General features: G+C 43.1%; 1 protein-coding gene across 1 annotated transcript; it reads right to left on the bottom strand.

Annotated features, from left to right (window-relative positions):
* Positions 1–23,319: 23,319 nt before the first annotated feature.
* LRIG2 (leucine rich repeats and immunoglobulin like domains 2) lies at positions 23,320–71,143 on the bottom strand. The gene is made up of 19 exons (XM_029572964.1): positions 70,702–71,143; positions 56,504–56,572; positions 54,397–54,471; positions 53,522–53,656; positions 52,740–52,883; positions 51,835–51,978; positions 50,991–51,134; positions 49,827–49,970; positions 42,612–42,692; positions 40,628–40,699; positions 40,175–40,243; positions 38,857–39,020; positions 36,921–37,241; positions 34,350–34,631; positions 32,029–32,478; positions 29,993–30,142; positions 29,026–29,181; positions 27,323–27,601; positions 23,320–26,974 (listed from the first exon to the last, which is right to left on the bottom strand). The coding sequence occupies exons 3-19, from the start codon at positions 54,465–54,467 to the stop codon at positions 26,757–26,759; spliced, it is 3,024 nt and encodes a 1,007-aa protein (XP_029428824.1). The 5' UTR covers positions 54,468–54,471; positions 56,504–56,572; positions 70,702–71,143; the 3' UTR covers positions 23,320–26,756.
* Between the last annotated feature and the right edge of the window lie 946 nt (positions 71,144–72,089).

Raw genomic sequence — 72,089 nt, 5'->3', positions numbered from 1 at the left:
TTCAATGTCTTTGTTGGTTGCTGTCTGAATCCAGTTCCCCCTTTCCCCCTGCCATTGAAGCAGAGAGCAATGATGGAGTTGCATCAACAGTATGAAAGCTTATTGGTTAAGGGCAGTAACCGCCACACCAGCAAGTTACCCCCCATGCTTGTTTTCCTCATTTCCATCCTTGAGCCTTTAGGGATCCACAGTGTTTATCCCATGCCCCTTTGAAATCTTTCACCATTTTTCTCTTCACCACCTCTTCCAGGCATCCACCACCCTCTCCGTGAAGAAATATTTCCTGTCGTTGGTTCTGAGTCGTCCCCCCTGGGCTAAACTATAATGTGACCAGAGAGCTCCTGTCCTCCCTCTGGCCAGGCTGAGCCAGTCCCATAAATACGATGGGATAAAACAAGGCCAGGATGCTCCTGCCTCTGATTTGGAGCCACTGATAGTTTTTTTTTTTTTGTAATTTGTATTTTTATTGTGAGCCACTGATAGTTTAAACAATATGTTTTCCAGAACACGGCAAATTCTCCCCCCCCCCCCCCCTCGAAAAAACAATTTAAATCAGGCAGGGACACAGTGGTCATCGTTTTCCTCCTCTGGCTGCCCCCACTTCTGTATCTGTGTGTAGTGCGCGTGGTCAGGGGAAATACTCACAGCATGTATCACTTCCCTCAGGGATTACATTTCCCAAAAATGAACAATTTGGCTCAACAGCACTGGATAAATTAAATGTGATTCAGGTGCATGTTTCTGAATGTTTATCAAGTTCATTGAACTTTAACAAAAGCAGTAAAAATTGGTCTCCCAGTGCTGACTTGGGTGCTTATTTTTTTTTACCACATTGTGTTTGTGGTTAATTTTGCGTTTGATTGTTTTTTTTCTAATAAAGCTAATAAAGCGTGAAAATAAAAAGAAAGCAATAAAAGCAGATAAAACATAAACAGAGCTGCATCGTTAGCGTTGCTGATGGTGTTAGGATGAGGCAGTTCCGAGGCCATGTTATTACCCATTCACTCAAGAGCAGGACGCCATTGGCTAGTCCTAATATGAGTATTCTTACTTCACTGGGCGCTTGGAGAATCATAGGCCAGTCTTTCAGAGAAGTAGAATTACTTCGGGCAGTAGTTTGCATGATCATAGGCACTTTTACCTCTTTGCTATGGGGCATCAGGTCATGGGAATTGCCCCTGCTGCTTGGACCACCTCTGAACCCTGGTGAATAAGGCTTCGCTCTGGTACATGTAACAGCACGCATCAAAGCTGGAGAGGAACTTTGGCGATGTAGAATTAAAAAAAAAAAGTGGCAATTGGTAAGCTCCATGCATTGCCAGGCGGCAGGTCCTCGAGTCTGCTCTTCTGCATGGTCAGAGGACGTTCAGGAAGGCCTTTTAGGGGGGAGGGGGTCCTGGTCATTGATTAAGGGTGACATCTGTTGACCGGACTCAGGATCCATGATTGCGGATTCTATATCACCCCTGGGGGGGGAGGGATACTTAACAGGGAAAAAATCCCGCCGGGTGGTAGTAATTGAAGGCTCATGGGACCAGATCCCAGCTCTGGCTCAGACTGAGCTGGAAGTACAAAGGAGGAGGAGGAAACTGTGTGCGCATAAAATGATAAAATGTGCACGCCTTTTTATTTAAAGAGACAACTACACGAAGGCAAAAAACAAAGGAGAGAGAGAATAGATGGCATATACTCCAGAAATAGGCACGTTGATACTGCGAGGCATCCAGATCGGTGGATGGAGATAATGAGAGTTTCCCTACCACCCCCTACTGATTAAAAAAAAAAAATAATTTCTGTTTAGCTGATTGCATTAATGAGCAATGAGTTCCATTTAAAAGGACATCCGAAATCCCAGCGAGCAAAGAGACTGTGAACATGCACCACGTATCATGAACATCGTTCCAAGAACACACAAAATTGATTAGTAATGAAACTACTCTAATTAGCACAGAGTCATTACATGTTGGCTGATGAGGGCTAGAAGAGAGATAGAAAGGTCGCTCTTGCAACTGGCACACAGGCTGGGAATGAGATGGTGCTGTGGATGCCGCCTCCTCCTCTTACACTTTTTTTTTGGGAGGGGGGGGGGCATTGCAAATGCTTTTATATGCATCTCAGGACTCTGTCCTGGAAAGCTCATACCTCAATTAATTGGTTAGTCCAGTGGTCCTCAACAGGTGGGTCAAGAGGTCGCAGACCCAGCAGAAGGCTGCTCTTTCCTCATCAGTCTGGACAGGAGTTGGCTGACTTCTCCTCCCTTCCTGGCCAGTGGGAGGTTGTTCCCTCCTCCTTCACCCAGATCAGAGCTCGATAACACCAACTCCTGTTCATATGGGGCCCAGCAGGACCCCAACTTTATCGTCCTCTGCCTGGCAGTGAGGCTGCTGCTGCTCTGCTCACCCCATGGGGCCTGGGCATGAAAACAGGAGCTTGAGGAGAGAAAGGTGCTGCTACCTCATCTGCTTCCTCTCCTCGATGCTTCTTGCCCTCATCTGCTGCTGATAAAGTGGAAGGGAGGCTCTGGATTGGATTGAAGGTTTTCATGCTGGCTGGGAGCCAGGAGGAGGGGAAATTGTGCTGGGCAGGAAGGCCTTGGGAGATTGGGAGTCAGGAGTCTGCTGGGTAGGAAGGGGTTCGAGAGAGGAGATTGGAGTTTCAGGGTAGGGAGAGGTGGAGAAAAGAAGTGCTGGAGCTGCTGGGCAGGGAGGAGAGATGGAATTGGAGAGATGGAGGTGGGTGTGCTGAGCAGGAAGGGGTGGGAAAGAGGTGGTCAGAGGAATGCTGGGTAGGGAAGGGGAGAGTTGAGCAGGGGAGATAGGGTAGAGGATGCAGGAGTAGGGGGTGTCGGAAATGTTGCACAGGGATAGGAGCATGTGAAGGGACGATTGAGTAGTTGGGAGAAGTGAGGGGTGATGGGGGCATGGCTGGGTACAAGGGCCTTACGATGTCAGTTTTGGGAATATGCATTTCTTCTCTCTTTGAACTTTGCTTACTGTAGGAGGAAATATTTCTGTTTCTAATCTCCAGTTTTGCACTGCATGCAGAAGGTCTTGGTGTTTCCATTCCAGTTTGTGTTTCGGCATTTGTAATTTCTGGTATTTTTCTATATTAGATGAAGGTAGGTCTGTCTGTATTATGTATGTGTGTGACTGGAATGTAGCATGTAGGGATTTGTATCAGTCTTATTTGTTGTATTTTCTCTATATGAGATTGCACTGGTGTGAACTGCTGCCTTTTCATGGGTAGGGCTATTGCTGTTTCATTTCTTGGAGTCAGTGCTGCTTCAGTATGGCTGGTTTGATAAACATGCACAGAGTGGGGTTTGTTTGTTTTCCAGGTTTTGTATTATTTTACAATGGACCTGCTGGTAGAGGGAGCTTGTGATGCTGTTATTGAGATGACACCAGAATCAGAATAGGGAAATCGTATAGTGAAATGTCTTAGTTCTGCTCTGCACTGGGTGTTAGGAAGCAGGAGATTCCTGTGGATGCACAGTCTATGTTTATATTTAGTCGCATGATGGTCAAGCGTTCAGTGTGCCTTGCATGTGAGTGTCATCTCTCAGGTGTGTCCTGATAGAAAAAAGGTTGAGAACCACTGGGTTAGTCTATAAGGTACCACCTGTCTGTTGTCATTTTTGTTACACCAGACTAACATGGCTACCCCTCGGAAGATCTTTAGCTTGAGCAGTACAAGGAAGTGCAAATTGTCCCTTATCTGCTGTCATCTACTACATTATAGCAAAATATTACTGTTGAAAATAGCCAGACCAAAACTATGTATTTATGGCTTACAGGCTTTCAGCTTCTGCTAGCCAGGAGATCTGCACTTGGCAATCTTAGGAACCTCCAATAAAGATATCAAACAAGCTCTAGTTTTACATCTTAAATGCTGGTTAGTTGTAGCCTTATCTGTATGTGTGGCTCACCCACTTTGACAAACAGTTGCAGGTATATCCAAACGAGGCCAAACTGACTACGCTATTCTATGTCTTATTACTGAAATTCATGCAGTCTTCATCACAGCAGTGACAGGTTTCGAGTCTCCTTGGGACAGATACGGAGGATGGCGGCAAGGGCCAGGGAGGGATTATGTACGCCTTGCACTGACACTAGGCAAGGAGAACTGCACTAGCCTGGTGGGCCAAAAGGTCCTTGGAGACCAAACATTTCTAAGCACTGGTAATGTTTATTTTTAAGACGGCAGGGCATGGGCAGAAGCGGCCTCTGCCTTCCACTCCAGGTGCAAAAGGCTCCATGTCGCTGCTGTTAGTATGTTACAAGCCATGCAAATGGAAGGCAGTAGCCATGGAGTAACATTTCCCATTTGTTAAAATGAAGGGGGTGATTATTTGCACTGAACAGATTTGATTATGAAGTTGGCAGATTGAATGCTTTGGTTATGAGACAGCTTATAAAATTGGCTTCCTTCTATTTTTCAGTTTGTTTCCATAATGAATGTGTTTTCGAAATGTTTTATGTTTATAGAAGATTAAAGCCTTTTACATAATAGTATAGGGCTTGGATTCCATTCTGCTGTAAACATGGACACCTTCCACTGGGTGGGGGTAGCTGGCAGACCCCTTTGCAGTTTTGGCTATTGCTGATGTGAAGGACTGCAATCTCAGATGGGTATTTGCCTGTGGGCCGGATTTACTGAATCACAGATCACAACAGCAAGTACCCAGGAAGCAGGGAACACATTGCAAGCTCCCCAGTCATCACCTTCCATCTCCTCAAGCTGGTTGGGCTGAGCAGCTTTTACAGCACGGACGATGGCATTGAGTCGAGAACAGCCGGTCAAGCGCTCAGAAGGAAATCGAGTTCTCCACTCTCAGTCCCAAAAATGGAGGAGTGACTTCGAAAGATTTCTAACGAAACAGCTGGGAAGAGCAAGCAGGACTTAGAGAAGGTGACTCCGAAATCATTGGAGAAGGATCCAGGGCTTGCTGGCAATGAAGACGCACAAGATGTGAAGGTCTACAGTTGTCCTCCAGGACGAAAAAATAAATAGAACAAAAAAACAATTATTGACTTAGCTCATGGCTTTTCACTGGTGGCTCAAGGCACGTTACATTCTGATACGGCAAAGGAGGGAGACGTGACAAGGCCTTTAAAATAACGACTGCCACAATCCAGGTATGAAACCTTTAGCACCTCGAAACATAAAAATCCCTTTTTCTTTTGTTGCGTACTTGTTTTTTTTCCAGTACAGCGACAGAATTGCACAAGAAAAGCCCCAAGAAAATGCAATTTGCCTTTTTGCCCGTTCTCCCATCCTTCACATGGTAGCTCCTTCCTCTACGATGCTTTACAGCGGTGCTGTGAAAATAAAAGCTCAAGTTCTCTTCTCCAAGACTTCCAGCACCTGCCCCCAGCCCAATCTCTGCCATCTGAGTCAGAACATCCACCAAAGGGATGTGTGAAATACAATTCATGAGAGTCAGAGAACTTTTGGCAAGCAGAGGATGGGGAAAAGGTAGGCCTTGGGGAAAAGCTGGCCAGTCTGGTTCAGTTTCCAGTCTGATCTGATGATTAGCATTGTTACTGCTACGTTAGCTGGCAGAAAGTGGCCAATGCAATGGTGAACTGATGGAGCCAGACTATGATGCAAATAAATTCATCAAATCCACTGCTTATCAATGCATTCTCACACCTTGTAATATTAAGCATCCTACTGCAGCTGCTATAAACTAGATAGCATCATCCATCAGCCATTGCCCAGCAATTATTTTATCATATTGACTGGCTACGTTTAATGCTGAGAAGGAACATGTTCAGAAGGGAGCTGCTGATCCTCTCTCTCTCTCTCGGAGGAGACACCTTTGAGGTGGAAAACAATCCATTTTTCCCATCTCTCTCCTTAAAAAGTGCCCTCACTCCCTGGGACTCGAGACGTTTTCCGCTGGAGAACTTTCAAATGCCAGCATCGATGGTTTGTATTGACAAAGCATTTCACAACTATTTCCGGCTGTAAGAGACCCAAGTCTTGGTTGCATCCCCCACTCCCCTCATCACCCCCAACAAGTGTAACCCATGCTGTTTTCACAACTTTCTTACAGCAGCCGCTGCAGTTCTTGTACAATAAGAGCAGCTGTAAATGAGAATGGCCTTATTTCAAACTCCTCAGCTCCTGCTCCTGCTGCTTTGTGCTCTCTACCCCAGAGCATCTGCTGAAGTGGAAGAACTGATTTTAGTCATTACCTGTCGAGACAAGCCTAGACCTTTCAAACGTGCAGAGCTAGTGCTTTTTTACTCTTTTGTTTGCCTTTTTGATTTTTTATTTTGGACCTGGCTCCTCCTGAGTTTCGCGAACAATCAAAACCGGCCTTTATTTGCAATTAGCCAGACTCCCCCACCCCCCATATTGTTATCCAAACCTAGCCCAGCCATTGCAGTACTCGTCCTCAGGCTAGGAGCCACGAATGGCAGCTCCCTCCAGAGTCTTGTCCTCTCCTCCACAGCATCACCAGCTGGGGCCAGACAAGGGAGGGGAGGCTAGGCCTAGGAACTGAAGTGTGGACTTGAGGCACAGCAGACCAGAGTAACAATCACCATTTACAGTTACAGCCTACAAGGGCCTAGAGCTCGATTTTCATTTGGTAGTTTCTCACTCAACTCTGTAGGAAAAGTTGTGTTTTACTGTCTAGTTCCTCATTTTTATCAGGTTCGAGGGATTTGATGTTGTGAATGATGCAATCGATTTTATAGGAACATAGAACACAATAGTAAATAAGGTCCATCTCATCTGCTCAAGTAGTTTTCTGCTGCATTGGCACAGACCTCAATCAGCCTCTGGCCTTCGCTTTAGTTCCTTGCAGCTAGGGTCCATCTGCACTTATTCCAGAAACAATTACGAGCTTGATAGTCTTGGAAAAGCCACTGCTTATACCTAGGGATGAGAAACAAGGAATGGATCATCTATCCATTCAGGTCCTTGACGTTCTCATCTCATCAGGATTTTGCTGCAGACTGTGCAAAGGCTGGGTAGTCCTTTAGGCTTCCTCTGCTCCATCTCATTCTTTTAGAGCTACAACCTCCAGCACAGGACACAAGGTAGGAGTCCTAACTGAACCAGACCCATGCAACTGAGTCATGTCATTTCTAGGCTTAGCTACGATAGATGAAATTTGAGCACCATGCAGGTTTAATAATTGTAAAGCACATTGGTTTACTGCAACATGTAAATGTAGACACAGGCCCACTCAATGATTATTTGTGATAATACATATAATAATATCACTAGTCTAGCAGCTTCAAGGAGCTGACAGAGAAGACAAGACTCAACATGCACCACAGCATCAGAAGGCTCAGTCTGTCCCAGAGCTCTTGTTTGTTGCTCAGTCACCAACTTCCAGCCTGAGGTAAATCACAATCTCCCTCAGACCTCAATTATGGGACATTTTGGTTTATTGTTCCTTATCTTTAAAAAATATCAAGAAGGGCACACAATTCACCACCAAAGTTGACTACATGGAGAGTTGTTTGAAGTGCAATGATTCTAGGAGACACTGGATGTCTGTCTGGATAAAAGGTACTTTAGACTGTAAGCTCTTCAGGGTAGGAAGAGTTGCAAGTTGCTGAACATTGCCTTGGTTTAGGGCACCATATAAATACTGGAGAAAGAGAGATACCCATGCCTATGAATACAACAAATGCTATATAAAAGGATCCTATTCTTTGCCGAACCACAGCCAACTGCTACTTCAGTAAAGCACACAGTGCCTGGAGTGACCTTTAAGACTGAATTTACTGTGCAAGCTCCAAGCCCAGGGCATTTTATGCTCAAAGTTAAGGCTGACCCCTGCTTCTCATCTGCCCTCCCCCTCCCCACACATTTCTGGCTTGAAATATTTATTGCTCAGGCTTGTTTTCCCATGAAAGACAAAAGGCACTCTCTCACCCTGCCAGATAATAGGATGGTAAAAAAAAAAAACAACCCAAAAAACAATCACCCAGATCCTGAAATAGAGCAGTAAGCGCTGGGATGCCAGATTTATGCAGTATTGATAGCCGTTTGAGGAATGAAGACAGGGCCGACAAGAAACCAATCAGAGCAAATAGTGGCTCTGTGGAGCCAGGCCCCGCTCAGTCCCTTCAAAGCATTTGTCAATACAAATTTACAGTTTAATCAACGCATGTCCCTTTACATAGCAAATCAATACAATCTCAGTGGAAAGAAAATGGGATAAACAGCCATCTTAACGGGAGGCTGCTGCAGTTATTAATGGGAGGCCCAGGGACTGGGGACGGTGCAGGCACTTTGCTGCCAGATGCAATGAACCACAAGCAGAACGGGCAATTCTTCCAGACAATTTAGACAAGGCATCCTGACAATTAGGTGCAAGTGCTTCAGCAAAACAGATACACAATGTTTTCCCTCTTGCAGGACACAGCGCAAAATGGCTATTTTTTTATCAATAAAGGTGAGTCACTCTTCTCCAAATACAGAACAGGACCCTTCCTTGGCAATAGCCCAAATTAATTTTGTCCTGGTTACTTAAAATAAAGGTATTGTGCTGGCTGTATTAGTTCAACTGGATAAGAATAAAGATCAATAAAAAAAAAAAGTTGTAGGTGAGGCTATTGGTGAGCAGCTTTTAAGAGCGACAGGCCCTCCCTCCAACAGAAAAGTGAATCCCAGGTTACCTCACACTTGTATAAAGTGAAGGGATTTGGGGTGGTGATGGTTAATTATTCCAGGCCAGACCCCTGCGTCAACGACCCTGATGATCAGGGGACTTCAGAACATGAGACATCGGGAACAAAAAAAGGATCAAGCACTTTGAAAGAAACAGAAAAGCTCTTAAAAGGGACATCAATTTTCACCCATTACTGGACATAATCCTGCTCTCTCTTATTTAAAATCCTGTATCCCGCAACATCCATTAGCATTCAGCACAGATAACATAAAAACAATCATAAAACCAGTTAAAACGGCGACAGCACCAAAAGAACCTAAAACAATCAAACAAACATCAATAAAAGATAAGCAAAGAGAGAGTTTTCTGGTCCCCTAACTCAGTGGTCCCCAACCCTGTCCTGGGGGCCCACCAGCCAGTCACGTTTTCAGGATACCCACAATGAATATGCATGAGAGAAAATGTGCATGTTATGGAGGCAGTGCATGCAAATTTTCTCTCATGCATATTCATTGTGGATATCCTGAAAACGTGACTGGCTGGTGGGCCCCCAGGACAGGGTTGGGGACCACTGCCCTAACTCATCACACCCTAGCTCCTCCCTCCACCTTTCAATTTACATCTTTGTACTAGAACCTAGGATTCACTTGTCTATTCGGGCTCCTGAGCATTAACCCGAGGAAGGGAAAGCGCATCCAAGAGCTTGTAAACAGGCAAAGTCGATATCAGACCTATCCAGCTAACTTAGCTGGGATATTGAGTGGTATGGACCTGGGGAAGTTTAAAGCAGTCTAAAAGGTGCTACTTATCCGGTTAAGTTAACTCCTCCCCATTAGGTCCCGGAACGCCTTTTTTTATCCAGCTAAGAGGCTGAATATACCAAAACTTGCCATTTTTGTTGACCCTTATTTCTCGGTATTTTCTTTTTTTAGAAACCCATCTTGCAACCTGTTCCCTTTGGCCACCGTCTTTATTCAGCTCTCAGAGCCGGTAGATAAATTCACAAACCCACTGCAGACAGAGCACTCTGCTCGCTGAGAAATGCAACGGGCGGAAACTGATCCATGGTAGAAAGTTACAGCAGGTATCAATGCAGCAATACTCTCTCTTCTAGAAAGCTTGCTTTTTAAAAATGCATTTAGAAAATATTGAAGTCCAGTGGAAAATCATCCCCATGCTGCCATTCTATGTGCAAATAAGATAGCAGGAGGTGCTAAGCAAGCCTCCTTTCCATTTTATTTTAATAGACGAAAGTTTCTTATTACAGAAAGGGAAGAGTCTCCCAATGGAGGAGGTGGCGGCAAAACCAGTATCCAAATTCAATAAAGTATGGGCCAAGCACAGAGGATGTGAGGGACACTATATGGATGTTCACCGATTTAAAACAAGTTTGTAATCTGAAAAGAAAATGGCCAGGTCTGGATTGAGTCATTTGAAACAAACCAAATTCCTACCTTATTCCAAAAAAAAAAAAAAAGTTCAGGTTTTCCTTTTCAAAGGGTGCACATTATTTGCTGACAAATTAAAAAAACAAAACAAAACAAAAAACAGGTAGCCGCTGACACCTCCTTACCCCTTCCACAGTTGTGCTGCAAGGCTTAAAGGGTCAACAGCAAACCCCAACCTCTCCTGCTTCACCAGATCCTCGGTAAAATGGCCCCGGACGCCGCCATATTGTTCTACAGCCTGTAAAGCTTGTTTTACAGCCTCGGTACTTTATAAGCAGGAAACAATACTCCACTGACCAACACCAGCGGGTAGGAGGGACTGGGGACTGCCCCTTTCAGCACCAGTACAGAGTGCTTAAGAAGCAGCAGCAGTCAGGCCGGGCCTGTTTTCTTTTCTTTATTTCAGTTCAGTAAATGAATCAAACTGAATAGTAAACAAACCAAATCTCAAATCCCTTCTCCCTCCCCCCAAAATAAAAATCTTGCCTTTGCAAAACCTGTGTGCAAAGCCAGTGGCCAAGCAAGGTCTGCAGTGTTGCAGCAGGAAGTGAAAAAAGGCAGCTAAGCCAGGCCTTGTAGCCATCGTGTGCCGTCACGTTCTCTGGTTCTATGTTAAGAGATCAAAACAGCTCTTTAAACAACCCAGGAGATAGCGGAGTTTATTCAGCCTTGACCCAAGAGCATAAACAAACATCTTCACTTGACTGACCACCTGTCTCGGAAGGCCAGAAGCACAGGATTCCTCCAGATGCCTGATGCTACAGCACAAGGAGGAGCCCTCCCTATGGGCCAGATTTTAAAAGGGTTACGTGCATAAGGTACGCGCGTAACCCTTTTAAAAAAAACCCCTGCGCACGCTGAGCCTATTTTGCATAGGCTCGGAGGCACGCACAAGTCCCGGGGCTTGCAAAAAGGGGCGGTCGGAGGCGAGGCTAGGGGCGTGGTCGAATGCCCCCACACAGCGGCCTGTGTCAGGGCCTGCTGCGCCGGCACACGTAAGTTACTACTGCCTGGAGGCGCAAGTTGCACAAATATGCACCCCCTTGCGCGCGCCAACCCCGGATTTTATAAGATACGCACGTATCTTATAAAATCCAGCGTACTTTTGTTTGCGCCTGATGCCTGATTGACCTGTACTTTTTGTAACCTCTCTCTGTGTTCGTAAAGTACAGACCAGGAATATGTTTGTTTTGTTAGCAAAGTATTTAATATTTCTGTTGGAATTTATTTATTTATTTATTTAGCATTTTTCTATACCGACTTTCCAATAACAGAATTATTGATCAATTCGGTTTACATTCTCAACAATAACAATGACAAGTAAATGTCTTACAATGAACAGGTCGAATTAACTTGGATTAAGATATATGGGGTTAATAACATAATTAAATTTAGAAGTCTATTTAGAATTTAGAAGTATATTTCATTAAATGTTATCGGACCTCTTTTAAGGTTTATCACATAGAAATGTATTTTTAACTTTTTACTTATGACCCTGAAAATTAAATCTTTTTAAAGAATAAGATGAAAACATTATTTAAAAAAAAAATACATACTTTTTAGTGTGGCTTTTACTTCTGGTCTTGTCTTTATGTAAGGAGTGAGAGTAATGCAGATTTGTTCAACAGGCCTGTGTTTGGGGACTTCCAATGAACTATTTGCAGTCAGTAATTAATTTCAGAATAAGGTTCATTTGCATGGGCTGGTGTTTCAGTTGGCAATCCCTGTACTACTAATGGGCCACGCCGCTTTTGTCCATAACAGAATGTGTTTTGTAGGCTTGTGGCTGTAGCCTAAATGTTTTAAAATGATTACAAAATTAAATAAATCCCAAATTTTCCTGAGACTCTGAAGGTGGGGAATATTGCTGAACAAACTGTAGTCAGATGTTTGGCAGTGGCCACCAATTTACATGAAATAAAGAGAAGAAAATGGGATTACTCTCCTCATCAACTCTGATTTTATTTAGAACTAAATAGGATGTCAACATATATTTAGTTTTAACACTTCAAAAATATACATTCAGCCATCCCTAAGATGGCCAGTTTGTGTATAAATTAGTATAAAGTGATTGACTATATTCTTTACTGCCTATGTTTATACGGTTTTACTACTAAAATCTATAGCACTGCTATCTGTACACAATACAAGTGATGAATAACAAGATTAAAAGCTAAGAGTTTTTAGTTTGGTGTCGATTTGGCATTTTAATTTCTAAAGTATTGTATCTTCTGTTTTATTCCTAATTAATTTGGCTGTACTTATTTGAATGTTATTGTAGCTTGTGTGTTATACTGCGTACTCTCACAACTTGTAATTAGTTTTGCTGTACCATACCTTCAGCACCCCAGTGGGAAAGCATGTTAAAATATTAAAATGGGCTATAAATATTTTATGTTAGTCCAATAAAAAGATACTCCTCAAGTTAAAACATTTTAATAAGTAGATGTACCTCCCTATATGGTGCTAAGCCAATGAGCCTTCCAAAGATGAGATCCTGCAGTATTTAGGGAGATTTGCAATGGTCATAGCACAAGGTAGGTCTGTACAACACACATCAGCCCAGACCAAGCTTAGCTCCTAGCAAATCCATAGTTCAGACAGGGCAGCTGAGGAACTGGATATCACTGTTTATGCCTTCTCACCAGGGTTTCTATTACTTCCAACCTTTTAGCACTCTTGAAGTTTCTTTTTTTTTTTTTAAATAAAATCAAAGTAAGATGGCAAACTTTTTGAAAATAATCAATTACTTGGAACCAGTGCAATTTGGAAATTACAGCTAATTTACTGCATGGAAATAAAACACAAAGTGATACCTACTTTTATGCATTTTGGACTAACTTAATAGATTTCGACTAGCTTTTCGAATTGTGCTCCCTTCATCATGTCAAAAGCAGCAGAATATTTTAGCAGAGCAGGGGTAGGCAACTCTGCCCCTTATGTTCCACACTGAACATAAGAGTTGCCATAGTGGGTCAGACCGAGGGTCCATCAAGCCGCATACCCTGTTTCCAACAGTGGCCAATCCAAATCACAAGTACCTGGCCAGATCCCAAAGGTACTGCACACTACCTCCATTGCAGGCAAATACAGTCATGCATATTCATTGTGGATTTCCTGAAAACCTGACTTGCAAAACTCAAGGTCTGGAGTTGCTTACTCCCGACATTTATTTAATGATATTTATATATTGCTTCACTGGTTAAAACTTACTCAAAGCAGTGTACAAGACAGAGCATAAGAATGTGAAATCCTCAGAATCAGGACTGTACTGCTAAATCCTTCCACTCAGTGAGCAACTTTTAAGCAAGTGACTTTCCTTTGGGCAGCTCACCTTGCATGCAGATATCTGTGCTGAGCCGTGTGGCCTTGACAGCACTATAAACTGAGAATGTGAATTATGTGAAATTCTCAGTGTACGTTCCGTGTCAAAAACTGTGACCTAATGGAGCATAACTCTCAGACGCGCTCATCACAGATATCGTTTCTCCATTAAAAACGTATTTTCTGACGCTTACTTCTACAAGCTTACTAAAAGAATTTAAGAAAGCCCGGGATGGGAACAGAGCAAAGAAACGAGGGAAAGGCCAGGGATGAGCTGGGGCCTACGTGACAGCACCAGAAATGAAATGTGGCAGACCAGTGCTCTCCTGCTCTTTGTAACATGAAAAACCAAAGGGCTCTTCCCTTGTGTGCTTTGAACACACATGACCGGTTCTGCCCGCCGCTAGCACAACAGGAACCACAGCACCGTTGCATGAAAAGTTCCATGCGCCCAGACTGCAGATCAGAAACCTGCCCCCAACAAGATCAGCAGCGCTACCGCACCATCTAGTGGTTTCCAGCCTTGTACGAGGAGTCAGAGATGGATATTTGTGGATTCAAGTCACATTATTTCATTTTCCACTGAATCAATGAAGAAGATATCTCTTCAAAGATACAAATATTTTAGGTTGGCTCACTTAATTTTTTTTTTTTTTTATCACCTGCATCTTGCTTGCAAACCTTTCTTTTTTTCATATACAAGGGGAGTGACCACATTTCTTTCTTGCTAGAAATAAATATATCATCGTGCAAGTTAAAGATGTGAGGCCAATGAACGTCGCAGCATGCAGCATGGCGTATGCTGAGTAGTGCTTTAGAAATGATAGACAGTAGATCCCTGTGCAAACCTCTATCAACACAAATGCAGCCTAGACCTTTGGTAACATGGTGAGACACTGCCACGCTTGTCAGCAGCAGATTATGGGGCGATGCATTATCAGCAGCCCGATAAATCCCAATAGCGTGTGCCCATGCCTTCTGCAGTTTCACGAATCATACGACTTCTGTGTTTTGTGCTTTTTTTTGGCAGGTCTATAATTTAATGGACAGATTTGTTATATACCTTCCCTAAACACCTGCTGCTTTTTAGGAGCAGAGAGAGGTCGCTGGGCTAGACCCAGTCTGGTGTCTCGGATCTATTCCTGAACATTCTTCAGTGCATGGCTTTGGAAGATTAACAAGTCCCCTGGATTGATTGCAATTGTTTTTGCTTTGGCATTCAATTTTGGAACATTCCCCAAACTGAGGGATACATAAAAGTGGAAAATACAAGCAGAGCTCCGCCGAGGGGTATGACACAGGTCAGTGAACAGATTTGAGAACAGGTTGTGCTGAGGTTCTAGAAAGCCGGCTGTTGCCCTGTCCCCTTGGAGACTGTTGGCTCAGAGTTCCTACCATTTAGCTAATGAGTACTGCAAACTGGAAATTCTCCTCTACTTCAGACAGCAAAGCACTAATCCTGCTCTGATTACTTAATGCTGCCTGCTTCAGCTCCCCTTTGGAGAATCATCGTACAAGGACGAGAATGGTTCAACCTGGGGCTGCTCCCACTACAGCAGCACAGACCATCAGGCTTCTGGACACCTGGAAGTAAAGCCAGGGCACGCAGGCAGCTCATCTGCTACAAAAATATAGTCCAAAGCTTGGTTTCTGGATCTTTCAGCTGTCAACCTGGTCCCAGCGGCAGCAGGAATGATAGACTGCAACAGTGAAAGGGCCAAAAGTACCCATATGCCACAGCGCCACAAGCAGCACTCTGGCACAACACCGTGATTAGAATGCACTAATAGGCAGGAACAGATGTGCTCTGAAGTCAGGTTCCTGTTTTTCATTTCATCATCAATCCCATGTTCATCCATAAAAGTTTTAATGAGTTCAGGGACAACTCAGCAAACTTATCAGAATTCAGGTAAGCAAAATAACTCCCTGAGTGTTTATGAATCTGAACCTCAATCTGAGAAGACTCCTTGTCATCTGAAAACAGGTCATCCTAATCTTTACTGCCATCCAAGCTAAGCACCCAGTCATACCTTCTCCACCAAAAGCTCAGTGAAAACAAGTGGGAGACCCTTGCTGCTGGTGCTAGCTGGAAAATCTGTAAAGAAAGTCCATTGGTTTGATTTTTTTTTTTTAAGAGAAACTTTAATAGTCATTAATGAATGCTTGACTGCCCAAGGTCCATTTTGCTTTACCAACACTATCATTCCATCAGAGGCATTTAAGAGTGTACCCCTGCCATTAAGGATGGTCCAAGGAAACAAACCGGTAACCGATCAAAGATGGCTGACAGCAAACACACAACAAGGTGGAATCGGTAAAATGGACTTTATTGACTCTTGCCTGCCCAACTCTGGCCGAGTTTCGCTATACAAGCTGCTTCAGGGGCTTTGAGTCACTTAGATAGATTCAAATGAGCATGGACATCACATGTCCTGTGATCTCAAACAATTCTTTTTTTCTTTCTTTTTTACCTAACTTATTGGTGGCAATTCCTTCCCTGAGAATTGGCCTGGCCCCTTATGTCCATTCTTCAGTCCCACCAGACCTTGCATGACAGTTATGACCGACACTTGCACCTTGATTTATATCAACAACTTACATTACTCAGACAAGAGATCGGCTATGATGTGGCATCGAATAATCGAAAAAACATCGTTGGCATCGGATAAATGATATCTGCATCAACGGAGTCGATAACCGCATTGATAGGAACGTTGAAGACACCGATGGAAACGACGTGGGCATCGATGTATGGAGGCAGGCGCTGACGGCATGGCCACGGGTGTCGATGGTATTGATTGGATCGACTCTGGCACCAATGGCATCAATGCCATGGACATTGGAATCGACATTGGCATAGATGCCACTGACCTGGGCACCATCGGAATCAACCCAGGTATCGATGCCACTGACAGAATCGACCCTGGCATCAATGGAAGTGCTCTGGGCGACGATGGCATAGACCTGGGCATGGATGGCATCGATGAAACCCAAGTAAAAATCAGTGCTATGGATGAAAACATGGATGGCACTGATAGAAACGATGCAGGGACCGATGGCATCAGTGTACTGCGGGGGGAGGGGTACCAATGGCATCTAAGAATCCAGGACGGTCTAAAAGGTAGCAATGGAGGCAACGACTGCGCGAGGGTACCGAGGAAATCGAAGGACCTGAAATTGACAGAAGCCCTGGCGGCAACGGAAATCGTGTAAGTCCCTGTCCCACTAGCACTAATAACCAGGCAGAGTGGCACAGGGGATACACGCAGACTATGTGTGGCTAACTGAAAACATAGGGAAAGGGAAGGCCGCAGTCGGTTGGCAGGCCAGGGAGGTGACAGGAACCGACCGAAAAACAGGGCCTAGTACTCACCGAGCATCGAATAAATGTACGCGAATGGAGACCGTGCAGGGAAAAAGTGTTTGTGAAGTAAATGTTTAAGTGGTTCCATGAGGAAAAAGTGTTAGAATTTCTCACAGAGCTCCTAACCGCTATGCTTATTGCAGAGCGGAAAAAAGAAGACCGAGGGAGACTCCTGTGGTTCACAGGGATAATTGCAGGCTGAGCATGCTCAGTGCACTCAGTGTGCCAATGTCAGTCAAAGCTTTATAGAAAGTTTGACAGAAAAGTTTTCTGTACAGGGCTCCATCCTGTGATGTCACCCATATGTAAGGACTAACATCCTGCTTGTCCTGTGAGAACCTCTATTAAAATGTTCTTTCCTAGTCCTGTGAACATGGAAAGGAGGCAGAGGCTTGGCAGTTTCTTACTGCTTGACCTGCAGTATCCGATGTTCCCTTCCACATAAGAACCTAAGTTGTGCCATGCTGGGTCGAGCCCAGCCTCCCATCTCTCAGAGTGCTCAGTCTAGGTCACAAGTACCAGTCGGATCTCTCTCTTGTTCATTTGCAACGCAGTAGCAGAAGAAAAGGGGGGAAGGGAATCCATCAAACTTTTTATCTTTACATCTTCCCATCATAAATTTGCTTTTAGCTTAGCAGGGGCCTTGTTTTAAATGGTAAATTTTCCCAATGGAGAAAGGTGATTACTGGAGTGCCCAAGGGATCTGTTTTTGAAACCACTGCTTATTAAGATATTTATAAATGACCTGGAAATAGGAACAACAATTTACAGATGATACAAAAGTATTCAAAGTTGTTAAAACTCAAGAGGATTGTGAAAACCTCCAAGAGAACATGCAAAATTGGGAGAATGGGCATGTAAATGAAATGTAATGTGGACAAGTGCAAAATGATGCACTTAGGGAGGAGTAACCCAAATTATAGCTACAAAATGCAAGGTTTCACATTAGGAGTCATCACTCAGGAGAAGGATCTAGGCTTCATTGGTTATGTTGAAATCTTCTGCTCAGTGCAGCAGCAGCCAAGAAAGCAAACAGAATGCTGGGGATTATTAGGAAATGAATGGAGAATAAAACAGAGAATATCCTAATGCCTCTGTATCCCTCCATGGTGCGACCTCATTTTGAATATCGTGTGCAGTTCTGGTCACCACATCTCAAAAAAGATATAGCAGAATTAGAAAAGGTACAGAGAAGGGAGACCAAGATGATAAAGAAATGGAACAATTCCCCTATGAAGAAAGGTTAGGACTCTTCAGCTTGGAGAAGAGACGGCTGAGGGGAGATATCATAGAGGTCTAATAAAATAATGAGTGGAATGGAACAAGTAAATGTTAATCAGTTATTTACTCTTTCAGACCAGGGGACACACAATGAAGTTACTGGGTAATACATTTAAAACTAAGAGGAAATATTTTTTACTCAATGCATAATTAAGCTCCGGAATTCGTTGGCAGGGGATGTGGTTAAAGCTATTAGTATACCTGCGTTTAAAAACGGTTTGGACAGGTTCCTGGAGGAAAAGTCCATTAACCATTGGTAAGGTAGAGTGGTGGAAAGCCACTGCTTATTCTTGGAATAAGCAGCTTGGAATTTATCTACCCTTTGGGATCCTGCCAGGTACTTGTGACCTGGCTTGGCCACTGTTGAAACCAGGATACTGGGCTTGATGGACCCTTGGTCTGACCCAGCATGGCATGTTCTTAAGTTAAGAACATAAAAACATAAGAAGTTGCCATGCTGGGTCAAGACCAAGGGTCCATCAAGCCCAGCATCCTGTTTCCAACAGAGGCCAAAACCAGGCCACAAGAACCTGGCAATTACCCAAACACCAAGAAGATCCCATGCTACTGATGCAATTAATAGCAGTGGTTATTCCCTAAGTCAACTTGATTAATAGCAGTTAATGGACTTCTCCTCCAAGAACTTATCCAAACCTTTTTTGAACCCAGCTACACTAACTGCACTAACCACATCCTCTGGCAACAAATTCCAGAGCTTGATTGTGCATTGAGTGAAAAATAATTTTCTCTGATTAGTCTTAAATGTGCTACTTGCTAACTTCATGGAGTGCCTCTAGTCTGTTATCTGAAAGAGTAAATAACCGATTCACAACTACCCGTTCTAGACCTATCATGATGTTAAACATCTCTATCATATCCCCGCCTCAGCCATCTCTTCTCCAAGCTGAACAGCCCTAACCTCTTCAGCCTTTCCTCATAGGGGAGCTGTTCCATCTCCTTTATCATTTTGGTAGCCCTTCTCTGTACCTTCTCCATTGCAACTATATCTTTTTTGAGATGTGGAAACAGAATTGCACACAGTATTCAAGGTGTGGTCTCACCATGGAGCAATACTTCTTTAATGTACACATTCCTGGGACCACCAAGATAAATTTGGAAGTGAAATTCTATACATTGAACATGTTTAATAAGATACATGCATGTGTTTATATTGAAACATTTATTCTAGTCCTTTTGCAACCTGTGACAGACAGAGCAAACAAATAGGGAAAATTTGAGTTTATAAACATTAAACTGAAAAACAGCTCTGGACTGATGAAGCACGAGGTCAACAGACTCCTCTAAACAATTATGTGGCATTAATTAAGTACATTACAAAACCCTGCTCAGCAGATTTATTGCAAATGTAAAAACAAAAAAAAAACCCCACACTGGGTAACAGATGTGAAACTGGGACACAGTTTATCCATACGTACATGGCAGACAAGTGGGATAAATTGTATATGCCTTTCAATTTCCGGGAAAGACTCTATACACACAGTGTGCTTCACAAAAGATGCAGGAATCTTTCATTACAAGAAAGTTCAAAGACCACAGTCCAAATTATTAAGAGTCCAATTTTCTCACTGTTTTACTGAATGGCAAAAAGGAAATGGATGCTACCCGTAACATGCAAAATATACATTCTGGTGACGGAGAAAAATATACACACGTACATACTCTGACAGAGCAACAGAGTGAGACACCTTGTTCAAGCTGGCGTTAGGCAGACACGACTCTACTGCAGCTGAACCAAAGTGATAGTTTTCTGGCTGCAAGCTAACACTGACATTACAGGAAGGAAACTTTAGAAGTCCATTCTGGGAACCATCAGCTCTGATTTTTCCCAAATTCTCAAAAGCTTCATCTACCACCCCTCCCCCAAACTTGCACCAGTGTTTTCATCCAATCTTGCCCCTGTTTAGATGTCTACGAACTGATACGCCAGTGATGTGATGAAGTAATCATCCTTTCAAACTTCTCTCAGCAGACTTACAGCCGTGGTCCCAGGGATAAAATTCATCCCCCGCTTCACTCTTTCTACCTGAAGTGTAACATGAACCCCGTTTCCTGAATGTTACAAGGGTCTTTCACTAGGGTCAGAAAGTTAGACGAGAATCTTAGAGGATGGTGCATAAGCACCAAGGCAAAATTATATCTATCTGTGCAGCTGCCCGAGTTTAAATGCCTTCTTTTGGTGGAAGCGTAAAGCAGCTGTGAACACTTTTTATTTTTAATTACCAAGGCTGCTTGTGTGCCATATAAAGGGTTATGCACTGCTCACGGGAAGGCCTAGGCAATGCCTCTGAAAAAGAAGAATAAATGTTATTTGTAGGCTGCATACGCAATTGGGGGAGAGGGACTCTCGCAGTCTCTTTCTTCGGCTCCCATCATTTTGCAAAACCGAGTGCGTCAACTGAAAAGCAGCAGCTATGCGGGCAGACTTCCGACTGGGGGGGGCACGCGATGCAGGTATTTTTGGATGGTTAATGCTCGTAACTCAAGAGTTTAGCCCTAAGCAGATTCCTTTTCAGCTACTTCAAACCATGGCACAAGTTACTGCTATTTCAGAATGTGCAGGGAGCTGAAGAGATTTTGTCCAGCTACCGGAAACATCCGCTCAACTAGAAAAGACTCCAGCTAAAAAAAAAAAAAAGAGAACTGCCCTGTCAGCATTGCGCACTTGATGACCGAGATAAGCAGCATTCCTATCATCTTTTTATTATCTTAAATGTCTTATTAGTAAGGTAGAATCGGGACAGCACAAATAGACCACGCGGCCTATCTAGTCTGCTCGGCTCTAGCATTCCTAGCACTGGCTGAGATCCCCTGTCCTCCTTCATTGGGAGGCTCTTCCATGCAGCCACTATCCTCACCCTCATCCCAATCCTCCTGTTTATGAAAGAGGCCCATCTCTTGTTCATTCTCACACCACTACATACACTTGGAAGGCCAAAAATGCACTGCAATGGGAGGGAGGGGAGAGAGCACCTTATGAGAATTAGTGTTACACCAGGAGCAGAAGAAAAGCTAGTCTATGGTATACATTTCTTCTGTATAGAACCTAAAATTCAAACAGACAACAGTATTATTCTACTTGGCACTACTATACAGGAACAGCATTATTTTGTCCAGGAAGGATTAATGGGACTACAGGGACTTGGAATCGCAGGACCAGCAGATTAAGAAGCTTGTGAAGTACACACATCAATAGATGAACAGATAGTGTAGGACAAACACAATCCAGATCAAAAGGAAATCGTGGTCAACAGTATGTCACCCTGAAGAACACAGCAACACTGCAGCTATCCAGGTGCACTGGTGTGTTAGACCAATGCTTTTTCCATCTAACAAAAAAATAAAAGGCTTGCAGATCATACGACTTAGCAGCACTGTGCTGTGCTTGATCCAAATGCAGAAAGCAGGATTCATAGGGGTCTTTACGTATACATGCATCATGAAGCTCAGTGGCCGATTCAGTCTTTCTGTACACAAGTAAAAGCCTATGTCATTCAGGGTTTTAATGTCATTAACAAAACCCTTCAAAATCAAATACAAAACGTTTCTGGCAGCCATATTGCCCTGAATTCTGCAAAGGTTGATATACCCTAGTTTTACTGGATCCTTCTTCAGTCATGAGCTGCTTCTGAAGAAGGATCCTACATAGCCGAGTAAACAAAGTCTTTAAAAATTGGCTTTTAAAGTACCTGTTGACATGTTAAGTACTCTTGATAACTAAATCTCAATTTTTGCAGGTCACCCAGTGGCTAGTACTGCACAGAAATCGCAGGCCAGGACTCTGCTCACCGGGTTGGCTGGGGATGATGCAGAGGTAGCCTCCCCAGCAGCAGGTGACCAGGGAGGGGGGCACGTTTCAGCCATCTATGTTAGCTGGATTCTGGAGGAAGCCAGTTTGGCCCTGGTCAAGAGCAGTGCTGCAATGGCAGAGCTGAACTGCAGGGAGGACATACAAATAGGAAAAACGTGGAGGACCTTATGCGAGCTAACAGACTGCCTGCCAGTTTCAGGAGCTAAGAAGGCTATTCGAAATCTCTCCACCAAAGAATCCATTGTCTTTCTCCAAGCCAGATACTAGACAAATTGCTGTCCGCAGATAAGAACTCCTTTGTCCCATCAAACTTTTTTCTATAGGTTTCAGGGAAGGGAGGGGGGACTCAATCTTGAAGTCTTATATACTGTTTTGATGAATGCACAAGCAGCTGATAAATATTTGAATCCCAGATCAAGATGGTAGACTGATCTCCTATGAAACAGAGTGAAACTCTCCCAGAAAACTAATACTAAAGGAGATGCAATCTAAGGTATTGCACAGGATGACCACAAGAGCTCAGATTAGCATAAAACATTTTTTTTTTTTAAGAAGTCTCAAGAGCCAGGGCTGGTTAACTACATTTTCATTCCTGCTCACTTGTGTCTAAACTCAGTCTGCCCCATCAATGGATTTAGTCAGAAATGGAAGCTGCCAAGTTAGGCCCTTTAGGAGGGGAAGTGGTATAGCAACTTTCTCAATAAAGGGATAGGAGAGCGCGTAAAAGATGGCGTACAAGTCGGCTCCAGTATTAGGATGTTCTGAAGTGAGGCAGGGGAAAAGGTGGTGGTTTTCATGCTTTTCTGTACATGGGCTCAGTGTTTGGAGAATTTTGGAGATTCCCTTTTTTCACATTCCTACGGTTTCGTTCATTTGCACTGTCTCAATTAAGAAGATCACTAAAAGTAATTAAAAAAGGCAATATTTAAGAGCCAAGGTTCTCAGTCACTCACACTGATTGAATATATATATATATATATATATATATATATATATATATATATACATGGTCTTATTAGAGGTGATCGACAAGCGTATGTCCTCAGTAGCGGGTCCTGCACGATGGAACTCTCCCCCTAAAGGTGTGCATTATATTATGCACTGTACAACTTTTACAAAAGAGGCTGAGGCCTTTTATTTTGCACAGGCCTTTGAAGCCTTGACCTAACCATCTATTTAAGAGAAGTGCATCTGCCTGCTTGCTTAGCTCTTCCTGCTATAATTTTTGTTCCAATAGGATTTGAAATTACCATTTTTAATGTTGTCCTTGTGTTTTTGGCAATTTGTATTTAAAGACACTTGTGATCAAACTGCAATTTAAAGTTGTTTGTAATCTGCTCAGAACAATTTTATTGTATGATGCGGAATATAAGAGCTTTTAAACGAACATGATGCCGAGACCAGATACCAGCTCGGGTCCACGCAATCACACTTCATGTCAACATTTTTTTATTTTTTTTTTACAAAATCAATAAACATGTAAATAGGGGAAAACCTCTGGGTAGCTGTGAATGAAGTCCCCCGGGCACCACAGCCTGAAACAGACGGGTTTCAAAAAGAGGAGGAAAAGCTACAATTTTTGTTAGTCCATACTTGGTGGCCAGTAGGCTAGCTGGCGATGATGCATGGTCCCTGCGGGATTCAATAGCGGAAGCTGAACAATATCAAACCTCTAAACATTCTGCCTCTGGGTGACAACGCATTGTAAGAAAACATAGGCATGAAAGCAGCAGCAGAGGTCAAAATAACAACGTTTATCAGTACACAGGAGACTGCGCTAGCTGGTAAAAGAAAAAAAAAAAAAGTTAGCCACATTCAGCAGTCTAGCCTAAGTTAGGTGGAATGACACGGCCACATTTCTTTCAACTTAATTCAAGTTAGCTGCTTTTTAAAACAGCTCCAATAGAATACAATATAAATATACACACACACACACACACATACTGCTGCTTTCACCGCTTCCCTGGTTTATTGTTTATAACAAAATCTGTTTTATTTGGTAGTGTGTCAAAATTACTACAACAAGAAATAATACATATCTTTGGTATAATAAAAAAAGGGGGAATATTTACAATACAATCAATACATTTGTATATGCACTGTATACAAAAACTATTTATAAGTGAAAATGTATTTACAGTTAGATAACCAACACCTTCTTGCACCCTGCAGAGTCAAACAGCAAAGCTGCTTGCCCGTAACAGGTGCTCCTCCACAGACAAAAGGATAATCAGCCACACAACTGGGCGAGGTCATCTGAGGGACCCCCAAGATGGACAGCGTTCTGGCGAGCCGCCGTTCCATGGGTCCCCCCGAATCTTATAATATAGAGGAATACAAGGTTTACATGGCTGATTATCTTCCTGTCCTCAGAGAAGACCTGCCTCATGTAAACAGCTTTACTTTCTGAGAGGAAAAGCAGGATAAAATCTTCACAGAAGTGGGAATCTCTACCTAACCCCCCCCCCCCCCCCCCCCCCCCCCCCCCCAACCCCCGGTATGATAATAAGTGCCAACAACAGGGAAAGAACACACCTAGCTTTCTTTTGAAAGATAACTCAAACTAAAATATTGGGTGGGTCTAGGGAGGATGGAGTCGGGTTCCATCCCCTTAAAGAGACCCTGGAGGACAGACTGACCAAACTTGCTGTCATGTCAGGCGTCAATATTTAAATAACGGGATGTTAATGTGTGGCCCGAACTCCAGATCATAGCTTTGCAAATCTCCTCAATGGAAACCAGTGTTAGGTGCACCACTGACACCACCCTGACATGCCAATCCTGAGTCACATATCTGGGCACAACAGAAGGAGATACTAGATGCTATCCAGTTAGAGGTAATCCATTTTGTTACAGCAATGTCAGCTTTGAGTAGAAGTAAAAAAAAAAAAAGCTGGGTGGACTACTTCAGGTAGATGGTGACTGCTCTTGAAAGCCAAACTGTGCAGGGTCTGGCTCAGCTCTATCAAGAGAGAGCTGGAGAAAATATGTTGGCAGAACAATTATCTTGTTAGGTTGGAAATCCAATACTGCCTGAGGCAGGAATGTGCAAGTAGCATCATTCTCTTGTGATAAACATTAGCATAAGAAGGATAAGACAATAGAGCATGAAGCTCACTCACTCAGCAGGCTGAAGGGTTGCCTCCAAAAATATGACCTTCCAGGTCAGGTACTTCAGCCCAGAAGAGTCTAGAGGCTCAAAGGGAACGTTCATCAGCTAGGCCAGAACCATGCTGAGGTCCCAGGATATAACCGAAGCAAGCCCTGCATGAATCTGACAAACGCAAGGCCGTACCCAAAGATGGGGGGGTTTCTGCATGTTGGTGGTTAAGCACCAATTGCACTGAGATGTTCCCTAAAGAGTTTTTAGATCAGACTCAGATGTAGAAGGTAGTCAACTAGTTTTTATTTGCAGCAAGAGATCAGATGCTTGCCCTCTTATCAGATGCCAAATTCATTTAAATTGTACATTTTTGGGTGAATTACTTTCTACATGCCAGATTTGAGACACAGCAACTGGAGGAAACATACTCCTTTCGACATCTAGGCTGTTGAGGGCCAGATACTGATGTTAGGATAAAGTAGCGCTCTTTCATTTTGCATGATGTGAGTTGGAGAAACGCCCAGTCTGATTGGTCTCTTGAGGAAATAGTGGAAACCAAATTTGTCTTGGACAAGGAGGAGCCAGGAGCATTAAATTTCCTTTGTCTCTTCCGAGTTTTATTAGGGTGTTCAGAACTGGGGTTATATGTAGGGATAAAGCATCTGATGCCAGTCTGCTCTCTCATCTTCTCTTGGAACAGAAGATGTGAACCTTCCTGTTCAGTGAAGATGCAAACATTTCTCTCTTTGGAGCTCTCCACTGGAGCAGTGGTCTTTTATGACATCCACCACTTCTTTGATTTTTATCTATGAAGAGATTCTCTCCATTGTGCGGCACCATCTGCGAGCCTATCCTGCACATCATGATCATGGCTTAAGGGAGACGCCTGGTGGGTCCATGGCTACAGGTTTCCAGAAGGAGCCTTGGTGCACGACTCCTGGCCCATGGCCATCATTGCAATGATATACTGGTGGCAGAAAGATATAAAATAATAGCTGTGAATGAAGGCTCATGGTGCCGGATTGCACCCTGGTTCCCACTGAACTGAAAGAATAAAGGAATCGGAGAAAACTGCCAGGTCAAAAAAACAAACACATACAAGAGTCAACAAAGGTTAATTAAAAACGTTGCCGAGACTCGAAGAAAGTAAAAGAGGGGGACAAATCATGAAGAAAACGTTTGCGTGAAAGCAGGGAAAAGGCATCTATCCAGCTGCCAGCGTGTACAAAATGGTCCTATATGATGGCTGCTAGGTGCCTGGAAAGGCTTTGCAGAGCTCTCTGGGATCCCATCTGCGTGCGCGCCATCACAGGATGTTGCCGACTTGTGTGACCGATTAGGCTTATGCTTGAACTTTACATCTGGCAAAGAATTTGAGGAGCTTCTTTAGCAGGTCCTGAATACAGTTCTGCTCCCGGAAGGAAACTCCAAGCGCTTCGCCGCAGGACTTCCACAGCTCTCGGCACCGAGCAGTAGCAAAGCATGCGTCTTCCACCACGTGCGAGTCCTCAGCAATGCCTCGTTACCACCCAGAAGCCTCCAGACAAAGGCGAGGCTTTTAGTGCTCTTCTTCGTACCACCGGCATTAACAGACCCTGAAAACCCACACAGCCCACTCCTCTCAGGTTAACAGCTGAGCTCTTGGTCCATTCAACGTGGAAATACAAACTTACTTATGCACGCAATTTTTTTTTTTGGCGGTAAGATAAACTCTGAGGTAGTTGATAAAAGATCAGTTGATCTGAATTAGCTTTTTACTGCTGTTTCTATGTGGTTTCTTTGTACTCTCGAATGCTTTGAGTCCTGCCTAAATCAAAGGTTTGTTTTTGCAGCCTCTGGCAGGCCTGGGGTGAAGGCGGACAGTCTCCTTCGCCCCCTCTTTTCACGGAATGAGGGTTCTCATGAACAGTGGTTGGCTGCTGTGAGAAGCAAGACGGTGATGCTCCCGATTCTTTGCTTAACCCCCATAAACGATGAAAGGGCTCTGAGGAACAAAACAAACAATAACAAATCTGAAGCGGCATATAAAATGAAAATAGCAAAAAGAATTAAGTAGCTTCAGTACATACACATACTGTGCACTCAGCAGAGGACATGTGCTGGCAAGCAGGCAGCACGGGCAGGGATTTCAGCACAGCCATTATTAAAGCCCCCGCTTGTCTCTGGTTAAGTCCAGGAAGGAATTACAGAATGAAACGCAGGCTGGAGAGGAGGTAACCCAAGTTCTATTATAAAAACGTGCCAGAGGATAATGAAGGATGGCAGCAGGGTCATTAATGTCCTGTACTGCACAAGGGATGGGGCAAAAGCGTGATGATCTCACCAAACTTACCACTGTTCATCTGCTGGGCAGCCTCACTTAGTCTGTCTCGACTGGTAAGAAAAAGGGACCTCTCTCTGTCCGTTGACCGACTGTCCAGAGCTGCGGTTTCGTGCTGCGCACAGGCAAGACTGTACACATCCTTTGGGATTTGCACCATCAGACTGGATAATGTCTGATCCAGGGGGTCCTCCTCTGTAGCGAATGTGTATGGACAATACTCCCGCGTTCTGGAATAGATGTTTGCATTGTCGTAGCAATCGGAACAGATCACCAATGGCCCAGCTCCACCTGACAGTAAACAACAAAAAAAAGAGTGGAATTCACAAGAAAGTCTGCACCATTTAAGCTTGCACAGTGACTTTCTGCTACTTCCTCTGTGGTCTCTTTGCTATATCTTTCTTGCAGCTACCCATATACTCGTCTCTGTCCTCTGCCTTTAAACAAGATCTTTAGAACAGGGAACTCCATCTTTTGTACCTGCAAGATGTGTGTTAATCATTAACTATATCCCTGTTTGACTTCATCTCTCGATTTACCCTGTACAGCACTGATTAGCAATAAAAAAAAAAGTTCTAGACAGGCAAATACTCTGCATTTATACAGCATTTACCCACAGATATACTAATTATCCTGCTACTCTATCAGCCCTCAGCAGATTATATATGCAGCAGAATGTCACACATGCATCTATTTACATTTTGGCTTGTATTTTGCTTTGGAAAAGAAACATGATTTTTCTGTAACAACCTCCTACTTTGCCAGTTTCCTCAAGCTGGATAAATCTTGTGTGCATTTGTCCAAGAGAACTCTATGATAGTAGCAGACATGAATCCAAGGAGAAGGTTGTGAAATACTATTTATTACACATGCCCTTCCTCTGACCACAAAACTATTACAAACATCAATAGTATACCGAATACTGAATTAAAACTACTATAGATAGGAGGACAAACATTTAAGAGACTAAACTGATTTGCTAGTTAACCAGTCATTGGGTGCCCTCGCTTTCTGACTTTACATCAATAGGGAAGGTGAAACCCCAGACGTATGTCCAGGCAGAAGAGAAAGGATTTGCACCTTTGGACATCATAACTACCACAGGGGGCTTTGGAACCCAATTTATTGCTTTAAGATTTTGCTTCCTGATTCCTTATTGATCCACATGCAGGGCAAAGATGGTTTGAGGATCCAGCCCTCCTCTATTACTAAGCAATAATGCCAAAGGCAAAGGGGAATCTCATCAGAAATCCTAGCTGGCAGGAACTGTGTGCAAGACATATACAGAAGTCAAGAAATGACGTCTCCAGGTTTCACGGAGAGGGACTTGCAGCAATGCAGAGTAACGTTTACTGGGACCCAGTGATGCACAGGAAGATCTGCAGGGCATTTATGGGGTAGTTTTTCCAAAACTTTTAAACTTGCTAACTTTGGGACTTAACCATTCAAGTCTGTTTTTAAAATCCAACCCTCCCCCGACTGATTAAATTTAACCTTCCGATTTATCTGGCCAGAGGCGTCCCTAAAACAAACCAATGACTGAGAAGTCAGCTTGGATTTTCAGCACAAGGTTTAGGTGGACAACCCCTGACGGGCTGTGCAATGAGGTGAGAGTTTTCTGCTGGTCAGGTTTGGTTGAGAGTTTGCTGAAAGCTAACTTGCTGATAATTAGCCAATCACCTTCACCCCCCGGCAGCCCTCTGTGCCTGTGTTACCTGGAACAGGAAGCGGTGCCAGCCCCTCGTGCACCTCTCCTGGCTGCAAGCTGCGGCGGCTGCTGAACAGAGCTCCCATTCTGCCTGGCAGGTTGGGCGGGAATGAAGCGTTCATCATTTCTGCATCTGCCTCATTGCCCGTATCCACATAGAGTCCTAATTTGGCAACAAAAAAAAAATCAAATTAAAAATAGAAATCTACAGAACCCTTAAAAAAATGTGTACCCTAGAGAAAAGAGAGCAAGATGAGCAGAAATCTGCACTGGAGGGGGGGGATTACAACTCCATTTTACAGCGAACGTGCTAAAACTCTTTACAAGGCTCCATTCTCAGATGGGGAAAGCGATCAGGAAAGGGTGGGGAAAGAAATCCTACAGGGGGCGACAAGAACAGCACGGAGGGTTTTCCTCTTCTCCACGGGTTGTCTGCAGAGTTATGGAAGGCGTGGGACGTGTAATTAAACAAAGGAAATTTCAATGAATCCAACAGATCATAAAACCATAAGCTCAAACTCTAAAACACAACCATTAAAATTGTCATTGTGTGCTGAAAATGCTTCCTGAAAGTCCATCTCCATAAACTATAAAACAACATTAAAAGCTTTCCCCATGTGCACAAATTCTGACCCAGAGCACGATCCTGACAAAAATACTAATGCCCATTCTCACAAATCAGGCAGGGTGCTGCCCAGAGCTGTAGGATTTGTGTACCAGAGTGTGGAGCTTCAGCAACAGACACCTTGGGCCTTACAACCAAATTCAAGGATTTGTTGGAAATGAGCAACATGAAACATGACTGCTAACTTGTATTAAATTCCCTGAAAACACCGGGCACTTGAGGATACAAACGGAGGAGACTTTCTAGGGCTGCAGATCTGTTTAATGGCCCTTGGAAAAGCACTGCTGGCCGCATGGAAGAAAAACGCTGCTGGGAGGGTGTAAGGCAGTGCTCAGGGCAATGCGTTTACCATCAGTTCCTTTCTGCATATAGGCAGCTGCAGGTGGCATGAGCTGCTGGTGACTACCAGCCTCAGAGTTGCTGTAACCTTCCGGAGGCTCGGAGAGCGTTCCCTGGGAGGACAGGTAACTAGGAATATCTGCTGGCAAAGTCATCTCCTCTGGAGAAAAAAAAAAAAACATAATAAAACCACGACGTGATTCACTCAAATCAGAAAGGGCGTGAGTGAGAGAGGAAAAATACTGACTCAGCTCCACCATTGCTACTGTACTATTTATAACACACTTTCCAAAACTTCTCATTGGGGAATTCAGTACCAAATTAACACAAACAAAAAGTAATTTTCAAAAGGAGTTATATGTGTAACATACTATGGTAGCAATTTTCTAAAGCTATTTACGTATATGAAGTGCACTTGCATATGAATATCCTATGGACAATTCAATGGCATGTATGGTAGCAATTTTCAAAAGCCCACTTACACAGGTAAAGGAAAATTGGTTCTTACTTGCTAATTTTCGATCCTGTAGTACCAAGATCAGCCCAGACTCCTGGGTTTTGCCTCCCCTCCGGTAGATGGTAACAGAGAAAGTTTTATCAACACTGCCACTTAATAAGAGGTGCCACCTGCAGTCTTCTCAGTATTGACCTGTACCCAAGCCAAGATGCACAGCATAAAAACCCTAACGTAATTTAATAAACTCCCACAACGAGCAGGAGGAAAACGGAACCCCGAAATGGAAAAACCCTTTCCAACCACAGGACTAGAACATTCCTGAAATCCTGAGCAACTCTGCAGCACGCATCCAAAAGCAGGAGCAGACTCTCCGCCACAACCAGGATGATCTGTGGTATTCCAGGAACGAAAATTAGCAGCAAGAATCGATTTCCCTTTCCTGTTCATACCCAAGCTCCCCTAATTAGGGTGGGACTGTGAAGAGTCCCGCTTGAAGAACAGTCACCAAAGCCCACAGCCTCTGGGGCCTGGACGTCCGACGACTTCCAGGTGGCCGCCCACCATATCTCCTGCAGCGACACCTGCTGACACTCTACTTGTTTAGTCTCAGGCACAGACAGTGGCCTCACAGTCTGCAATTGCTGCACTTGGTGCAGGCTGGCCCTCTGCATAAAAGCTACTGCAAACAGCAACCCATATGCCTAACGCAGATACCTCCAAAATATTCTGAGATGAATTTCCAATTTTCTGTCCTGCCTATCCTTCAGCGCAGCTGAACCAGCCACAGGAATGGTGGTCTTCTTAGTGGCGGCTGACACCGATGCATCCACCTTTAGAATCGTCAAAAAGCTCAAGTGTGTCTTCTGGCAACAGGTACAACTTAGCCATCGCCCGCATAACTTTCAGGCCTGTCTCTGGAATATCCCACTCCTTGACCACTAACGTTTTCACTGATTTGTGAAAGGGAAAAGCTTTTGCTGGATCCCTCAAGCCATGCATGACTGGGTCCACCCCTTCTTCATCAGATTCCTCTTGAAAAACTTCGATCCCCAACTCCTCTAGAACATGGGGAATTCAGGGTTATAGTTCTTCCTTGCGGAAGAGACGCACCGCCTTAGGATCAGCCCCTTCTTGTCCACCTCAGTACCAGCAGGGATAGCCCCACCAGGGCTCAGCAACCTCCTAGGAGGAAACCTCCAATTCTAAAATCTTTTTTCCCCCCCAGACTGCAGGGTTTTCAATCTCTACCATCTGCTGGAGACAGAGCAATACAGAGGAGCTGCAGGCGGCACACCAGGTTATATGGCAGTGTCAGTAAAACTTTCTGTCTCCATCTGCTGGAGGGGAGACAAAACTCAGGAGTCCGGACTCATCTGGGCATCAACAAGAAAGTATATTTAAGTGTGTAAAACCCAGTTTTATGCGTATAAATCCTTTTGAAAATTACCCCTGCACAGTAATTCATCTGTGATCCACGGATGAATTACCGAAACACTGGAGCAGCACCTCAACCATTACAATAAAGCCTTAGGAGCACCAGTCAATCATCGGCCTTCCTTGGCGAGAAGCTGGACTCTTACTTCACTCACCTGTGCCGCTCATACTGTAGTCTTCATTCTTCCGTCTCATGTGGTATATGACGAACACCCACACCAAAGAGGTGCCCACAACGCAGCACACGACGACAATGATCACAATGCCGATGGTGGTCCAGCTATCATCCTCATAGCCCAGGCTGGACTGGGAGGAGTCGCAGTTGGGTGACAGAATTACATTCAGGTAGATGTGTCCACGCTCTGTCCCCAGAGTATTGGACATAATGCACGTGTATTTCCCAGCATCTTCGGGGCCGGCATCCACAACGATGAGAAGCTGATTGGCGGCGGCGAAAAAGTGTCGCTCCGTCACTGTCAGGGGCCCGTCGTCTTTTGTCCAGTTGAGGCGAGGGGCAGGGCTGCCGCCCGCTATGCACTGCAGGACGGCAGTTCCCCCCCGAGACACTGTCCTGTCCTCCAGGGGTCGCAAAAAATATGGCGTTTCTAGGTGGAAAGAAAGTTAACAGGAGATGAACAAAATCAAGAAACATTTATTGTCGAGGGCACAATTACATTTATGTGCAAATATTTAAGCAGTTATACGCTGGTAGGTTGTGGAGTGCTGCTTTGAACATTAGGTAAGAAGGTACGCAGGTCGTTATAATAAAAAACAAACAAACAAAAACAAAAAGCCACTAGGAGGGATAATCCTCCCGCAGACATGGTGTTTTGCTACAACGTCCCCTAATGCAATTTTACAATGGATTTTTTCTTTAATAGCCACAATACCTACATTCACCAATATATTAAACTATCGGGTCAATTTTAAAAGCGCTGCTCGCACAAAAATGGCGACATACATGCACGTGGGCCTCGCGCGTGCGACGTGCATTTTAAGAAGCCGCGAAGTATGTGCACACATAACCATGCATGTATCAAGGAGGCGGCAGAAAAGGGGAGGGGGATGGGAGCTCTGGGGCGGGGCCAAGCCTTACATGCATAAGACTGTATTTTAATAAATTTGACCTTGGTGCCCGTCCGCTTGTTATCCAGGTAACTTCACTTCTGGTCCTGATACGGAGCAAATCTGGAGATCTCTGTTTTTAGAGCGTTTAGCACAGCGTAAGGGTTTGGGGGTCAAGTGGGGGACATGCAGGATGAAGAACCAGAGGGGTCTTGAAGACCTCGGCAAACCTGCCTGCATAAGCACATAAAAGCTGCTAACGCCCTAGCCGAAATATGTGCAAGAGAGGGGTAACTTTAACGCGTACCTGTGAGCACCATTTAAAGCTGCAGCATCTCTCCACTTGCGCGCCGAGACGCACGTTTATGGGCGCGCTCACACATGCCTTTTAAAATCGACCTGTGTACTTGACTTCATTCTTCCCTGCGCTGTCTACCTCTTAAGTTTCCTGTATGTTTTGCCCCACATAAAATAGTTTATTTCTCACATTATTCCACTGTCTGGGAATACAGAGCAAGCCTCGTGACATGGGCCACCCTTCTTATTACATTTAAGACTTGTCACTGGAACTACAGTGCTCTTCATTGTATACGCAAACTTGGAATGTTATCAGGGTGCTTTTACAGCAATTACAAACAGCTCAGCGACACCCTGATTTTATGCATTCTAATACAGGGAATCTTTAATGGGAAAGAACACAAAATCTTTTTAAAAATTCTTAAAGGATTAAACTATTACTGGCTGTGCTTATTGTGTGTTCCATTTTAAGGCCAGTATTTGTTTGCAAGTGTTAGGAATTGCATGCGTTTAGAAACAGGACTTTGGGTTATTTTGTGAGCTTGTATAAGTTAGGGATAAAATATTTTGAAGCTAATTTTGTTAGTATAAGTTAGTATTTGTAAGTATTAGAATTTTAATACCTATTTGATCTGAAAAGGTGAGAATAATGGTTCCTGGCAACTAGTCACTAGCTTGACTCCCACCTACCCACCCCTCTTCACCCGCCCCAGGCTCTTCTCTTCTTGGGTCTGACTCACTATGGCAGTCCTCACATTCTTAATTATGTATGTTCTAGCAGCCAAGAGAGCCGTGGGTACAAAAAAAAGTTTGGACACACTATAAAAGTTATATTAAACATTTTCCCCTTACTCAGAAGGATGCCCGCGCCAGAAACCTGTATGTTGAACAAGACAACACAAGGTGACCTGGTCTCAGTTGATGGCACGGATCCTCAACTGAAAAATATGCTACTTTATCAGCAAAGTGCAAGGGACGGTGTTTTTCTGGAGAGAGTCTGTCATATGTATGCTAAGAAGCAAAAAGCTGGGCTCGGCCTTCGCCTTCCAGCCGTGCAAGAGTCACAGGCCCCCCCCAGACACAAGTGAAAGAAAGAGCACTAAACATTGCTTACCTAGGACCGTCAAGGTGACATTAGCAGATATACTTCCTGCCACATTCTGCGCCATGCAGCTGTACTGACCCATGTCTTCGATTTTGACATTTGCAATGAAGAAGACCTCGTCTTCAGGCATGACGTGCATGCGCCTCTCGCGCGCGGCAGGAAAATCCGTCCCGCCGTCTTTCTGCCATGCGATCTGCGGGGTGGGGTGGCCTTCTGCGGCACACTCCAGCCGAGCCATGGCACCGGTGCGGATTGTCAGATCCATGGGGGTTTTCAGGAACGAGGGCAGCTCTGCAGCAACAAAGGACGTGACAACATTAGGAAGCACTGCACTATTAAATGTCACCATCACACAAACAAATGAGTTTTCTGCCACCAACCCAACAAGTCCACGTTGGATAACTGTACAGACATCGAGGAACATAAATATTTAAGTATGTTGTAATGAGATTGCCACATTAGTCCACATCAGTGGTCTGAGGGAGGGAGCACAACTCTCGAAAGCTAATCCCAAATGCATCATTAGTCCAACAAAGCCATGCCACATATAACTGGGCTGAGCTTTGCCTAGTGGGAACAGCAGGGTATCTCCTCAGAGCTGGCCGACTATTTTTGTGGTGATTGACTAGAACCATAAAAGACAGAATCTGAAGAGGCTTGGGGAAAATAATGCAGAGGTTTCCACAGGAGTATTAAAGCCAAATGAAGATACTGAAGGTGAAGGAAGATTTGTTTTCAATTCAGCCTGCTCCCAATTAGAATATCCAGAACTCTTCCAGGCTTGTCCTCACATGCTTGTAGGGGAGGAGGGCGGGGGATCTCAGAAGCTGTTTTCTTAGGGAGCAGGAGATGGACAGTTGATAGAGTCTCCTTTGCACGATGTGCCGACGTACTGATACAACTTAACCTAATTCCCTAATAATGCAAGTCAATAGCTGGAGACTGTCTCGAGGAGCAACTGAGGCCAAGTCACCAGGTTCTTTGGGTGACTACCATCAGGCTGGGGCATTTTTGTCTGGTTTCTGCAAATTATTCATTCTGTGATTATAATCCTCCAATGTTTTTCTGTGTTATATTTTAACTGAATCCATTCCCTAGTTAGAGTAGGGTTTAGGATCCGAGTTAGCGATTTCAATGAATTGTACTTAATGTTTTGCTTGGTTTGTATTTAATATTTTTATTATGAATTGGATTTTGTTGTATTATATGAGCTGTGCTTGTAAAAAATGTATTTTACTGTATTCTTACTGTTTGTAAGCATTCCTATTGGGTTCGATAAGTCTGGAAGTACATCCAAATAGAAAAATACAACTCGTTTGCTGATCAGTGCTACATGCACTGTCAAATTCCCTCAGCACACAACTTAAGACAAGAATGACGTCTTTATGCCATAACAAACCTGGATAACCCAAGGGCTGACCCAAAACATGACAACAAATTTTGGAAAGAAAAGGAGACGAGGGTCTTTTTAATAAGTTGTGTTGCAATGATCTGATTTCCCTGTACCGAGAGGTTAAGAGATAGAGATCGCACCACATCCTGTTCTCATATTAAATGTCAAACAGGGCAGCCAAAAAAAAAAAGGAATGATAAAAAGGTTTATTTCCAGGCATACAACATGCACGTGGAAACGGTGCAGCCATAGGACAGTGCAGTGCTTGGACTCTCCTTTTTTTGTTGTTTTTAAGCTCGTGTAGCACATAAGGCCTGTCTTTTTGCCAAACTATGAAACCAAGAAACAGAAAGAAAATAAAAATTCTCATTCATTGCTTTTTTTCTTTCAAATGGTGAGTTTCTGAAGGTTTGAAATTACATAAACAGAATGCAGGGTACGATTTGTCGGCTGGCCACTTGGTGGAGACAGGCCCACAGTAAACAGCTCCAGGAGCCATTGAATCTAGACAGACTCTGATTTCACCAGGAGAATTCCAATCACTCATCAGCTTCTGTTGTGAGCCACAAGGTGGTTTTTTTTTTTAAGATATGTTAGGGCATGCAGAGAGAAGAGTTTATACAGGGATATCATCCACCTCTCAAAGAGTTAACAAGCAGCATATCCTTTTGGCACACTCATACACAGAGCCATAGAATCGGCTCAGCTCACAGGGCAGGGGGTCTATTTCCTGATATACACCAGCTGGTAGGTTATAAGCAAACTCGCTGGTAAGAGAAAATGTCAGAGACAGCAATGGCTTTTTCTTTAATCTGTAAGTAGGAATGTTCTGACCAGGGCTATGGCTTTCTCATCTACTGGATGGGCAAGACTTAAGAAACACTGCAGCGGTAATGGACCTATCGGCTTTGATGACTTACATCAATTAGCAATCAATCAAATTTAATAAATAATTCCATTTCACAAAATTAATGAGCTGTAGCCCTTTCTATGTTGTATTAGTTTACTCATCTCTCCACATTATTTTACCAGCAAGCTATTCACTAACGAATGTACTTTCATTATAGAAATGGTTAAAAAAGCAATCCTCTGTTGGAGCCTTGCTAACTTTTCTTTATGGACAACAGCCAACGTTTTAAGAAATAGGCTTCCACTGAATCATGCATCGAAATAAAATATCCGCTTACCGTTCACTGTCAGCTTGGCTTTAATAGAGTAGTTGGAGCCAAAGTGGTTGGTGGTAACGCACTGGTAGCTTCCCTCATCCGTGAAGTTCACGCTGAAGAGATACAAGACTGTTGTATACTCCAGGGCCTCGCTTGACTGTCGCTGATACCTGGCAAAGTTTTCCACCTCTGCATCGTACAGGATTTCGCTGTCCTTACGCCACACAGACGACATGGGCAAGTCACTGCTGCTCACGGCCACACAGCTGAAGGTCACATTCATACCTTTTAAGGCGATCGTGGTTTTCGGGTGGACCCTAATCTGTGGTTTGGGGAAGTCATCTGGGAAAAACAAAACAGGCACCTGAGTATCTTTCAACTACTGGCCTGGGAGGCAAATGCAAGGGCATACGGATGGTGAATCAGGTATTCAAAGAAAAGAGCTTCTGACCTTCCAAGAGATAAGGACGAAGCCTAACTTAGCAGCTTCCTTAACTGAGGCTCTGGGTATCAGCAGCGAAAAATTACTATCTACCCACTGCAAGAGTTTATAGTTTTTGTTGATTATATATTTATCTCTCTCTAATTGTTTCTTAGTTTAAATTCTGTACTGTCTTCCATTGCCCAGGTTTTACGCTCCCTGTTTAATGTAACTTTACTTTCTACCTTGATGTTAATTGGTTTCCCCTCAGTTACATTGTAAACCGGTACGATAAGACCTAGTCTTGAGCATCGGTATAGTAAAAGAAATTAAATAAATAAATAAATAAAATAAATAAATAAGAGGTACCCCCTAAACAAGTTAATGTTATATGTGCAGTCTCACCATGGAGCAATACAGAGGCATTATGACATCCTCTGTTTTATTTCCATTCCCTTCCTAATAATTCCTAACATTCTGTTTGCTTTTTTGACTGCCGCAGCACACTGAGCCGACGAATGCAATGTGTTATCCACTATGACGCCTAGATCTCTTTGCACTTGTCCATATTTGGATGCCCAATCTTCCAGTCTCATAAGGTCCTCCTGCAATTTATTACAATCTGCTTGTGATTTAACTACTCTGCATAATTGTGTCATCCGCACATTTGATTACCTCACTCGTCGTATTCCTTTCCAGATCATTTATAAATATATTAAAAAGCACCGGTCTAAGTACAGATCCCTGACCATTTAATCCTACTGTTTCCTGTCTCTTAACCAGTTTGCAATCCACAAAAGGATATCACCTCCTATCCCAACATTTCTATAAGCTAAATTTGTCTTGATGCAAATATTCCAAACAGGCAAGTGTGCCTTGGTCTTCCAACTAATCTGAGTGCTTGGAACAAACTGAGCATTCTTCTAATTCTTTATGCAGAAAGTACTGATATATAACTGGATGATGAGGTCCTCAAACTAAGTACAATGCATGAAGGAAGGTCTCCAGCAGTGAAACAGAGCAATTCAAAGAGAAGGTATTTCAAATACTTTCAAATCAGTGCTATGACTTATACACCCAATTTTTAACTCATAAACAATGTTTTGCCAGCAGATTATGTTCAAATTTTTATTCACACTTTTTTCAGCATTTCAAAGCGGATTACATTCAGGTACTGTAGGTATTTCCCTATCCCCAGAGGGCTTACAATACAAGTTTGCACCTGAGGGTAAAGTGACTTGCCCAAGGTCACAAGGAGCAACAGTGGGACTTGAACCCTGGATCGAAGCCTGAACAGCAACATCGATGTCTGGGCAGTATCTGTACCTTGCCCCATCACATGACCTGAATCCACAGCTTGCCTTGAGCTTGGATTCGGAAAGGTGAGCAATTAAATCTAAAATCCAAATCCAATCCTTCCAGAGGAGGGCTCAGGCAACTTGTGGAAGGCAAGGAAGAGGAGCTTACTGTGCTCTGCAGTTTAGAGCATTATGGGTGCACGACTCGTTTCAGAAAAGAGAATCCCTAGATACTAACCACAGACTAAGTCTTCAGAGTTCACCCGCAGAAGGCCTTGCCCTGTCAGCCAGTCGGGATGAGCGCAGTTAGCCGTTACAGTCTGTCGCATGCTGCTGTTAGCGAGCCACTGATGGAACCATTTTATCTGGCAATCACAGAGCAAGCTGCTCGTATTTAACAAGCTGCAGAAACAATGACAAAAGAAAATGAGCATTGATTTAATTTGCCTGACATCTTCATGACCTGCTCTCGAAGGTGGCCAGAGACTCAGTGATCATTTCCAACAACAAAACCGAACTCCTTGGGCACAGGGAGGTACGTCTCATCTTTTAAAGATACTGAAATGATCTCAACAAACTGTCCAGTGCTCCTACCATAAAACATGTTTGCTCTGTACAAAAGAGCTCAGTAAGGTAATTGCTAACAAGAAAGAAAATTATCCTCATCTGAAACAGCTTTGGCAAGAAACAGCAATAAAAGTGCCTTCACCAACTAAGAAAAACGTTATGTACTCTTGTACACTAATAAGTATTGTTTTTATAGTGCAATAAATGCTCTTCATGAAAGCGTTCAGGTTGACCAAGATTTATCACTGCCTGAGACAAGCTCGCAATACAGAGAAGGGTTACCAAAAATGGTGCAGTCTCTGCAGTGAAAGCCCTAGGAAACGAGAACATAAGAGTCCTAAATATGTGCACACTGGGGGGAGGAGTGGGAAGACAGGAGATGACAGGGGAACTCAAATACCTTCAAAGGTACAAATAATGGAAAAGCAGCAAACATTTTCCAGTGCAAAAAAAGTTAAAGAGCAAGAGGTCATTATATAAGGCTTAGAATGGGTAGAAACTCAGGTACGTCCTCAGAAACCTTCTGCACAGAAAGGGTGGCGGATGCACACAAGCATCTTTCAAGGAAGGTGATGGAGACAAAAAACAGTAACAGAAATCAAGAAAGTCTGGGGCAAGCAGAGAGGAAGAAATGAGGGAAAACCAAAGCAAAGGAGGTGAGGAAAACTGTGCAGACTATGGAAGGACTGTACGGCCTAAGTCTGTTTCTATGTTAATGAATCACTGGGCCCATACTTCATGACACTGGACTTACATTCTGCCTCTTACGATAAAGTAATGGCGTTAATGCCGCCTTGTGACCTAGACGGGAAATATTTCCCCGAGGAATCGTCCTCTTCCCCTGACCACCACCGGCAGCAGCGCCACTCGTGAAACAGTAAGTCTAAACACCTTGCAGCGATGCTACTTTTACCAACAGTAAAGCTTCGTATTGTTGTTAGGATAAACTACCCTAAAGGTGAATCTCTATACCAATAGCTCATACTCACAGCTCGTGAAGCTGAAGATGTGCAAAAGCATTTTCTTGGATAGACACAATAGCATTATTGCTCAAATCACTGGAAAAAAAAAAAAAGAATTAACTGGTAAAAAATTGTTATAGCTCCTTAATTACTTCTCCCATGCTCACTTCAAAGGGTTGTATAAAAGAAGTGCTAGAAAAAAATTCTAACCCCCTCCCCCAGCCCAAACACAGGCTACGTTTTACACAGACACTTCTCTTCCAACGAGAGCAGTGACGTGAGGAACGAAGAGATGAACCGTTACAAAGGATGCATCGTCCTCGGTGGTGATAAACCATCCACATGTGATAACTACAGAAGGTATTAGCATGCGTCCCTTGCGAAAGGCCCATCTATTCCCCCTCCCCAGCGACGGACCGCAGGGATTTACAAAGAAAGCCGTGACCTGGACCTGCTCAAGCCACCTCTGCAAATACTTACAGATGCTGAAGCGACTCCAGGCTGGCAAATGCTCGCCTCGTAATTGATTTTATCTCATTTCCTTGCAAGATCCTGCAACAAGAAAAGTCTGCAAATAAATTCCGAAAACAGAGGAATGTTCTTGGACTTCCATCATCAAAGCATATCCATCTGTGTCAGAACCGAGCAGAACTTCAGGGCACTTTATACGTCCCGGAACATTTTTTGCAGTGGGGAGGTGATGCTGCAGAATCAGGGGGGGGGGGGGGGGGGGGGGGGGGAGGAAGCATCTCTGTTTACAGGTAGCACCACTGACTGGGGTGGGGGCAGAGAATGCCTCCATTAAGAGGCAGTGCTGCTGGCGGAGGTAGAGGGGCGGGGGACGTCTCCTTCACCAGACAGTGCTGCAGATGGAGGGGGAGGGGGGGGTGTCATCAGCAAGCAGTGCCGCTCTGCAGAAGGCTTGGCCTGGGAAAAAACGGACTTCCTGCATGCAGCCCAGTTAACATTCCCTTTGTAGCATCGTTGCACTGCTTTGGCCTCTGAATATGTTTTTGTGTTTAAAAGCTTTTATTGAAATCAAAATGAAAAACTTTGGAAACTGATTACTTTCTCAATGCAGGATTTTCCTAATATTTGACACTGACAAAGCCATCCCTAATTAGAATACTCTTCTAGTAACAGAGAAACCCCCCTACGTCTTTACCTCTAGCACATACACAAAACGACCTCCCCTTACCCCTCCTCCTTGTAGAAATAAATTATAACCCAAGCAGATTAAATTAACCTAAAATCTCTTACAGGATGCCACAAGCCATCCATATCTTCCAGCTTCCGCTTTAAGCTGGCAATAAATAAATCCATTTCCATGCTCTCGCCGCCCTCTCTCATCCCTTAAGGAAGGGATTGTATCAGTTCAACAGAAGCAAATGCATCAACTTGTTTCTGCGCTTTCCCTTTGCTTGTTGTGTTCTTATTTCATCTATCTAATATTTTCATGGGGTATATTTTACACCCTCTTAGAATCTTAAGCTTTCACTGTTTATATCAGCCATGGCCCGATTCTATCTCAAATCCTTTCCTCGGCTCATTTCTCCCCTGGTGTTTTCTCACTACAGATTTGAGGTGAAAAACCAAATCAGCACAGTGGCACCCTCCTTTACTCTGACAATGAAGTAAGAGGCACTGAGAAAAAGGTTCAAACACTTATTTTACTTCAGGAATTAATTAAATTTAATTTAAAAAAAAGCAGAACGTGGACTTCAGATTCTCATTCTACTCAGTGAATAATTCAAGACCATGTTCCACCCAAAACTAGTCAAACCTACTTCCCAGACCATGTCCTCACGTTCCCCCGACCTATCTTCCAAACACCGTGTGCCAACAGGACACCAAACAAAGTCCTTGGTGGGAAAGGCGGGGGACACGCCCAGACGTAGGAGTCTCATAATCCTTCTTGTCCTTTGGAAAGCAGGCTAAAAGCATGCGGTGGTCCTACTTCAACATAAGAAGAGTTGCCAGACTGAAGGTCCATCAAGCCCAGCATCCGGTTTCCAACAATGGCCAACTCAGGATACAAGGACCTAAACATTAACTAGATGCCAAGCTACTAATAAGCAGTGGCTATTCCCTAAGTCAATTTACCTAATAAAAGTCTATGCCCTTCTCCAGGAACTTATCCAAACCTTTTTTAAATCCAGCTAAGCTAACTGCCTTAATTATATCCTCTGGCAAAGAATTTAGGAGCTTAATTGAGTGTCGAGTGAAAAAGAATTCTCTCTGATTTGTTAAATATTCTACTTGCTAACTTCATGGTCTAGCTTTTGGTTTCAACTTAATATATTATAGCAAAGTAAACCAACAAATAAGACTCATGTCATGTTTATAACAGCAATAATCAATACTTGCGCTTACACTGGTGTGACTTTGTACTCTCTTTTTAACAGATGCATAAGTAGATTCTATACAAACACACACAATGAATTCAATGGCTTCTCATACTTACAATTTATTGAGCTTTTTGAGCCCTGCAAAAGCTTCGTTTGAGTCTTCTATGGCCCATGATATCTCATTGTTCCTTAAATCTCTGCAACAGTGGACAAGAAATATCTTATCTCACACTCATCCAATGTGTTAATTCTAAAGTAAATATCATAACCCTCCCATGAAGGCCTTTGATAAAGAGAGATCCAGTGCAGCAGCACTCTAAGGGAGATCTACTGTTGACGTATAATTGGCTGAACTGCCATTTAGAAAATGTTGCCAGCTACTAGTGACATTGATTTATTTATTTAAAATAACTTCTATTCCACCTTTATCCCACAAAAAGTTTTTCAAAGTGGATTACATCAACTACATTCGCATGGTAGACGACTTATTATGTATTCAATAGTAGTATTATTTACACAGTGCCACCAGCGTGCTGGGCCATTCTCAGTGACAATGGCAGAGCGTGACCTGCACAAGACCGCACACTGAACGACGAGCAGGAAATATCTAACCAAGCTCTCCGGGTTCACAACTTCATGCTGTAACCGCTAAGTCATGCTGCCTGCCCAAGGACTAAGAGGTCCTCTTATAAGTAATAAGAAAGATGTTATTGGCTTCTTGATGTGTGGATTCTAGTATTTCTGATCAAGAAAGATGCAGAAAAAACTACCGACACCAGTAAGTGACAGCCTGCAACATATTCTCCTTCAATTACTATTCATTTCTACAGCTAGCAGAGGTACTCAGCACTGACATGCAGCAAGGACCCATGTGATCTGAAACAAAATGTTGTTTTCTTGTGATGCAGAAGCCCCTTCACCTCTTGCATCTAATGAAAACTTTTCATGAATACATTTTCAGATTCATTCAAAATGGACCCACATCAGCAGCTTTACGTAAATATAGGGGCTGCACTCTAAGACAATTTGGCCCGGGTCCAACTGCAAACCTAAATACACAAAAACAGGAGCACGCATATATTAGTTAATAGCAAAGTATTCTAGTCAAGGGTGTCAGCGAGCCGGGTGGCTGCCCGGACCCAGCTCAAAGCAGTCTGCTAGTGCTGCTTTATCTGCACCCTGCGTACTAAGAGTTGTTCGTCTGAACACCAGCTGATCTTACATGCAATTTAAAAATTAAACACAAACATTTTTTGTTTCTTTGAGCACTTCTTTGCTCTCTCTGGGCAGCCACCCAAGAGGTGGTCTTACACTAGTTTCCCGGCTCGCTGACACCCCTGACTATATTTCTTTGCTATTAATTAATATGTGCACCCTTCTGGTCCCTGTTTTTGTGTATTTGGATATTGTTATATAGAGGACCTTGTGGGATTTGTGTTTCTTAGTTGCCAACTGCAAATCTTACATCATCACTTTAGCATTTGCTGAACTGTGTTTAACAGCTTCTTTTCCAATTGTGAGGAAGACTCTTATGGCATGTTTTGTTTAACCTTCTCAAGCTTGCATACAATCCGTCAGCCTGAGCAGGATTTAAAGCAGAAGAAAAGCAGTGCTGCTCTTCACAGGGTATCGTTAGCAAACAAACAATTTCAACATATGTCAAGAAGAAAATTCTTTGTGCACTTCCAAGTTCACGTGACAGGGAAACCCTAGAACTATATGGTACAGGAAAACTGGTTCTTACCTGCTAATGTTTGTTCCTGGAATACCATAGAGCAGTCCAGATAAGTGGGTTTTGCATCCACTCCCAGCAGATGGAGGCAGAGAACTAAACACTTTTCAGGCACTGCCACCAGCAGTCCCTCAGTATGGACCTGTACCTAAGCCAATGAAGACCTCCTCCCTTTTAGGATAAACATTTTATCCCGGGCTGGAAACCCCTGAACTGGAGCCCACACGTCCAACAGGACACAGAAAAAAAAAAAGGGTTGTTGGTCCAATGGATCCAACTATTTACAAATTTGAGCTCTGCTCTTACTCGCCAAAAACAATAAGGGGGCAGGACTCGAGACTGATCTGGGATATTCCAGGAACGAAACTTAGAAGGCAAGAACCAATTTTCTTTTCCTGTTCATACCCCAGATCAGTCCAGACAAGTGGGATGTACCCAAGCTCCCCTACACTGGGTCTGCTTGCAGAACGCTCTCTCCAAAACTCACCTCTCCTCTGGCGCCCGCACACCCAACTGGTAGTGCCTGGTGAAAGAGTGAAGAGAAGACCACGTGGCCACCCTACAGATCTCCTGCGACGATAGTAACGGACACTGCCCAAGAGGCTGCTTGCGCTCTACTCAAATGTGCCCACAACCCCTCTGGGGCTCTCCGCCCCTTTCAGAAATAGGTGGAAAAAACTGCCTCTTTTAACCACTGAACAATTGTAGACGGACGCTTTAGCCCCTTTCTCTACATCCCCTGAACAAGACAAACAGATCTGACCGCTGGAAACTGTTAGTGACCTTAAGATAACGCAACAAAGACCAATGCACGTCCAATAAGTGAAGCTCCCTTGCATGCTCTCCCTCCCCGGACAAATTTGGAAAAGCTGGAAGCTCTACAGACTGACTGGGACGGAATAAAGAAACAACCTTCGGCAAAAAGAGGGTACTGTAGGCAAAGACACACCATCCACAGAGAGCCTCAGAAACTGTTGTCTACCAGAAAAAGCCTGAAGCTCTGAAATCCTTCTGGCTAAACAAATTGCTACCAGAAAAAACACTTTCAGAGTGAAGTCCTTCAATGAAGCCTTCCTCAAAGGCTCAAATGGGGGACCATAAAGACCTCACAATACCAAATTAAGGTTCCAAGAGGGACATATGCCTCAGACCAGAGGTCGCAAATGCACAATATCCAGGCGAAAGGCCAATGGCTTTTCCTGCAACTTCCAGAAGGCATCCGAAAGCCGCCACCTGTACCTGAACCGAATTATAGGCAAGACCCGTTGCAAAAAGGCCAAGATGTGCGGAATATCCACCCACAATGGATCTTGTTTCTGTTCCACACACCAGGATTCAGATACTCTCCCCCCCCCCACCCTGTCATAAGCTAGAGAAGTGGCTGGTCTTTGAAAGGCCAAGATGAGCGGAATATCCACCCGCAATGGATCTAGTTTCTGTTCCACACACCAGGATTCAGATACTCTCCCCCACACCTTGTCATAAGCTAGAGAAATGGCTATCTGGGCCTGAAGCAACATAGCAATAACTGGGTCCGAGTACACTTTTGATCTTAAACGTCGCCTCTCAAAAGCCAAGCTGCGAGACAAAAGCGATCCATCCAATCTGAGAAGATAGGTCCTTGTCTGAGCAGATTAGCAAACCTGATGGATCCCTCTACAGCAAGATGAACCAGATCCGCAAACCATGGACACCATGGCCACAACAGAAACATATACGGCAGAATGCCCTTTGGCCATGGAAGAACCAGAGCGCTGATCCCTTTGGCCCCTGCCTCTCTCCTGCGACTGAAGAATCTGGTCACTTTGGGATTGCTGTACGACACCATGAGATCAGCTGGGGAATGCCCCACCTTGTCTAGATGAGGTTGAAAGCCTCACAGAAACATAGAAATGATGGCAGAAAAGGACCAAATTGTCTACCCAGTCTGCCCAGCAAGCTTATGCCAGTATCTGCTGCACTGTGCAGGTTACCCTCATGTTTATCACTTTCCCCAGACTGTAATTGTCAGGGTCCTCGGATGTTGTCCAAATCCAAATTTTCACTAAATCCTGCTGAGGAAGCAGAGAGCAACGATTGAGCCGCATCAAAAGTATGAGACTTAATGATTAAGGGTAGTAAGTTACCCCCATGTTTATTTGTTCCCCAGACAGTAAATGTCGGGGCCCCTCGGTTGCTGTCTGAATCCAAATCCCCTTTTCCCACTGCCATTGAAGCAGAGAACAATGATGGAGTTGCATTAAACCTTGATACTGTTATTTAAGGGTAGGAACTGTCACACCAGCAAGTTACCCCCAGCTACCTCCCATGCACTCAATTCCATCCTCTAGCCCTTTAGGGACCCACAGTGTTTATCCCAAGCCCCTCTGAATTTCTTCACTGTTTTTGTCTTCACCACCTCCTCTGGAAGGGCATTCCAGGCATCCACCACCCTGTCTGTGAAGAAATATTTCCTGATATTGGTTCTGAGTCATCCTCTGTGGAGTTTCATTTCCTGACCTCTAGTTCTTTTGATTTCTTTCCAATGGAAAAGGTTTGATGTTTGTGTATCATTAAAACCTTTTAGGTATCTGAAGGTCTGTATCTGCTTCAACGGCAGGGGGAATGAAGAAAAGATGATTTTTATATTCCAACAACAACCAACAAGGACTGGATTCCACAGTCTGGGTAAACAAATAAGCATGGGTGTAGCTTGCTTGCTACGGCGGTTACTACCCGAATCAATTAAGCCTGATACTTCACTTGGAATACATATCCAGAGAAGCTCTCTGCTTCAACGGCAGGGGGAAATGAAGAAAAGTGGATTTATATTCAGATAACAACCAACAAGGACTGAACTGCACAGGCTGGGTAAACAAATAAGCGTGGGAATAGCTTGCTTATTGAGGTGGTTACTACCCCTAACCAATTAAGCTAAATACTTCACTTAGATGCAGCTCCAGCACTGCTCGCCTCATCAATGGCGGGGGTGGAAGGTAAATAGAACCAAAAACTTACTAAACAGGGCCAAGAGTAACAGATAAGTATGAGAAAAAAATAAGTGTGAAAGCTTGCTGGGCAGACTGGATGGGCCGTTTAGTCTTCTTCTGCCGTCATTTCTATATATCTCCCCTGCACCTCCTCTCTTCCAAATGGCAGAGAAGTTCCCCCAAATCTGTGTCTGGGAATCCTTTAGACCATTTTGCACCCCACTGAGAGCTCAGACTAGGGGGCTGTTTATTCCTTGTTGCTCTCCTGGACAGATAGGCCTTGTCCAGCAGTAAAACAAAATCCGTGGAAAAATCTTCCACTTCACTGCCCCCGTCATCCGGCTCGAGCTTCTCCTTCCTTCTCCCTTGGGTTGAAGCACCAGAGAAAGTGGAGGAGGGGAGTCAGTGAGCCCCTGAGGAGCTACCTGCTTCCTTACACTTGCAGGTTTCCTGTCAACCGCAGCCGAATCAGCCCTGACAGGCCTCTGGGTTCGGGTGGCTCTCCTGTCATTTGCCACCCTTGTGGAAGGTCCTTCCTCCTCCGTAGCACAGGCGCTACAGAGCGCGGCAGCATTCAGGTGCGCACAGCTTGAGCCACAGACTCGGCAAGATTTCCCACGGTCCCCAGCTGGCACCATCTTGGAGCACACGTGGCACTAACACACATTTGACCTGCCATAGCGAGAGTCAACTTTGCTCGTGGCGCAATTATCTCCTGGCAAGACTGCCCCGAATCTCGGTCGCCAGAAGCACTCGCTGCCTGTTCTTTCCCACACAGCCTGCTGTGCAAATGCTCACGTCGATGGCTGCTTCAGTGGCAGAGCTGTCCCCCTTGTTTTTTTCCAAGCAGCAACCCAGCTTAAAGCAATTCAAATACACAGAGAAAGAAAGATATACTCAATATTCAAAAAACAGAAATAATTTACCTCTCAAGATTTCCATCTGATTCTACTCCATCAGAACTGTTGTTAAACAATCGATTAAACTTTCCAAAGTTGTCCGTAACCTTGGCATCCAAACCGATCAAGCATTAAACATGCAAGCCCATATAAAAAAAACTTAACTCAAATATCACACCATAAATTGCAACTCCTTCGTCACGTAAAACCATACCTTGATCCTAATGATTTTCAAACCGTTTTACAAATACTCCTATTGTCAAGTGTGGATTACTGCAATTCCTTGCTTATTGGGATTCCTAAATACATAATTCGTCCTCTACAAATCATTCAAAATACAGCTGCCCGATTATTAACTAACAAATCTAGCTTTACACCCATTCTAAAACAATTACATTGGCTACCCATATCGTTTCGGATCCAATATAAACTCGGTTTAATTGTTCATTCATTAATCTTCAACCTGCACTCTCCCTGGACAAACGCCATCATAAAGTTTTACTCTCCGTCTAGATCACTATGCTCGGAAAAAAACAGTACCTCCTCGATATACCATCACCTAAACCCGTACGTCTTGATGAGACGCGCAAGAGAGTGCACTCTGCAGCAGGCCCAATGTTTTGTAACACACTTCCTAAAGAATTAAGAATCTGTAATGTTTCCAAAATATTTAGAAAGGCTCTTAAAACACACCTTTTTAGAATTGCTTTTAATGAATGACTTCTTTATTTATTGTTGCATGTGTGTCATTTTTATCATGAAGATTGTGAATTGTCTTTTTGTAATCCACCCTGAATACAAGAAGAGCAGAACAGAAATATTTTAAAATAAAATAAATAAAATGTACTTCCCTGACGCTGGCTGAAGACACGGGGAAACAAGACCTCAGGCAGACAGAGGACCCCTGGCTTTCTGAGCCCTGGAAGCTGCGGGCTAGAGCCAAACAGGGATTGTCAACCCCTGCTCGCCTGGCTCAACCTGAGGGATGGCCCACAAAAAATGCCTAACACCACAGGGAGCATCTCTTCTAACCTTCTTACGTTCCAATTTTTTTTTTTTTCAGACTTCAGGTTTGCACCTCTTAACATCTGCAGGAGACAAAGAAATACTGAGGGACTGCAGATGGCACTCTCGGTTAAGTAGCAGTGCCTGAAACGTGTTTAGTTCTCTGCCTCCATCTGCTGGTAGGGATGCAAAATCCACTTGTCTGGACTGATCTGCTATATGAACAGGAAGGCTGAGCGCAAGTCAAGTGAACTACAAGCTCAACCTGTGGGCTATATGAACAGATACATCGAATATGCCAATCACAAGGATATCACATATGTAAAGTTACTTCCTGCCTATTTGGCAAAACAATTTGAAAATATCTAAAAAGTACACTGGATGCCCTGCAAGGAATTTATTAGAGAGAGTACATGAGAAGAGTTATAACAGGACTCTGTGGTGCCGGGCGACCTCACAGCATCAACAAATCCCACAGAAAGGGCTTAGGGAAGTCAAATTCAACCTCAGGCTGGGAAGACTTGCTGGCCTCTTCGGCATCCTGAGAATACATTGGGGTTTACAACTAAAAGTTAAAGCTAAAAGACGCAATGCTTCTCCGAGACCTGCCACACCCTTAGGAGCAGGCATGTACAGCTAAGACAGTGACCATGGCAGTGTACAGACAGCTATTTCTGATTAACTAAAGATAAAGAAAAGGAAACTGCCTTGCTGCAATATACTTACAATGCCTGAAGGTTTGAAAGGCCCTTGAAAACACCATCAGCAATGTGATTCACTCTGTTGTCCCCCAGGTTCAATTTTTCCAACACATTCAGCCCTGCAAAGGCCAACTCATCCAAACGGGTCAACTGATTATACGACAGATCTCTGCAGGTATTAAGGATACATGGAAAGCTCAACAAATGTAAAACAAAAACAGCCTTCACTGTGTTCTTTGTGGTATTTCAAAGTAAACAAGAGCAATAGCAATGCTCATTATATGGGCCTTATTGCTGTATCATTTTTACATTTAGTTTTAAGCTCGGCTTTCTGGCAGGTGCTACACCAAGTATCCAGTCAAGACAATGGGATTAATATCCAATGGGATTAGGATCTTTAAAACTCCATGTCACTGGGGTTCACTCCTCGCCTACAGGGAAGAGAACACGTCTTACTGAAGTTCCCCACACTTACTGTAGCAGAAATTATACTCTCAAGATCTTCCATCGCAACCATGCTCAGCTTCAGAGCCAACTACTTAAACATGGCATTCCATACCCCAAACGGAATCAGCATGTAAGAATAAATTGCTGCAACTCACAATAAGTTCCTAAATAGATATTAACATTCACAGCCTGGACTAAATAAGTACCATAGTATCTGGTACTGTAAATACAGAATACTAAGGGTATTGAAAAGGTAACTGAAAGCTTGCACAAAGGAGCATTAAATATGCAGAAAAAAGAAAAACTTGCTAAACGCAGTATGTTCTTGCTTACTTAAATAATTTTGTCAGTCATATATAGAAATGCTTTTTTATTTATTTGTAAAACTGGTACATGAAAGTGGAAGTGTCAGGACCAGCTTTCATGTTATTGATTCTTTATATGTCAAACGTGTATATCCATGGTAATCATGGTCAGCTGTATCCTTTTCTTGATCTATGTTTGGCTATTGTATGTGGTTTTGGACGTTTTGCTTATGTACCAATAAAATGTATAAATTAAAAAAAAATGCTTTTTTATTGTAACTTAGCACTTGTATTTTTACGTACATCTTTTAGTTTTTAAGTATGGATGTATACATGTAAACCGTTGTGAACACTTGTGGAAAAGCAGAATATAAAAGCTTATAAATAAATAAGGTACTCCACCCCATGCACGCAGACAAACATCGACCAAAACTTACAGCTCCCACAGGCTCTGACAGAACTCGCAAGCATCGGGACTGATCCTGTGAATTACATTCTGACTCAAGAGAAGCTGCTGCAATGACCGTAAGCCGTAAAGCCAGCCCTTGCTCACTTCCGTCAGGTTATTGTGCTCTAGTTCTCTGCAGAAGGAAACACAGAAAAGATATTTGCTGCAAATATGCAAAAGGCTTTAGTTTGTGTCTCAGTTGTCAAGTTAGCGGTGGCCTCCTTTTACATTTCATATGGACTAAAAGTCAGCGGGTCCTGTAAAATGAGTGGTTTCTTGAGGCACTTAGCTCTGTGGTGCCACTGGCTGGTGGAGACCACCTTCCCCCAGAAGCTGGAGGGTTCACAGCGATACGTATAATGGGTTAGTAAAAGTGATGGTGCATTAACAGACCCATTTCCCTGACAAACCTCTCAATTCATGTTTCAGTTTGTTACAAACTCTGGAGAAATTCTGGTCATGTTTAATGAGTGCAAAAGTTTCAAACTGACATTGAAGAATGCTGCAGGTTTCAGAGACAAAAGAAATTGCGCTAGTAACTTAAGGTGGACTCAGGAACGATTCTCTTATGCCATCATAGTGAGCTTCTAGAGGGTTACTACATAATGTTTAGTCAATTATTCTTTTCACACAAGTCTGTACAAGACATTTTCTGGTTTTCTTTATACACTTGGATCAAACCAACTTCAGGAGTGTCAAAGTGCTTAGCTTTGCAATTCTGGGCCCACAATACAAAATGCTGACTTCTGATTTTCAAAGGCAGGACACTCTTCATTATTACATGAAGCACTTTATCTGCTCTTTAAGGCGGCCAGGCTGCAGCTCATACTTACAACAGTTCCATGCTATCAAGTCCAAAGAACGCCCCGTCCATCAGTTTGTTGAGCCCATTCCGCTGAATTTTAAGAGACTTCAAGGACTCCAGCCCTTGGAATGTGAGGCTTTCCACGATTCTGATCCGGTTTCTTTTCAGTTCTCTTAAATTAAAACAAGAAAAAAGAAAGAAAAAAAGTGTCAGACAGCTATCAATGAATATCAGCCCAGCCCGATGTCACAGTGGTGACCTCTCAGCTCAGATTCTTGTTGCTTGGCCTGCGAGTGTCGCTTAAGATGCGCCCTTGACGTATTTTCTTAAGGACCATGCAGTGGCCAGCCAAAGAAGAGCAGTGGAAGTGACATGAGAGACGTGACCTATTCTCCGAGCCCCAGAATGCTCCTCCAATGGTTTGGTCTTCGTGTAAGACTAAATGTAGAGGCAAAAAAAAAAAAATATACAATGCATACATTGGACATGTAGTTGGTCTTAAGACAAATGATGAGCTTGGGGCTAAGGAATGTATACAAACCTTTAAAAAGAAATTAAACGCTCTTTTCTTCAGGGAGGACAGACATACATGGAAACTGATTGAGTTGCTAAGTGCAGATGGGTACTAAAAATCATTTAACTGCGTCTCTGATTAGACACACAAATGTATTACATAACCATCTCTTTATCCAGCTTGCTCAACTGCAGAATGATAAATATTAATCATTTTGTTTATTTGTATTTTTATGGGGGGTTTTTTTGGTTTGTGTTTGTTTGGTTTTTTTTATTATTATGGATGTCTTATTGCGCTCCACCCAAAATGCTTTTAAAATAAAGGGCCTGAATTAAACTAGAGAAAACAATAACACACCAGCACATGAGTAGGAAGGACCCAAATACTAAGAGAGTTTTAGTTGGAAACAAGTTACTCACAGATGTTGCAGATGAGGCAGTCGGAAGATTTTCGGCTGAATCATACTTATTCTGTTTCGGTTTAATTTTAGCACAATTATTGAACTGGATAAATTATCAAAGCAGCCTGCTTCTAGGGTCATTATCCTGTTGTTACTCAAATTCCTATTTAAAAAAAAAAAAAAGAAAAGGAAATTAAGTTGACTGTGTCAGCTTGAAAACGTAAATTTTCTAACTAGAATTTGAAGTTAAGCAGAAGACAGCCCTCATCAATTGAAGAGCAAGCAAGACCTGCTGCATAGAGCAGCCCAGAAGACATTGCCTGAGCTTGCAGGCATGACACGCTGTCAGGAGCTTCAGCTCAAAACTCACCCTCAGAGATTTAAACTGCTGCCACGTGTTCAGATACCGTAAGTCAGCTTTAGTTAACGCAAGGTACGACTAGCGCATGAACAAGATCTCCGCCTTGGTTTCTTACCCATTGGAAAACAAAGGATGGGGGATACTTTATGTATCATAAAACTACAGTACAATCTGAGAACACCCTCATACTTTTCTGTCTGGTCCAGCAGCTTTCACCTCAAAGAGAACCAGCCACCTCCAGAGCTATGGCACCGTTAGCTTTCATGTACAGTGAATCTTAGGTTCTCCCCAGCCTCCAACCTATATGACTCTGCCATTACACTAATGGTTCCCAGTCCTGTGGAAGCAAGCACGCTCCGACTCCCACCTGTAGATATCCATATCATGCCACGACCTGGATCCCCCCCCCCCGGGTTATTAATGCTGCCACTCATACTTACAAGTACTTGACCTGCATGGACGGGAAGGAAGAGGCTTTAATTTCTGAGATGAGGTTGGAGCTGAGATCCAGAGTCTCTAGGGAAAGGTAGAACTGGAGGTGCTCACCGTTTATTTCTGAAACTTTATTATGTACTCTAAGAAAATACAAGAGAAGAGATCATAAGGCAGGACTCTGTAAATCATGTGATGAGCACATCGGTCCTTGGGGCGCTGTATTATCCAAGAAGCACATGAGATCACACGAGGATCTGATCTATCAGCTCCCTTCGCCTGATCGCACTCACACACATACAGACACGTATGTATTATAAAATCTGCTAAGCTGGAATTTAAAATTTTTTATATCATATTTGTTTATATATTTATTGCTAAAATTTGAAACCCGAAGATTCAGGCATGTTCATACTACAGAGATTTCTGGATCAAAAGATCAACATGGTCTTTACAACTCATCACCTTCAGTTAATTCTTAGAGCTGATCCAATCCTGTGTATATTACACAAAACTACTATGGTTACCTAAAAGTAACTAATAAGTAAGCTTTTTTCCCCTCGGAAAAGTAATCAGTGATCTTCCGTCGCTGATTTGTTTTTGAAAACACTAACAACCCTTGTCACCCGAGCAGGAGAACGCACTATATAATCACGAATACCTGATTTCCAGGAATTTCCTAGCACAGAGGAAAAAAGCAATAGTAAGTAACACAGAGAGAGGAATACAAAAGCCTTCACTAAACGACGCAGAGCTGAGCTGAAAAAAAAATGTATCCCCTTCATCAAATTCATAGATAGGTTGCTACTGCTGGAAGGTCTACAGCACGATCCTGTTCCTTATAATGTAGCGTGCAAAAAACACAAATAATGTGTTTACTTACAGAGACAGAAGAGTAATGTTCATAGCTGCATCTCCCAAGTAAGGAACTGCTGTTAGTTCATTGTAATTCATCTTCCTGTGGGCAGAGGAGGAGTGGGGGAGAAACTATTATAGAAACCTTAAAATAATTTGCATCTTAACAGTTATGGAAAGTAATCTTCATCTCCTATCTGAGCCATGACAGCCTTTAACTGCATATTTCCAACCTTTTCAAGCCCAAGGCATGCCTACATTAACAAAAATGTTGCATGGCACATCAACCTCTGCAGAGCAGGCGGTGCGAATACAGAGGACGTGTATGGCCAAAAGAAGAGTGAGGGAAACACTGAAAGTACCACCAATTTCTCTTCCAGAGACAATGGACCGGTGCCTCTATACACAAGTGCAGGGTAAGAGAGAAGTTGCTGCAGTCTGTTAGTTACTTCTTCACTGCTCATTACCCCCAAAGCTCCTGTGCTCAGTGCACGCTCTCCCCAGCCTGGAGACAGGCAGAGGAGGCAGCTCAGACTAGGGAAGACAGAGAGGTACTGTATGCTAGCCGTGCCCTGCATGCTGCCCATTAATGATATTGTAGCTAGGAAGAGGAGACATGGATATTCTCCAAAAGGAGCTCCTACGTGTTAAGAGCCACCACTGGTGTTTCTTGTTGCTGTGAGGTGCTGAGAGCGGAGGCCAGGTGCCAGCCTAGATCTGAGCATCAGATGGTGAGGGACTTTTCCATGGTACCGAAGGCAAACAAACACTGCTCTAAATAAAGTGGTCTTTCTTGTGATGGAAAGACCATGGATCTGCTGCCTCTGTTTTCACCCGGAACTAGTAAAGAGGGCACGAGAATTTTTTTTGGGGGGGGGGGGGGTTTGTTTTTTTTCATTTGCTAAGTAGTTCAAGAAACCTGAAGGTTTACTGTGAAAAATTTCAACTGATGTTCTCATCAAGAAGAAAAATTTGCACAAAATCAAACAGGGCTGAAATTTTCCTGGTTCAGGCTCAGCTTCAAAGTGTTTGCACATCCCCTACAAGTCAATGCAATATTTCATTTACTGACGCTGGAACAAGAGTTTGCAAGATTCATCAAAAGCAGCAAGGCTAGCAATTTTTTTCTGACAGTTTAAAAAGAAAAAAAAGAAATCAACACTCCAATTTCAAATGGTATTGTCTTTATTTTATTTAAAAACGTATTGCGGGTTTTGAAGAGCTACTCACTCCAGAACACCACTCAATGCAGTACAGTGTACGAACAGTATGAGGTCCTGAAGTGGAGTAAAACCCCCAGTATTCTCTGCAAATAGAGTGCGGCTACAATAAAAGGGCACACACCTTGAATGCCCTTCAAAAAAGCATAACGGGGCTAATAATAAAGGGGGACGGCTGATACTGTCAGGAATCTTTCCTGCCGCAGCCTACGGGGCAGCACAGCTTTTCCTCCGAGTTTCCAAGTGAGCACAAAGTAAGAACAGACACTTGTACTTTCTTTTTGTGCAAGTACAGTCTGTGTGTGTTAGGGACCTCCTCTGACCTGAACAGGCCTCCAGAAAGATCTCTGTGCGGCTGTGAGTGATTTTAAGATAGAGGAGTTACCCATGCAAAAGGCTTTATATATTGCCCTTTCAGCAACAGGACCGGCTTCACCTAATAAGCACCAACAGCTGACTTGGGCTGCCATAAGATTATGATTCCATTACCAGCCATTGTTTTAGACGATCTGCCATGTTTAAACTTGTTATTAAAAGAAGGAAACATAATGCAAATGTCTGCTATACCTGGACACTTAAGCACACCAGACTAGATAGTAGCAATGAAACAAACTTTTTACATTTTCATCTCCAACACCAGATTATAGAAATGTAGTCAGGCAACATGAAAGCTACCCATATGCTCTCTCCCTATCCCAAAATAAATAGCCAAGCAAGTCTATAGTCAGAGATAATGAGATCTGCCATTTTTAATATGCAGAGTTCCGGTGCAGATATTCTGAGAATAAGCATTGCTACTTGTACCTAAACTTGTGCTCAAATGCTTCAGAAACAGATGTTTTGCATACACATCTTGAATATTCATATAAATATGCATACATTTTCATTCTGAATTAACGGAGACCAGAAACTTACACTTCCTGCAGTGTGCGCAAATCCAGAATGAGGCTGGAGTTGGATGTGAACCGGTTGTGACTCAAATCCCTAATGAAGGGGAAAAAAAAGAATTGTCACTATCTTTTGGAGCATACCAAGCGCTTGTATGTGCTGCAAAACAGAACCTCAATGTGGGAGATTATGCACACCACTCACACACACACATATATATATATATATATGATTTGCATTTAATGCAAGAATGTTGGTATATAAAAGTTAAAAAATAAATAAATATATATATATACACACACACTCACACCCCCCCCCCCCCCGTAAGATAAGACAGCTTCTTACAGATCATGTATGCCAGGCCACATGTAAAATCTCTCTTGCGCTCTCTGGCACTGTGTGTGTTATTGCTCTGATTGACTTCTAATTTATGCGCGATCCCATTTCAGGCAGAACTCCTGCTGTGCCCCCAGGGTTCTGATAATTCGGTACAGCTGCAGCCAGATCTATGCATTCCCAAGGCTCACATCAATTCTCCGTGACTTTTTACATTCAATGTATTTTTTATTATTTGTTGTACACCACTTTGAGAGGCGTTTGCCTCCGGAAAGCGATTTATAAGAATGGTTAATAATTAAATAAATCTCTGTCTCCGTGTCACTGTACTGGTTATCATTGCGGACTATGTTCTCTCTCAGTAGGCACTTCTAGCACTACATTTCCAAGATTTCAACCTTTCCTATTTCAAACGTGGCACGTGGGCAACATTCCTACATGCCTCCTCTGTGACTATGCGGTGTGGCAACATGGGAGTCTGCGGGTCTCAGGCCTCCTGGCATGGCTTTATTTCTCTATAAACTGTAAAGTTTTGCAGAGAGGATACGTAAACCATCTACTTATTCAGAGCACACAAAACATGATGCATTTTTTTTTTCTTTCTGCTCTCCAGTTTAGGAAACCTTTGCTAAAGGCACTTCCTTAAAGTGGCTCAGTCCCAGTTAGATGTTCTCCCATAGTGCTTCCAGCTGTTGCCCATAAACGGGGACCTTCGTTTTCAGTTATTTTACATTATTTGCCTGGGAATATCAATATTAGAACAAAAAAAGAAAAAAATAAGCTTTCCACCAATTTTTCTCCTGTGTGACAGTCATTTTTCTGCTGAATTTTTTGTTGGAAAATTGAAAACCCATGGCAAAATAAACTAAAAACGAAGATCTCTTCCCAGACAGTGGAGAAAAACAAAGCCAAAGTATATCAACCAGCTGGAGACACCAGACGTCTTGGGCAAAACATCGCCAGTCTCAGCCGAAATGGTGCATAAGCCAGAAAAGGTGAGGTAAGAAATCAAATCAAACAGCACAGTTTTCTTGCCTGAGGATTCTCTACATATGAGTTTTGCACAATATAATTAACCTTCTGCCAGAACAGAAATGCAATCACTTGAAGACATCTTTAACATAAAACTTTTTTTTTTTTTTTTAATTTAGCTCATCAGGACACTTCTGGCTCCGTTCCAGCACCGAGATGAAACCCAGCCTGCTTCTGCTGACAGCTCAGGCGTGGGTCTGGGAAGCAGTGCAGACAGATGATCATGCTGAGAGGGGGGACAGTTCATCAGCGTGCTGCACGCGCTGTTGACAGGGGTGGACATGTCAGTACAATGCTGCTATCACAGCAGAATGTCGGCTGTCAGCTAGTGGGATTCACAGCCATCTGTCAGCGCAGACATTTTCATCTTTACCTGAACTGTGATCCATGAGGAATGTTAAACTAAGGCTCTCCTGTATGCTAGAAGATTTATGTGAACATTTTTCATTCATTTTTATTTTGTGAATGTGCATATCATGGCTTAAAAAATGTCCCAGCCCATGGCTTGGAGAAAAGGCACTAGCAGCACGAGCTTTTTCTGGCTTACAGGCTTCACACGTGCAACGTTTTACCCGCTGTTCCCTCTGCTGCTTCCAGCATTCCTTTTTCAGGACTGTTTTACGCATTATTGGGGGCTCACCTAATGCTGTGATTTCAGCAAGAGTAAAACACAGTACACAGCATGTCATCTGACTTTTAATGATAGCTTACAGGCTGGAACAATTACACTAAGGTTCATTCCTTGGAATGTGCTTTCCAAATCAATTTCTCTTCAGATAAACAATATTTAACTGTGTCCATATGTCCAAGACAGGACAAGTCGGATCTGACTCCAATGGCAGTCTTTTTGCTTCCTACAGTATTCTTAAGGAACAATTACAGGTTTTTGGCCCAGACCCACTGCAGTAACCTGGGGCTTCCAGCTCAGTCATTAGCTGTGCCAGGATCTGGTACCATAAACTTTCAATCACAGCTACCCAGGAATATTTCTCCTACTTTGTAACCGCTCCAAACCAGTCCTTGGCTAGGGGCCATGCACCAAGTCTCTTTCCATAAAAACAGTTTTAGCACCATTGTAAACCATCAACCTGTAACATTCCCTCGAGGGGCAAACACTGCTTGACCTGGTCATCTGATGGATCTTCCTACACAGTCTTCATGCTACCTTTTCCCTACTGTTAATAAGGTTGTATGTACTTGACATCCTCCTTCCTACTCCATCAAGCCCCAATTCCACTGCTGAAGTAACCATCAAAGCAGCTGCTCATGCCTGGCATCAGAAGGCAACACTGACAATCCTTATGGATGGCATTTTAATTATTTTTAAAGAGATTGGGGGAAGCAGAAGAACGAACCCAAAAGTTGTCTACATAAAAAGGCCCCCTAAATGCTGTTCCCCCATTCTCTAATGGAAAGGAGACTAAAACAGGGAATATCCTAATGCCTCTGTATCGCTCCATGGTGCGACCGCACCTTGAATACTGAATGCTGTTCTGATCAATGTATCTCAGAAAAGACATAGCGGAAGTAGAAAAGGTACAGAGAAGGGCGACCAAAATGATAAAGGGGATGGAACGATTCCCCTATGAGGAAAGGCTAAAGAGGTTAGGGCTCTTCAGCTTGGAGAAGAGACGGCTGAGGGGGGATTTGATAGAGGTCCATAAAATAACAAGAGGAGTGGAACAGGTAAATGTGAATCAGTTACTTACTCTTTCAGAAAGTACAAACATTAGAGGACATTCAATAATGTTACTAGATGATACATTTAAGACAAATAGGAGAATATACTCAATGGATAATTAAACTCTAGGATGTGGTGAAAGCTGTTAGTGTAGCTGGGTTTAAAAAAAGGTTTGGACAAGTTCCTGGCAGAAAAGTCCATAAACCATTATTAACCAGGCAGACACGAGGAAAGCCATTACTTATCGCTGGGTATAAGCAGCATGGGATCTATCTACTATTTGGGAGATACTTGTGATCTAGATTGGCCACTGCTGGAAACCGGATACTGGGCTTGATTGATCTTGGTCTGATCAGGTATAGCAGATCTTCTGTTCCTATTTAGACTGCACAACATTCTAACTTATCTCCATTACAATTTGATTCAAATTGATTGTAATCCACCTTGAAAGCCATTCTTGGTAAAAAGTGGAATATCTTTGTCTATAAATAAATAACATTCTGAATACAATCATATCACAAATGCATGCAGAATAACTACAATGTCCGATATACAGAACCTGCTTATGGTTACTACACACAACCCCGGCAACTGTAAACTAAGTGATGGGCCCCTGAATCCAGTCCTGGAGGGCCACAACAAATATACATGAAGTAAATTTGCATATAACAGAGGCAGTGCATACAAATAAAGCTCATGCATATTCATTATGGAACTTCTGAAAACCAGTCTGGTTTGCGACCATCAAGGACCCCCTACAATTCTTACTGCTTATAACTGAATTAAATAATGGGGCCATTGTGTTAGGCCACTTAAACTGAAATAACCTCCAGGTGTTGCTTTATTGACGACGAGAGTTTAAGAGAGCTAAACTCTTCATCAGGCTAGTACTGACACGAGAGGCCAATAAATGGAAAGCTAGCCACAAATGTAAACCAGCGCCACCCATAAACTTCACTGTTTATGCTGAACATGTAAAATAAAACAAACTGCTTGACTGAAAGAGTCAATGTGACCCTACATGGGAACATCTGCTTGCAGAGTACTTTTGCCTTAATACTCTATCCTGACAATCACCTCATTACTGTGGACACCTTCACTCACCAGACCATTTTGCTTTATATATTTAGTGCAAGCTCTACATTTGAAATGTTTTGAAACACAATTTTAAAAACAGTTTCCTGGAAAGAACTGTGCATCATATTTATGAGGTGCCTGAAATGTTGTCTCCTCTAGCTCAGCTAAATGCATGTGGTGTTATCCATTTTCAGTCTCTGCATGAGAGTAAACATGCACCAGACAAGCCAAACAGGTTGCTTGTGATAAGAACAGTAGACTTTCTATTTATCATGCAATCTACATCCCAATACAGCCCTTGATGCTGGGAGTCGAAATCCATTAGCTACTACAGCCAATGGAAGCACAACACAATGAAATGTTAAAGCAAAACGTTTGAAAAGATAGTGATGCCTGTTCTAATTGAATGAAATGCTCTAGGCTCCACTTCTCTGGCAGCCATGTCCTTCAGTCCCGTGTCTCACTTCTGTACCTGCAATGCACACCTTTGCCATTTCCAATAATTACATAATCCGGCAAATTCAGCATGGTTACCACAAGACTACGGCTGAGACAATAATGGAAAAGAGAAAGCAATTAAACCTGGGTTCATAAAAGCAGCTAATGCATTCTAATTAAATTATCAGCCACCTACAATCATATTGGAGGAATACAAATACTACATATGATGAATAAAGTCACGTGTGTTATTGGGAATATAAAAGCACATCCAGCCAGAGCTGTAAAGTACTGTGACACAGATGAGCACACAAAAGATGAAATGGGGGACGTTCCAGAACCTGCCTGGGACTTGCAGAACCACAGGTACATTACCCCCACGAGCCTACAAGCAAATTCCCTCTGTAGTTTACCTTTGAAAATTCAGCACCTGTTTTATAACAGGTGCAATGTCCACACCATAAATCATGTGCGGGGATTTCAAACTCAGATCCTCTTCCTGACATGGGGGGGGTAGGTAATTTTGGGTAAAGTGGACAAATTGTACCGTGTACTTATTCTCTCGAAAAATAAGAATTTCTTTATATAATAAACAGAACACTCGTAACACATCTGTCCGGAACTAAATTTGTTTTGTTTTTGCCAATACCTTATAGCAATGCTGGTAGTGATGACTTATTTGAACTTTCTTAGGCACACATTGGAAAAGCTGCACCACCTGGGAGCTTTCTACAGATAACAGATTGACCTTCTCTTTTCCTGTAAGAAAACACTCTGCACTCATGTTTAAGCTTTAACATCGGGAGGTAGCACCAGCAGTGGTAATGTGAGAACACACTTCCGTAAAGCGACTATAGCACCAATACCAAGTATTTTCACAACACTGAGTTTTGCATTTATAACTATGAAAAGCAGAGAACTGAAGCAAGATGAGGTCTCTTCCCAAGAAGGTTGATTATCGTCTCTTATGAAGTAGAATAATGGCTAGAACCAGAAGATATGGATTCAAATCCAGCTTCTCTCATAAGAACATAAGAAATTGCCATGCTGGGTCAGACCAAGGGTCCATCAAACCCAGCATCCTGTTTCCAACAGAGGCCAATCCAGGCCATAAGAACCTGGCAAGTACCCAAACACTAAGAAGATCCTATGCCTCTGATGCAATTAATAGCAGTGGCTATTCCCTAAGTAAATTTGATTAATAGCCTTTAATGGACTTCTCCTCCAAGAACTTATCCAAACCTTTTTTGAACCCAGCTACACTAATTGCACTAACCACATCCTCTGGCAACAAATTCCAGAGCTTTATTGTGCATTGAGTGAAAAATAATTTTCTCCGATTAGTCTTAAATGTGCTACTTGCTAACTTCATGGAATGCCCCCTAGTCCTTCTATTATTCGAAAGTGTAAATAACCGAGTCACATCTACCCGTTCTAGACCTCTCATGATTTTAAACACCTCTATCATATCCCCCCTCAGCTGTCTCTTCTCCAGGCTGAACAGCCCTAACCTCATGATACTCAAGGTGACCTTGAAAATTCACTTCATTTCCATTGCCTCAGGTACCCACTTAGATGGCAAGTTCTTTGGGGGTGCAAATGAAATTTGTCATACAGCATCCTGGTTTGAAGTCTACATAAGCAACATTTCCTAATGTAAAAAACAAGAAAGAACAACACTGGCAAAACAGATGTAAAACATTAACAGGGTAAGCCAAAAGGGAATCTGAGGAAAGACTTGCCAAAGAGGTAACAACAAAATCTTTAAGTACAGTTTATCAAATGCAAGACATTTGTGAGGGAGTCAGTTGACCCATAAAAAAAACCAGGTAGCTCGGGGATGATAAGGCCTTTGCAGAAAAACTAAATGAATTATTTGCTTCAGTCTTCACTGAATGGTATGATAGGGAGATACTTAAGCTGGAATCATTCTTTGTAGGTGATGACTTGGAGGAATTGATGCAAATCTACATAAACCTGGCAGGGGTGTTATAGCAAATTGATAAACTAAATAGCAGCTAATCACCAGGACAAGATGGTATTCTGAAAGAACTCAAATATTAAACTGCAGACCTGCTAGTGGCAATTAAAACCTGCCACTATACCTGAAGACTGGAATGTAGACAATACAAGGACCATTTTTAAAAGGTGTTTTGGGATAATCATGTAAACTACAGTGCAGATCACTTGTAACTCCAGAGAGCACCTAGGGCAGTGTACTTGAACATACATACGAGCCGATACAAAAAAACGTGCGGGAGAGCCAGTGAGCGCCCGCTCTCCCGACACAAGCACAGGCCGCGATTTAGTATTGGCCTGCGTGCAAATGAGGGCCCACTGTAAAAAGAGGCGCTAGGAACACTAGTGCATCCCTAGTGCCTCCTTTTTGACAGCCGACGCTCAATTTTGCCGGCGTCGGTTCTCGAGCCCGCTGACAGCTACAGGTTCGGAAAATGGACGCCAGCATAATTGAGCGTCCATCTTCCAATCCGCGGGCCGATTTAATTTATTTTTTTTTAATTCTTCTTTTTTTTTTTTTTAATTTTGGGGCCTTTGGGCAGGCGTTACTTTCACGTGCGGGAATAACTAATAGGGCCATCAACATGCATTTGCATATTGCGGGCACTATTAGTTTGGGGGGGGGGGGTTTGGACGCGCATTTTGGACGTGCTATTATCCCTTACTGTATAAGGGGTAAAGCTAGCGCGTCGAAAACGCGTGTCCAAACGCAGGCTAACAGTGCACTGTACTGTATCAGCCTGAGAATTAGCATATAACATATCATAAAAACACACACCAAACCTATACAAATATAAAATGCTGATAATTTTCATTAACTATAAAGTTAATAAAAAGCCCCACATGAAATACAGTTTAAACCATCTTAAATCCTGCTTATAATTATAACCATTGCTAAGCTCAAAAACCAGAGATTATCCATAATCTTTGACCCTCTTTTGAAAGGCAAGATAATTTCTTTCTGACCCAATGTTCACCAGTAGCGAACTCCATAAAATTGATGCAATGAATGAAAATGCCCTCGCTCATGCCCACATTTGTTTTATTTCTCTAAAAGAAGGAATAACCAACACCCTTGGAGTTATCAGAGACAATACATTGAAATCTTCAGCTCAACGTGCAGCAGCAATCAAAAATAAAATGGGATTTATTAGGAATTATTCAGAAAAGAACAGAAACCAAACGTGTGAATATAATAAGGCTTCAGTGTGACCACACAATGAATAATGGTACAGAAAAGGGTAACAAAAATGATAAAAGCTGTAGACAGGATTTCTTACAAAGGTTTAAAAGATCAGAGCTCTTCAGCTTGGAGGGAAAAAAAGAGAGAGAATATGACATAAGCTTATGAAATCATAAGTGGTGTGCAACAAAACAAACACCATTACAGGTTACCATGTGCCATAGTTTTCCCTGTATGTCAGCAAATCATTTGATTTTTAACACCATCATACCTCAGTAAGCTTTACTGACAAAAACTGAAGAGAAAGAAATGATCTTAGCAATGGTGAATGCATCTCCCACACACAGTAATCCATGAGGCACAATTGTACATCACAATAAATTATTAAAAGTTCCTGATATCATATCGGGCCAGAGGTGCTGTTAATGTAGCTGTTCAGAAGCATCAGAGTGTAAATAATTCAGGCAATGTGTCAGGGCCTAAAACCCTTGGGACTGTCAATGGGAAGGAGCAGAGCTTCAATCTTAGATATTCTGTGGCATGGAGGAAGCAAATATATACTATGTACATCTTCATAAACTATATGTAAAGAAGTGTGGATTTATACCATGCAGTAACACAAACACTGAATCAACATAGCTGAAAAATTAATTCATGTCACTGGAAAAGGTGAAGTTGACTGTCTTTATGTCTGCTGCATCTTAAAGCATTATAGGTAAGAGGATGAATGAAAGGAGATTTCCTCAGGCCTACCTGTGCCCTGCAAAACACTTATTAATTTTTTAATATTTTCCCTCACCTCTGCTCTTGGCTTCAAATCCCATCACCAGGTACATTCTGGGCTTGCCTTAATTCCTTTCTCCCCCCCCCCCCCCCCTGCAAGATGTGCTGCTGTGTAGCATTCTCCATTTCCCCAATACCATGTCTGCATGCAGCCTGTTTGTTTTTTTTTTTCCAGGTCTGTAAAGTGCTTTGGGGAACAATATGTGTGAAAGACACTATTGTGTGCAAAACCAAATTACTTTTATTTAAAAGTAGAAGATTTGTTTGTTTTAAAGGGGCTTTATCCTGCAAAGTGGGTGAGTTAGCCCAGTCATTACTGTGCTGCAACATAGCAGACGACAGTAGGTAAAGACCAATTGGCCCATCCGGTCTGCTCATTTCTTCAGGCCCTGCCCAGGAGATAAACCAGCTTCCAGCTGTATAAGCTTAATCATTTGTCGGATATCATTACATACATAAATCTCAGACAAGTCTGGAGCTGCACTGAAAATTTTGTATTTTGAAACATACTGAGCAAAATATGCAATTAGTGGGTTTTTTTAAGGTTCAATTTATGTTGTATAATGACATCTAAACATGTCTCCATGAAACAAACCCTTACTTTTCCATTTACTTTGTACACAGCACTGAATATATTACAGAATGACATGACTTTGCAACATAAAAACCTCAGGGCAAAGTGTGAGTTGACTGGGTAGCTGGAGATGGAACCAATATAGAGTTCAACCTGATCTGTACAATTCATGTCCTAATATCTGACTTAATGTGGAAAAAAAAATAAGCCAAAGCAATCATATACAGTCTTGCATCTAAACTGGATTTGAATCAGTGGTACTGTATCATATTTAACTACTCTTCACTGTTTCTTCTATTGATGGTCTTCCTTCTATCAGTAGCACTGAGGTTGCCTACAGCTGGTTGCCACATCTCAAAAAAGACATAGTTGCACTAGAGAAAGTATGGAGAAGGATGACCAAAATGATAAAGAGCATGAAACGATTCCCCTACGAGGAAAGGCTAAAGAGGTTAGGACTATTCAGCTTGGAGAAGAGATGACTGAGGGGGGGATATGATAGAGGTCTTTAAAATCATGAAAGGACTTGAACAGGTAAATGTGAAACGGTTATTTATTCAGAAAAGAAAAGAAACCAAAAGTGGGAATATAATAATGCTCCTGTATTGATCTAAAGTGCGACCACTAGGGGGAACTCCATGAAGTTAGTAAGTAGCACATTTAAAACAAATCAGAGAGAACTCTTTTTCGCTGAACACACAATTAAGCTCTATAATTCATTGCCAGAAGATATGGTTAAGGCAGCTAGTGCAGCTGGGTTTAAAAATGGTTTAATAAGTTCCTGGATGAGAAGTCCATAAACTGCTATTAATCAATAGGGAATAGCCATTGCTTGTTGCCAGCATTAGTAACATGGGATCTATTTGATGTTTGGGTATTTGCCAGGTACTAGTGACTTGGTTGGCCACTGCTGGAGACAGGATACTGGGCTTAATGAGCCTTTAGTCTCACCCAGTATGGTATAGTTTATGCTCTTACGCAAATCCTGCTGTAAAATTACCTCTCTCACCCATCTCAAGTTTTCTGCATAGCTGAATGAATAAGTAAACTAACAAATTTAAGAGCTGGACAGACACTTAAGCATATTCATGCCAAGTCCTTCCCTCTCCAATTCTTTTACTTTACAAAGCTTGATAGCTTTGAAAACAAACACAGATGGTGTAATCAAACCTACAGTTTACTTGGATATGCAGACATTCTCCACATCTCATTTTGAGTTGACCTGATGGAGCATACATTTCTACAGCTTCTCTCAAACATATTAAGTTTGTCCAATAAAAAGATATCACCTACAATTTGTTTGCTGATTTTTCTATGTATCAGTTGGTCTATATTACAAGCAGTAGCATATGCTTTGGGCTTGATTTACTGAGGCTTTTCCCCTTAAAAACAAATGGGAAATAAAGTCTTATTAAATCAAGCCCTTTCAATGGAACCTGAAAGTCAGGATCATGGTTGGGGTAAAACTTTCTGACTATGCCAGCTGTCCTATTAGATTAGTTTTCTGTAAAGGTGAAATTAAAGAAAATACTGCTAACTAAAACGAAACCATCCTTTAAATTAAGCACCGTATTTTACTGAGGTCTCTGCTGTGCAACTGCTAAATGTAGCTTAGCATCTAATTGTTAATAAATGGACAATATATTGTCTCATGTTCATCATAAAAGATTGTCTTGTGTGATACTGGAGTTTTCTGACTCTTGAATGAATGGTGTTTTTTGGATTTAAACTATAACAGGTCATTTATTTATTTATTTATATATTTATTTAAAGTCTCTTCTATACCGATAGCCGTTCGCACATCGTATCTGTTCACAAAAAACAAGAACTTTTGGGCAGTGCCCTTACAAGTAACCGAGAAATACAATTAACAGGGAGGGTGGATAATACTGAAGAGGCATAACAAAATTAATACTTATTGAATAAATACAACATTTATCTTGTGAAATCTGAGTGAACTGAATCTTCATTGATGAATTTCATAGTGTTGAAATCACGACTATAGAAACATATAGAACCATAGAAATGACAGCAGAAAAGGACCAAACGGTCCATCCAGTCTGCCCAGCAAGCTTATGGTAGTATCAGCCGCGCCATACAGGTCTCCCCTATAATGGTAGCATCAGGGAATGGCATCTGCCGTGGCGTACAAGTTACACCCATAATTAGTTTCCCAAACCGTTAAAGTCAGGGCTCTTGTTTGGTTGCTGTCTGAGTCCAATTCCCTGTTATCTCTTGCCGCTGAAGCAGAGAGCAATGTTGGAGTTACATCACAAGTATAAGGCTTATTGGTTAAGGGTAGTAAAAGCCACATCAGCAAGTTACCCCCATGCTTTTCCCAGACTGTAAAATTCAATGTCCTTGTTGGTTGCTGTCTGAATCCAATTCCCCTTTTCTTCATTCCCCCTGCCATTAAAATAGAGAGCAATAATGGAGTTGCATCAATAGTATGAAGGCTTATTGGTTAAGGGTAGTAACAGCAGCATCAGCAAGTTACCCCCATGCGCTCTTTCCCTCATCTCCATCCTCTAGCCTTTAAGTTATTAATGTTTAAATTATTCCCTTCCTGACAAAAAAAAATTCATTAAACAGAAATACATTTAGAGTATTCTGACAAAATTTAAGAAGCTCTAGTAAAATAATTTACCACCCTATACCTACAAAACCAAAATAAACTGCAAAAAACAAGGTGGAAAGCAAGCCAAGTCAGCTCTTCCAGCTGCAATTAGTATATCTGCAACATTTCAGTATGACTTCTCCTTTAGTTCAGGCATTACTGAGTTCTATGACAATAAGTCCTATTATACCACTACTCTTAAGAAGTGCAACAAATTAATAGGATCTATCTGATGAAGGATTCTCTTATACAAGGAATCGCTATCTATTCCACTATCACACTGTATGTTTAAAGTGAATCTCCCTTTCATCCCTAACCTGACTTTAAGCAAGTCAAATAACCTCCCTGTGTTAAAAATTACACTGCAAATCTTCTGGAACTGAGGCATTACAACTATATGTTTCACTGCTGTGCAAACTAAGAAGGCTAAACACAATAGGATTTAACAGTTTTGTTTGTTTAACATGCCAGCTTATTTACCTAACAATTTTGACTGAACTTCCGCCTTAACAAAAAACAAACAATGAGTATGCCATGGTAATTTTGATGTTATTTTCAGTCTTGAGAGGATGTAAGAAAGTTTTTGAAAGCTCTTCTTATCCACTTCAACTATTAAGAATCAATGTCAATCCAGGAACTGGTGCTGCAGACCCTAATCAGAACCTTAGGCAGGCATCACACAAAGTGTAAAGTATGAATATAGTAAAAATTGGTGCAGAATACAAGGAGAAAGGTGATTTTTTCCTACTGTGCACATTCTATAACAAAACTTGTGTGGGATAAAAAGAGAATACAGACACACCCAAAAAGGTAATGCTAGAACCAAAAGAGGCAAAAGAAATATTCTGTGTAACCTAAATCTTGCTGCTGCTTTAAAACAGAATAAAACCTCAAGAAAGGGGTATGATTATAAAATACAAAATAACTGGGATTTACACAAACTTTTTTCCAAACAAGAGCTTAAGATTCTTTGCTTATAATATTTCACAAACATGCATGCAGTCAGCGACTCCACGGCAACTTTATACTCCTTTTCTCATATATTCTAAAGACTGAATACTTTGGGTACATATTCAGTCTAAAAACCTCCTCTAAAAATGTATATAACACTAACTGCAGAATTTCTTAATAGAGGACCACAAGCATCCAAAACTGGAAACCTCATCAGGAAGAGGGATATACCCATTCATCTATCTAAATGGGTGAAAATATGAGGCCCTTTCCACTTGTGCCTTTCATAAAATTGAAAGGCACAAGTGGAAAGGGCCTCATATTTTCACCCATTCCAACAGTTTCTACTTCAGTGATTTAGGAGTGAGCTGATAAGCACATCCCATGTGAACATTTACAAATTTAGAGTTCTCAAACCACAATTTTTGCACCCATCTCTACTTGTGTCTTACTTTAGCAATTGTGCCCATTTTGCTGCTCATGTCTGCCACAGATTGTTTATTTCCATAGCAAAACTTTCACTCTAACCACCCACATTAATACAATCATCCTCCTAACCGGGAAAGGCCAAGGGGCTATCAAACATCCTGGGCTTCTGTGCATTACAAGTCAGCACTAATCTTAAGTCCCCTGCAATAATGTAGGGGTGGCCAACTTTGGTCCTCAAAATCCACAAAAAGGCTTGGTTTTCAGGATATCCATAATATAAAATGCATGAGACAGATTTGCAGAGAATAGATGCAGTGCATACAAATGTATGTTTGTGGCTTTGAGGACTGGAGTTGATCATCCCTGCAGTAATGCATCACTAGCAAAAGCCACATAAAAGTGGACACTTTCTGTATCTACCTTTATAAAGATAGTGTTCTACGTTGTCATACACAGCAATTGTTGCTCTCCATGATCACTGGGCCAGAATTATATTTCTTTCACCACAACATTTTTTTTTTATACGCAACAAAACCAAATCCGTTCTAGATAGGAAAACATCTCAGTAACATTCAGTGATGTGGGGAAATTTTGATCTAAAGTTGAACAGGCACAAGAAAGTTCATGTATTTTGAGGTTAAATAGTTTAGTTTGGGACTTTTGTCTCTCTCAAAAAGCACTAAAATCATTCTAGGATTTGGCACATTAGGTAGGATGGGAACGGAGGCAAACCAAATTTACAAAACTCTGCTGGAAACAGGGAGCCAGCCCTAAACCTAGCACATATAGTGCCCACTGTCCCAGATATGCAGAAACTACCTGTGACAGCGCCCGAGCAGCGTAACAGAGAAATGGCCCGCACCTCTGTGCAGAACCAGAGCAACGACAGACAAACACCTCGTCCCCTTTTCCCACGTGACTAGACAAGCAGAGAGTCCCCTAACCTCCTCCGATAAGACGCGTAACAGAGCCTTAACACCTTCCCTCCCAGTTACAGCCCGACCTGGGTAGCCTGGCAGGAAGACAAACAGCGCCCGAAACCTCTCCCTCCGCCCCCTAGCGAAAGACAGCGGCCCCCTCTCCCTCCTTCCCCCGCGGTACTTACAGGGCGGTGATGCCGAACGGCAAAGGGGGCGCCCGGGCGAGCTTCCTCCGGCTGCAGTCCAGCGTGTGCCCACCGCAGGAGCAGGGCGCGGGGCAGGAGTCGTCAGGGAGCGGTGTGAGGGGCGACGGCTCAGCATCGAGGCGGCCATTCGCGACAGCAGGAGGACGACGAGGAGCTGAGCGACAGGCCAGCCCCCTGCAGCCACCGCCATATTCCCCAACAACACCGACAAGAAAGAGAGCGGTGGCGGCAGCAGAGAGAGGGCCCGGGGGGGGGGGGGGGCGCGAGAGGCACAGCCCCCTCGGCTCAGGCCTAGCTCTTGCTACCACCGCCGCCGCACATGCTGCGCCCTCCCTCCCGCGCCGGAGGCCGCCTTCACCAGGCGCGATAAAGTAAAAAGCACGAAGCGGCCCAGCACCGACAGCAACTCTACGTCTGGCCAAACAGATTCAGCCGCTACAAGCACCTCCTCCCGTCTCCCGGCTCTCACGCACGGCACGCTAGCTGCGCACTGACATCACCACGCACAAACCCAACATGGCCGCCGGCACCTCCTCCCGCTCCCCTCTCTCCGGGCCCTCGCGCACGGCACGCTTGCGCTGACGTCACCACGCACACAGCACCACGGCTGCCGGCACCTCTTCCCGTTCCCCTCTCTCAGGGCCCTCGCGCTCGGCACGCTTACGCTGACGTCACCACGCACACAGCAACACGGCTGCCGGCACCTCTTCCCGTTCCCCTCTCTCAGGGCCTTCGCGCACGGCACGCTTACTGCGCGCTGACATCACCACGCAAGCACACACACAGCACTGGAGTGGGAAGAAAGGGTTTGGAAGAGGGAGCACTGATACTTCTGGGATAATTTTGCGCGCAAAATGTTAAAATTCTGCAAATTTTAATATTGTTCAAAATAATACAATGTACATCGGTCTTTCAGTAATTAACGTAAAATGTAATACAGAAAAGTTATTACCCAAAGATGCAGTCAAACATTTTGAGGAGAATTCCCCTAGAAGTGCACTAGTGTCTCTTCCAACCTCGCTACTTCCCTGGCCAGATCCCTTTCACTCCTCCAATCTCTGGCAACCTCCCCTTGCTCTACAAGCTCAGCCCCTTCCACAATCTCAATCTCCCAGCCCTCCACTTTCAGAGCTTGACCACCTTCTCACGGACTCCTCCCACAAGCTAATCTCTCACACAGGCTCCCTCTGTCCTCACACGCACACAGGCTCCCTCTCACACACATCCTAATACAGACTCTCACACACACACGCACACCTTCACACAGGATCTCTTGCCCCTCTTTCACACACCCTCACACAGGGCCAGATTGTCCCTCTCAGATATCCCCCTTCACACAGGCTCCCTCTCTGGCACATACAGAAAAA

This window comes from Rhinatrema bivittatum, chromosome 12 (genome assembly GCF_901001135.1).
Source record: "Rhinatrema bivittatum chromosome 12, aRhiBiv1.1, whole genome shotgun sequence".
In the NCBI taxonomy this organism is placed as follows: Eukaryota; Metazoa; Chordata; class Amphibia; order Gymnophiona; family Rhinatrematidae; genus Rhinatrema; species Rhinatrema bivittatum.
Note: the sequence above shows the minus strand (reverse complement) of the source record. Positions and strands in the feature narration are given on the sequence as shown.

Excerpts from the sequence above, each read along its gene's own strand:
- LRIG2 (XM_029572964.1), bottom strand. The coding sequence starts at position 54,467 with ATGAATTACAATGAACTAACAGCAGTTCCTTACTTGGGAGATGCAGCT. Across the intron at positions 32,479-34,349 it reads TGTCACCTTGACGGTCCTAG|AAACGCCATATTTTTTGCGA; the intron begins GTAAGCAATGTT and ends CTTTCCACCTAG. Across the intron at positions 29,182-29,992 it reads TATGCAGAAAGGAACTGATG|GACTCTATGTGGATACGGGC; the intron begins GTAAACGCATTG and ends TTGCCAAATTAG.